The sequence below is a fragment of the Sapajus apella genome, unplaced genomic scaffold (genome assembly GCF_009761245.1).
Source record: "Sapajus apella isolate SASKATOON/1434 unplaced genomic scaffold, GSC_monkey_1.0 scaffold38, whole genome shotgun sequence".
In the NCBI taxonomy this organism is placed as follows: domain Eukaryota; kingdom Metazoa; phylum Chordata; class Mammalia; order Primates; family Cebidae; genus Sapajus; species Sapajus apella.
This window is the reverse complement of record NW_022436978.1, coordinates 1,590,986-1,658,886: the sequence shown is the minus strand read 5'-3', so window position 1 is coordinate 1,658,886 and position 67,901 is coordinate 1,590,986. Positions and strand designations below refer to the sequence as shown.

Sequence of the window (67,901 nt, the reverse complement as noted above, 5' to 3'; positions counted from 1 at the left end):
TGAGCTCAGGCCTGACAGCAGCTGGCGCAGCGCCTTCCGTTGGCCCCGCCAATACTCGCTGCGCATAGAGAGGGCCACACACCACCTTCACCCCCTCATCCATTCCTGCACCCACACCGCGGCCTCCCTGCCCTGGCGAATCCCCCCAGATCCCAGGGCCAGCCCCAGGCCCAAAACCTCGACCCTATCAGATCAACACAGTGCCTGAGTTACCCTCACAGGTTTAGGAGCAGTATCTCAGGCTGTGAAGGGATCACTGACCACAGCCATCCACCCTGAAGGTGCCCCTCCTTCCCTGGCCCAAGGCCAGCCCAGCCAAAGGGGGTCTGGACTCTGTTCTTGGCCTCACTAGGCCTTCCCTCCTTCTCTTCCAGTGTGGATCAATGCACACTTGTAGAGCCAGGAGTCCTCCAGTATGAGTCATGGGCTGTGACACCCGCTGCTCTGGGGCTGGGGCTTCCCCAACCCCACCCTCACCCAGGCACTCCTCCCCCCCTCAGGGGCCCGCACCAGCCCTGTGCTCACCCTCTCCTCCTTGCTGCCTTCTGGAAGGCCTGCACCACCATGCAGCTTGTGTAAGACTTGATATACCTGCAGGCAGCACAGACGACACACTGCAAACCCAGTCCCCAGCCCCACACCTAAGCTACTGCTCCCTGGGGTCCCCAGATCCCACCCACTACGCAGCTGCAGCCCTGAGGGTCCAGACAGTGGCCTGGCTCTGGGCATTGGAGACCTCAACTCCTGAGCCAACAAGACAATTCTAACATACAGTCTCTCTTCCCCAGGAGGCCCCAAGGCTCAGTCTGGAGAGTCTGAGCCTGCTGTAAGAACACCCAAGCCCAGGTGAGGCTGACCCCAGGCACCAAACCTTTGCCTGAAGCCTGACCCCTGGGAACCCCAACCCCAGCTGAACCTAAATGCCAGGTGGCACTCTGACCCCAGGGCTGAGCCCCAGCCCCCCCTCCAGGGGTCTTACTCCACATGGGCCTGCAGGACACGGTCAGCATCTCGCAGCAGCAGCAGGGACTCCAGACCGGTGGAGTCCGGGTGACGCAGCCTCTCCTGCAGTGAGTGCAGACTTTCCTCCGTCACTTCCCAGAGCTGCTGGGAGCTCTTGTGCAGCTGTTGCAGGAGCTGCAGGCATTCTCTGCCCCAGGAATCTGAGGGCTCTGGGGCTGGGGAGGGAGTACAGCCACACTGTGAGTGGGGGACGTGGGCATCACCTCCCAGGGAACATGCAGAGGCCCTGGGTGTTCACATGAGGGCCACCAGCACAGGCCAGCCCTGGATCTGTGGCAGAGTCCTGCATCCCTGGGATCTACAGGACAGAACTGGTGCACCCTAGAGCTGAGTAGGGGGAGGGCAGGCTGGAGCAGGGGGCAGCACCCTCGAGGAGGAAATAGAGGTATACATCTACCTCCTCACTTACCAGGGATAACCCTGAGAACCTTAGGGAACTAAGTGCACACACAAACTCCCCCCTCGCTCTGGGCTTCCTCGTCCTGGACTCCTCAGATCCAGAATGTGGAGTCCACAAGGTCACACAGTCCTCTGCCATTTCACAGATGCACAGAGGCACCTGTCCAAGGTCTTACAAGTGAGACCTAAGCTGGAAGTGAAACCTACAAGTCCTGTGTTCCAGTCAGGGCTTTTCCTGGCACCACCAGGTGCCCTAGGTGGGAACAAGATGAAAATTCAAGCAGAGGACAGTCTCCAGTCTTTCACCCTGGGAGAGGAGGAATTCCATATCTGTGCACAGCCTGGTCTGGGCTACGGATGGCCAGACCAGGCTGTGCACAGATATGGAATTCATGGCCTGGCCCCTCGGGGTTCCTTTCAGAAGGGAGTAGTCGGGCCGAGCATGGTGGCTCATGCCTATAATCCCAGCCCTTTGAGAGGCTGAAGTGGGCGGATCACTTGGAGTCAGGAGTTCGAGACCAGCATGACCAACATAGTAAAACCCAGTGTCTACTAAATATATGAAAATTAGCCGGGCATGGTGGCAAGCGCCTGTAATCCCAGCTACTCAGAAGGCTGAGGCACAGGAATCACTTGAACCTGGGAGGCAGAGGTTGCAGTGAACCGAGATTGCACCACCTCCATCAGAAGATGCTGATACCAAGTGTCACCACTCCTATTTGAGGTTGAGAAAGCTGTGGCTCAGCGAATCCAACAAGGTAGGACTCCTGTCCCTGGGATCATTCCTAGGTGCCCTTCCTCCCTACTACAGAGCCTAGACTCACCAGCTAGAAGCAGGGGCTTGAGGACAAGGCTGTTGACACGGGCGAGGGTGGCTAAGAAGACCTCCTCCAGCCGCAGCAGGGCCGCCTCCTCAGGGCTGCACATGGCCGGGGTGCCGGACTCGGCCTCCTAGATAGGGCACAGGTTATAGCCCAATAGCATGGGCGGGAGCAAGGCCAGTGCCCATCCTCTCAGGCTCAGTGCCCAGAAGCAAGGTACGTGACCAGCCACATCAGAACTGAGCGGTGAGCCCAGATCACCTCACAGGGGAGTTCCTGGACTGGCACTGACCCCCTCCCTGCTCCCTGCCTGGGCCCAGCTGAAGGGTCCTTGAAGGAGAGAGAGGGCTCAGAGCTGCCAAGGGAAGCAACCCTTTCTTCCCCAAAGGGTAGATATTCTTTAAGCCCAGTTTGGTCTGCTCATTCCTCTGCTCAAACACCCACCATGGATCCCAAGTGCCCAGAGTAGTGTTAGTGGTGCCCTGGTCTTAGCCCCCTTTCCAGTGAGTCTCCTTTCAGGGACTCTGCTGTCTCTGTAAACAGGGACATGCCATCAGAGGAGTCCAGCCTTCTTGTCCTCGAGGCCATGGCTCGGGACTCCCTGTCACCCACAAGGCTGTGTAAGCAAGCAGAGGTTTGAGGGCATGGGGGAGTCTGGAGGCCTCCTGCTGGAGCCACAAAGGATGGGCAAGAAGTGAAGAGGAAGAGAGGACGCAGCATGCAAGGGAGAGAACTGTGAGAGCAAAGGCTCCCAGTTGTGAGGGCCCAGACTCCGAGGGCAGCCCACCCAGCAGCACCCCGAAGGGCCACAGCTTCTCTGTGCCTCAGCCGGCCACGGACAGTCATGGAGGACTTCAGGGCAAGGTAACGATGGGATCCAAAGTCAGATTTGGGGAGACGAACGTATGACAGCTGCAGAAGAGTTGGTGCCGGGCAGTGAGAGAGAGTTCTATGTGGATGGGAGCATGGTCCCCTAACCGGATGGAGGGATAGCTGATCACAACCAACCACCCTGAAGGGGGGCCTGCTGGACGGGTGGAGGCCCTTGGGGTGGGCAGGTGGGCTTGAGCCTTGAGATTTCCTGTCCTGGACTGAGGGACATTCCAATCAGCAGGAATCACCTGGGAATGCAGTGCCCTGCCTGGAGGGAGGGGTGATGAGAGTCCTGGGCTCAGACCCACCCCCACGGCCAGGCTACAGCCTCTACTTCAACAAAGCCCTCCTCCACCAGACCCTAGTACCCTCACTTGGCAAAGTTCATCTGCCCAAATGGCCTGATCAGATATCTGGGGCAGAGAGTTAGAGGGTCTTTTAGCCCAAGACCGCAGACTGTCTCTCTCCTTGTCTCTGACACTCTGAGGCTTTGGAGTTAGACAGCCTGGGTGGGGCAGGGGCCATAATCAGGCAGCCAATGATAAGCAGGTGACATAGACAGACCCAAAAGGGTGCATGGGAAGGGGTCTCAGCCATCCCCTCCCCACCCTGCCCGAGGGTGCCAGGGGGCATCCCAGGCCGCTGGCAGAGCCTACAACTCCCAGGGAATTGGCTCTGGAATGGAGTGGGGCGGGCCCCTCAGAGCTCTGGCCAAGGGCCCGGGCCAGGCATTCCTGCCCCACCTTTCCTGCTACTGCTGCTTCGGGAGCGTGAGGCTGCAGAGGGAGAGGCAGGAAGTGGAAGCTGCCTGACGCCCAGCTGCAGCCATCTTCTCCCTCTGTGGGCCCCTGAGGCAGCCCCAGGCCCCCAGGATACAGGGGACTCCAGGTCGGCTCAGGCAGACCAGGAGAGCCCAGCCAAGGGAATAGGAGTCCAGCCAGGGCCACCTAACTCACACCCGTGTCTCCCGAAACTGCTGGAATGGAAAGGCCCTTTGGGGACGACCTTTCTACTCTCAGCTGGCCATCAGCTGGGGTCTAAGCTAATCTTGGTGAGGATATTCAAGGCTGGCTGGGGAGGTGGGAGAAAGGGTAAGGCTAGGATGGGAGATGCAGACTGGGAACCAGTTCAGTGCAAGTTGAAAAGGTACTGCGGTGAATAGCTCGCCGCTAGGAAGACTTGAACACCACCATCCCTGCACTCTTCTGGGGGCCAGCACCCCAACCCCAGCCGACACCATACCTTGGCAAGGAGCTCTCTGGCCCTGGAGATGCCTCTTCTCCTCAGGTTTCCCGTCCCTTGTCCCCACTGCTCAGTCTCAGCGGCTGCCCCAGGAGCAGCTTCTGACCACCCCCTACACCTCACCTGGCTGCTCAGCTCTGGCCCAGCCTCAGCTCATCCACAGCCCTACTCCTCCCTGTACCTCAGCCATCCCTCTACAAAATGGGGGTTCAACCAGATCACAGCATTTTTTTTCTTTTCCTTTTCTTTAAATTAGAGATGGGGTCTCACTATGTTGACCAGGCTGGTCACGAACTCCTGGCCTCAAGTGATCCTCCCATCTTGGCCTCCCAAAGTGCTCGGATTACAGGCATGAGCCGCGGCATTCAGTCAAAGCAGATCACAGCTTTTCAAACGAATTAAGTCCCCCCTCAAAAGGACAAACAGGTGGAAAGGGGCTTCTCTGGGTGTAGGGAGCTGGTCCTTAGACTCCCCACCCCACAAAGCAGCCTATGACCATTGGGGTCCAGACTCAAGTTGGCAACTGTTAACCTGGGGGATCTTCCACATCTGTGGCCCCAAAGGGATCTCCAACCCTGGAAAACTAAGTCCCACTGCCCAGAGGAATGGGCAGAAGTTAAGCATGGCTGGGAGGCAGTGGGTTGACGTAAGACTGCGGTCGAAGCTGGGATTCGGGTTGGGTAGCCCTGAGGGGCCCAGCTCCCAGGCTAGGGAGTTTGAGGCTTCATCCTGGAAGTGATGAGGTGAGTGTAAGTACCGGGGTGAGGCAGCATGAATGTGCATGAATGTGCATGAATGTGTCAGTGTGCATGAGTGTGCACGTTTGCAGAGCAGGAGGAAGAGGGGCTGAACCTTAACATGAGGGCCCTGCAGGAGTGGCCCCTCCTAACCTTGTCCCAACCCCTGTCCCACCCCTAACCTTCCCCCTCCAGTCAAGGGCATGGCTTCCTCACCCTCTTCCTCCCTCCAGTTCAAAGGTTCCTTAGTGGCAGGCTGTGCCCAATGTACAGATGGAGAAACTGAGGCCCGGGACCAATGGGAGGGCCCAGAGACACTATCTGTAGAACTTGTGCAGTGTTCAGACCCAGACCTCTGGCTCCAGCCCAGCAGGCTCTCCTGAGCTAAGTGACTCAGAGAGGTTGGGCAACTCACCTGAGGCACACAGCAAGATCCTGGCAGGGCTGTCCTAAGACAGTCCTGATGCTCACACGGGGTGGGGCTGGGTGAGGACAGAACTAGCCAGTCACAGCATGCCTAGGTGCGTCAGTGGCTGCCCCTGTGGCTCTCTAACCAGTAGCCAGACCTGGTCTCTTCTCTGCATTCCTGGCCTCTGTCCACACTGGGTCCCTCCCAGGCAGGGTCACTGAGGCCTCCCCTATCCCCTCCCAGGCCTGGCTCCTCAGGCCCCTGACACACCTCCTCATGACACTCACTCTGGTATTTCCTGGTCTGCAGAGGCAGGGAAGCCCTGCTTGCTGTGGAGGCTTTTTCCTGGGCTGCCCTGGAAGCCCCTTCGTTGTCTGGTGCCCAGTGGGGGACAGTAGAGAGACGCACTGCCCTAGGGAGGGGGCGCTGAACTGTCACACCTGATCCCTCAGTCTCATGCTCGCCTCTCCTCCCACCACCCTTCCTTGGCCCCTCCCCTCCGTGGCTCCAAGCCTCTGGTCCTGGAATGAGCACCCCTCCCTGCTGTCGCTTACGTCCCGGCTTCCCTTCCTCTCCCTGCCCAGGCACACACTCAGTCGCTGGAGTTTCCCAGACCCGAGCTCCTGTTCCGGCCGCCAGGCATTTGCCATGCGGCTCCCATGCGAAAGGCCACCTCCTGGATTCCGGTGTCCTGCCCTTCCGCCCTAACCAGCCGGCGTCACCTCCTCCTGGCAGTCTCCCCGCGGGCCTGGCACCACGGCTCAGGTCGGGCTCCCGGCGCTGCCCCGAACTCGAGCCCGCGGGCAGCCAGGCGGGGAGGACGACGCTGTGAGCCCCGCGGGAGCCGAGGGGGGTCTTAGGAGGGACTCGGACGACCGGGGGTGGCTGCCGCCGGGACCGAGGAGCGGGGCGGGGACTGCGGCTGCCGAGGGCGTGCGGAGGCGGGAGCCCCCACCTGGACGGGCTGAGCGTGGAGCGCAGAGACCCGCCCGCAGACGCGCGCCCTCCGTTGCGCCCTTACCTGAGCGCTGTGGCTGCCCTGCGCCGGGAGTGCCCGCTAGGCTCCTCGCTTGCACCCCCTGCTGCTGCCCCTGCCAGCCCCGCCCCCTCCGCCCCGCCTCGCCCCGCCTCCGGGTGTTGCTCTGGAGTTACAGGGTGGCCACCGACGGGCCACAGAGGAGGTGGCGCGCGGCATTAATCCGTCCCGCCGCCCCACGCCTCTCCTGAGGTCTCCCTCTGTGGTTCCCCGGGATACCGAGGCCCCTGGGACCCGGCGCCCGAGGCCACCTTGCTGCCCCCTCCCCACCTTGCTGCCCAAGGGAGGGGGCGTTGAACTGTCACACCTCATCCCTCAGTCTCCCTTAGTGCGGAGACGGGAGCCCTCCACTGCTCTGCGAGCCTGGGGTGCAGCCGCGTGACCTCCCCAGTCTGCCCTGAGTCACAGAAGCTGGCACACACCGATCGCTGTGTGGGTTCGTGGAACTTGGAACCGATAGAAGGTATACTGAGGTGCCCTGCGGCCCCCTGGGCTGGGTGTTCATAGCCGGCTGCCCCTCCTGTATGACACTGGGGAGGCTTCCTTCCCCTCCACCGCTCCTGAATCTCAACATGGCCCAGTAGAGCATGAAGCCGGCCGGGTGTGCTTTGTGTCAAGGCCTGAGACCTTGAAAAGGGTGGCTGAAGACTGGTCTGGGACAGACCCCAGGGAGCAGGAGGGAACTTAGTTCAAATCTGTAACAAAGAAGCCCCCTGCCAGCCACCTGATCCCCCTCTGGCCACCAGGCTAGTCACTCGTTGCTCTCAATGGCACCCAGGTTCCAGTGAGTAGGAGGTTCAGGGTCCAAGGCAGCTGTGGAAGAGGAGAAAGGGCGACTCACCAGCCCCTACTCAGTCCTGAGGAGGTGGGAGGCATCCCCCATCCTGCTGGGCTGAAGGGACCTCCAGTGGAGGTAAATGGGGGCCTGCAGCCTGCCAAGCTCATCCCCCTGTCTCCCTTGGGTTGTCGCCAGGTGGGAGCTTACCGTCTGCCAAGCTGCACGTCACCCTTAGGCTTGGAGGGTTTCCAGCCTGGAACCCTTGCCTGAGTGACTGCAGGCCCCAGAGACCTCACCCTTTTGCCCCACATTGCTCTCCTCCTGGAGAGATCCTGCAGAGCCACCCCTCCCTGCTTCTCCATCCCTTCCCACACTGCCAAGGCCCTGCCCTAGCTCTGGCCTCCCCTTTTCCAGCCTTGCTTTTTTGCACCCCCTGCTGCCTGAGGGGCTCCATTCCCAAAGGCCCTGCTCCTCTGGTCCCCGCCTGCCAGAGGTGTTGCTGTGTTGGTGGGTGGGGGCTGTCTCAAAGGAGGTCTCTGGTGAAGTGTCCCTCTGGCCCTCTGGGAAAGCCTCCCCTTTCCATGTCCTTCGCCCCCAGGCTCCGGACTTTGGTCCCCACCAGCCTTCACAGCGCTGATGGCCTGGGGAACTGTCTGCCAGGGCACATGATCTCCCTGAGTCTACACAGCCTGGCAGAGCCACTGCCCCAGCAAGTGGAATGAACTCAGGCTTCAGGTTCTAAACAGGCCTCCAAGGTCTTCCCTGTGGGAATCCTGTGTGCCTGTGGGGCAATGGGAGGGAGCAGAACATTCTGGAAAGAGACTGGTATGCGGCCTTATGCTGCTTCCTCTTGCTGTGTGATCGCAGGCAATGTGTGGCTTCTCTGTGCCTTAGCGTCCCTGCTGGTGAAATAGTCTTACCTGCACCTCCTTCTTGGGGTTATGTGGGACTCTGAGAGGAGGGGCATGGTGGGTTCAAGGGGCTCCTTCAGGGATGAGCATGGTTTAGCAGATCCCCCTAGAACATGGGTGTGGGCTACCAGGCATCCGTGGGGTTTGGGAGGGAGGCAAGGGCTAGAGAGTGGTCATGGCCTCAGGAGGAGCATGTGGCCTCACCACTTGTGACAAACAGGGGCAGGTGGGGCAAGGCCCGTAGCAGGGCAGATCCGATCTTGTGCTAGGTGTCTCTGGGCCTCAGTTTCATCATCTGCACGTGTGGCTGAGGGAAGGCAGTGCTGCCTGGGCTCTAGCAGGAAGGGAAGGGCTCCCACGTGTTCCTCCCTAGAGCCCAGACTTCCTGTTCAGCCACACCTAGGGGAATGGGAAGGCTGGCTGAGCTCTGGGCAGCAGGCCAGTTCCTCCCCATTCCCTGGGTGACCTCATGCGCATTGCAAGCCTGGTTTTCCTATCTGCTAAATGGGGCAAGACCTGCCCAGCCTCTCTTCCAGTTCATTCTTGGCTTGGGGCCAGATAAGGCCTCCAGTAGTGCCCAAAGGACAGCCTCTGCTGAGCCCACCTGCCTCAGTCCGCTGCAACACAGCCAAGGGCCCCGGCCAAGCCTACCACAGATGTGTATACACCCACCGGCAGCACTCCCACGTCCGCTGCCCGAAGATACAATTCTACCGTGGGGAACAAGCGGGTCCCTGTGCCACGTGGACCCGTCTACCCCTGAACCCACTGGTAAGTTGCACAACTCTAGTGGCAGTCCTGGGTACACATGTGCCCAACCACAGGGACACAGGCTGGCACACTGGTCCAGGGAACGCACACGTAGGTGAATGGCACCTGTGATTCTGGCAACCCTGAGACTCACACTCAGCCACACACAAAGCTGCATACAGAATCCACAGGCACTCCTGTGTGCACCAGTGCCTTAGCGCACAAGGCACATGCTCGAGCGCACACAGGTCCGACACAGGCCTGGCCCAGCCCCACAGCTATTCCGGGCTGAGCCTGGGGCCAAGAAGGTCAGGGATAGCCAACTCCCGGCAGGCCCCAGCTGCTGCACCATAGGCCTAGGCTGCTCAGCTCCCACCCCCACCCCAGGCTCAGTCCCTGGATCCTAGCCTAGCTTTGTGATTGGGGGGCCTCATTTCCTACCCCCAGCTTCCCCAGAGCTAACCCTTAAGCCCTGTGGTTTCAGACTCTAGGAGAGAACTTTCCACAGGGTGCCCTGGCAAGTACCCCCTGCCTTGCTCACAGCTTCCAATCCACAGGCCCTAGAGGCTGGACTGGGTCCCTACAGGAAACTCACAGGAGCTAAAAATAGTACAGGAGGGAGAAGCAGGGTTCTGCAGGCCAGCATTCACAGCACCATGTATGGAGGGGACACCGTCTTCCCGGAAACAAGGCTGGGGGACCTGGAGTCCAGAGCTCCCCAACCCCAGACATGATGGCCCCAACTGGGATTGGGGTGCAGGGGGGATGTGGGGGCCCTCCTAAGAAGCAGAAACAGTACTGGACACTGGGCAGTGCCCTGGGTTAGAGGCAGAAGGCTGAGTTGGAGGCCACAGTTGCTGCGTGACCTTAGGCAGGGCATAACCCCCTCTGAAAAGCCCTCAGAGCTGTAAAGTCCCTCAAAGATGGGGGGCGGGGAAACCTATGTGGTGCTGGTATTGATTTTCGTCCTCGGCTCCTGGCTCACAGCTCCCATTGCCCTTGTTCCAGTCTTTGGCTATAATGTGTTGGGCCTCAGGGCAGGCCCCAGGAAACGGAATCTCTCTGACCTTCTGCCCTGCTTTCTCCTGCCCCAAGCCAGGACCCTGATCTTCCAACACCTAATCTTCCAACACCTTTCTGATTGCGGATCTTAAGGCCCTCTCCAGAGTGGGTCCTGCCCTATACTCTGGGAGAAAGGAATGCAGATGTCATGAAGCCTCCGTAAAGCCCAAGAGGACGGGTTCAGAGGGCTTCTGAAGAGCTGAACACGTGGTGGCTCCTGGAGGGTGGCCGTCCAGAAGGGCACAAAAATCCCACACCCCTTCCTCCACACTTCGCCCTGCAACTCTTCCCCTGCATCCTTCGTAATACCCCTTACAATAAGCCAGTAAAAGTAAGTCAGTGCTTCCCGGAGTCCTGTGACCCACTCCAGCAAATCAAACCCAAAGAGGACGTTGTAGGAATCCAATTTGAAGCCGATTGGTCGCAAGTTCCAGAGGCCAGACTGGCGACTGCTGTCTTGGGGCTGTGCGGGCAGTCTCGGAAACTGAGCCCTGAATCTGTGGGATCTGCACTATCTCCAGGTAGAGCTTACTGAATTGAATTGGAAGGCACTCAGCTGGGCCTGCTGCTTGGCGTGTAGGGAAAAGCCCACATATTTGGTCACAGAAGTCTTCTGTGTTGATGATTGCTGTTGTGTTGGTGTAAGACCAGCGGAAAAGATCCAGTTTGAGAGCGTTTTCAAAACCACTTCAACTTTCAGGATCTTTGCCTCAACGTGGTATTTAATACTGGAGAATTGGAAGCAATGGAAATACCGAACAAGGTCTTGAGTTTTTATACAGTGTAACATTACATAGCCTTTAACAAGAGTGACTATAATCACAATGACTAGCATTTAATAAAGGCTCGTGATGTGCTGGAGCATGATACTGGATTTGAAAAAATAGAAGTGGGGTCTCGCTATGTTGCCCAGGCTGGTCTCAAACTCCTGAGCTCAAATGATCCTCTTGCCCTGGCCTCCCAAAGTGCTGGGATTACAGGCACCAGCCACCGCACCCGGCCCATGATCCTGAATTATATCAATTTGACAGATGAGGGATTGAAGCTCAGAGAGGTTAGGTAGCCCATCTGAGGATTCACAGCTGTCAGTATGCCCAAGTCCCAGTAGCCTTACTGCAGTTTTAAGCTTTAATAACTTCAGAAGTTAAGACGTATAAAGCTACAAATTCACCAAAAAAATTTTTTGGAAGTTTGTTTAAATTCTCTTTATGCTACTTTAGTTTTGTGAATTTTGAATGACCTAAGTTCTTTCTTTCTTTCTTTCTTTCTTTCAAGAGACAGAGGTCCCACTATATTGCTCAGGCTGGTCTCAAACTCCTGGTCTCAAGCATTCCTCCCACCTCAGCTTCCCAGTGTTAGGGTCACAGGCGTGAGCCACCACACTCAGCCAACTCAAATTTCTTTCAGTCAACTTCTACCATCTTCAGAGGGCAAAAAAGGAAGCTGAAACTTTCAAATGGTGTTTCTTATACATTTGTAGCTTTATACTTCTGAGGTTATTAAAGCTGAAAACTGCACTGAGACTTCTGAGACACCCTGCCACTTAAGTTCAGTCATGTTGACTTTGAAGCCTGTGTGATAGTATTTGGCTGTGGTGGGGTCAAGGAGGATCTAGATTACTTGAGTTGGTTTAAAAAAATGTTTGGGTACAAAAGTATACTAGAAATAGTGTACAGTGAGATCTCAGCTGTGTTCCCGGGTCTAGAGAAGTGGAGCGTACGCGGGGCAGTGGCCATATCAGGGGACACTCATGATTGCATTTTTTTTCAGATTTCTTCACTGGGCTTGTCCTACTTGTAGGAAAAGGTGGCTGGGGCAGACCTGTGTTCCTTACAGTTAAATGATTACAAGCTTGCTTTGCGTTTTATACACTGAGATTTGTGCCACAGATCAAATATTGAATTAAGAAAACTCCAAACTATGGTGCAGTAAAATAAAAGCAGATATCAAGCGGTAACAGGAGGCCTATATAAAGACCATCTGAGAGCGCTTTAAACCGCGGAAGGCTGCGGTGTGGCTGCAGGGCAGGAAAGGCTGCCTTGGTCCCATGTCTCTTCCCAACATAGGGTCTACTCGAGGGTCTCGTAAAGAGGGCTTGCTTATGCAAGAACTCTGGGAAGGAATTCAACCTCTGGTCACAAGAGGGTCTTTGCAGGTGGGAGCCTGCAGGACAGGAAATTCTTGCAGGAAAGAGATAACCGGAATGCCACAGACTCTGCCTGTGTTCTCAGAATATGGAGTAATTCTGATTGCTTTGTGTCCGCAATGCTCAGGAGGTAAAATCCCCTTGATGCATAGTGTGAGGTCCCTTGCCCCTCCCTGTCCCTCTTGCAAATGCACCTGATAGACAATGGGTGGTAAAAACTCTGTGTCCTTAGTTAGCATTTCTTAGAAGAACCACATTTGCTATCAGATGCTGCAGACACATGCTCTTCCCCTGAACATCAACCTTCTCAACCCCCTCCCCACAGCCCGCACGTTAACAATAAAAAGCATGTGGTGCCCAGAGTCAATGCCAATGCAGATCACCCCGCGCCAGTGTGTGCTGGACCCTGGACCCACACTGTGAACTTCTAGTCTTGTCTTTGTCTTATTTCTTTTCTCACTCCCTCGTCACCACTGGGACATGGGGCATCCACGTTCAGTGTTGGGCTGGTTCCCAACACTACTTCTTGATGGATGGATGAACTTTACAGAAAACAGAAACAGCTCTTCCCTGACTGAGCTGTGAATGGGAGCCTATAAGCAGCAGAGGGCTGCCTACCCTACTAAGGAGAGCCAGCATTCCCACATTCATTAATTCATATAATCCTCGCTTCAATCACAGGAGTCTCGCCCTCCCCATTCCATGGATAAGAAACAGAAACAGGAGTAATGCTTCTCTTAGGGCAGTACTGCCAGGCTCACTCAGTCATCACCCGTCCAGCCTCCCTGACCCCATGTCCCGAGGGTGACCCCCCTAACTGGTCAGTGTGGCTTTCGCAAACCTGGCCTGTGACAGCAGCATGAGGAAGTGGGGGCTGGAGAGCTGCAGCACGTGATCTGGATTTTAGCAGAGTTCCTTTTGCCTGGCCAGGGCATCCCTGGGGAGGATGGGGTGGCCCACCCCGCTCAGTCTCCAGACTTTGCTGCCCACTGTTCAGTGTCTTCTCGATGGGTCTCCTGGGCTGCCCGCCTCCAGAGCTCTCATTTTCCTGCCCGACTGTCATCTCCAGCCCCTGACACTGGCAGGTGTCTGCAGGTGGCCCTCTGCTTCCTGCTGCAGCCCGCTGTGGTCCTTGCCCATTCATGCATGTCCAGGCCAGAGCCCCACAGGGCTCTGGAGCCACAGGGTCCCCCGTTCTCAGGGCAGGCCTTGCTGGGGAGAACCAGGCCATCCCCAGCCTGCGCAGGCCTCCACCAGTGTCCCTGGTGATAAGGGTTGCAAGGGGCTCAACACCTGTGCTGCTTCTCCTAACACTCAGCAGCAGGAGATAAATAAGAATGGAAGGAAGGAAGAAAGGAAGGGAGGGAGGGAGGAAGGGAGGGGAGTGTCTGCTGACTCCAGGCCTCCCCACTCCTCTTCCTAAGTCTTCAGCCTCTCCCCCAGGTCTCTACATCTCCTCAGAACCTCCCTCTGTCCTCCGGTTGTCAGGCTCAGCATGGGGTCAGGGCCAGAGTGCAGTGTGGACCAACTTCAGCATGAGGTCGGGGTCCTGGCTTAGACTGACGTCAGAGTCAGCAATCAGGCTGGGACAGAGGTTGAGGGTACCCAGAGTCAGAAAATGGTTCTCCAGACCTTCCAGGGGCAGCCCACTTCTGTCCTATGGGGCAGAAGATGCTGGCTTCTTCCAGAACCTTCCATAACACTGCCAGCTGGCAGCTCTGACCATACCATCCCCTGCTCTCCAGCTCTGGTGTCCAGGGTGACGAGAGCCGCCTCTAGGCAGAAAGCCAGGCCAGAAAGCCCAGGACATCCCTGAGCGCCTGTCACCATGACAACCTGCCCCCTCTGCCCCCGCCAAACTCAAATCCAGTATATTTTTCAAATCCAGCATGACAGAATGGGAAGGGCCTCCTAGATCAGCAGATTCCAGCCCCTCCCCTTGTCCCAGATGGAGAAACTGAGGCCCGTTTGCAGAAGGGAGGGGGACCTGTTGATTAGGGACCTGACCTCAGCCTGTCCTCTCTCCCCCCACCCCCACCTCAGTGACCCTGGGGCCCAGGAGCTCTGAGGAGCCTGCGGCCGGTCTCCCTGGAGGGAGGAGGCGGGCTCTCCACCGCAGCGATGGCGGGGGCGGGCGGCGCGGGAACCTGACACCCAGGATGAATAAATGATGCTCGCTGACTACCCGCAGCTACCGAGCGCCGGTTGGCAAGGGCAGAGACCGGCGGCCGGCCCATTTGTCCGTGGGCTCCGCAAGCGGCGCGGCGGCGCGAAGATGGCGGGGCGGCCGGGCGCGGGACCCCTCTGGGCGCTGGGCGGCGCCGCGCTCGGGGTGTGCCTCGCGGGGGCTGCCGGGCAGCTGGTGGAGGTGAGGCCGCGGCGCGGAGGGACTGGGGAGGCTGTCGCAGTCCAGGCAGGGGGCAGGGGGAGAGGGGGCGCCTTTCTGATCGGGAGCTGCTTTTACCCCTTCCTCTTGCCCTAGGAGATCCAGGCTCCTGGGCCACGAAGCTCTGCCCCAAGCGCTGCCAGGCTGTGAGAGAGACCTCGCCCCACTCGTAGGGTCCCTCTTCGGATGGAAGGGCACAGCCCCCGATTTCAGGAGCATCAGACTGATGGGGGAGACTCACCTTGACTTTAGGGATTCCCAGCCTGACTGGGGACACAGCCCTGCCCAGACTGATGGGGGATACTGGGCCCCCATCCTCCAGCGTTTGGTCTGAATGGCAGGGAGATGCACAGCCGGGGGTGTCCTGGACCTCTAGTCTGATGAAGCAGATCTCGACCCTGAATTTAGGGTCTTCTGGAGGTAACAGCCTCTGTCTCCAGAGATACTCCAGGGACCCCTGTCTAATGGAGAGGGGAGACACAGCCTTAAGATGGAGGTGAGGGCATTCCAAATTGGAGGGTGGGGCAGCAGGATCAGGAGACCCTTTGCAGAGCAGCCATGTGGAGCACTAGGTCCAGAGGGGCCGGTGGGGTTCAGGGACTGGGGAGTCTGACTCGGTCCAGGTGGTAACAGGGAGCTTTGGAAGGTTTCTGTGCAGGGACACGTCACGATGAGTTCTGGTTTGGAAGGAGAGTAAACTGGAAGGGGTCACACAGAGGGAGAGCTGGGAGGAGCTGCTGAGAGCACAGAAGCAGGTGGAGAGGATGGCTGGGTGGTTGGGCGGCTGCGCAGAGCCTGGCTGGAGCCGGGAAAGGTGGGGCCATCTGTCGCCTCCCTGGCCTCCTTGCACCCCACTCCTGCTGAGCCTGAAATGGGAGCCAGTGAGGGAGCTGGCAGACCAGACCTAGGATTCTGGATTGTGAGGTGAGGCCAGAGGGAGAAGACCCAGGAGCCAGGGCCAGGAAGAAGCAGGAGAGGAAGGCTGTGAAGGCAGGGGCCGACCAAAGGGAACGGGAAAACAGAAATGCAAGAGGCAGTGAGGGGTGCCTGGGGAAGCCCTGTGGGGTGGGGGCTTGGGGACAGTGTGGGATAGGGAGGACAGAGCCATGGGGAGGTCGTTATATGGGGACACAGCCCTGAACTGGAGGGTTTGCTGGGGACATAGGGACAGAGCCCTGAACCTAGATGTAGCCCGTCCCTGCTGTTGCCCAGAGGGCGTGACCAGGAGGCGGGGCTAGAGTCAGGTATCAGCTCCAGTGTCCCTGTAAGGGGAGCTAAGCTGGCTTGAGCCCCGTGGGGTGCACTTGGGCCCCTCACAGGCTGTCCTGAGGCCTGGGTACAGAAACGGAGCTGGTTTAGGTGCAGACAGAAAGCTGGGGGCGGGGGCTAAGTCGGTTCTGAGCCAGGGACTCTTCTCCCCACCCCTAGGAACTCATATTCCCCTAGCTCATAGAGGGAAATTGCATTTGGAGGCCATCTGCCTGCGGTCTGAGCAGGGCCCTATCTCTTCCCTCCCGGAAGCACCAGAGACATAGGCAGGGCTGGGGGCCGTGTCCCCACCCACCTCGGCCCTGCATGGGTCACCATCACCCTCCATCAGCCCGTGAGGCTCTGAAGGAGGTGGGGGCCTCCATGCTCCAGAAATCAGATCCCAGCAGGGCCTACCATGAGGAGAAGACTAGCTGTTACCTGCTGCCGTCCACCCAAGACCCCTATCAGTCCCAGCTCCACCCACATCAGGACTGGGGCAAAAATGTGTAGGAAGTGACGTCTCAGCTGCCTTGGCTTAGAACCTGAGAACTTTACTATGGCCCTCTGAGTCTTCCAGTCATACAACCCAGCCGGGCCAACACATTGGGCCTTAGAATTAGGGCAGCTGCACCACCGAGCCTCTAACCCTAATGCCACAGACATGTGCCTGACCACCCCACATGTGCTTCAACCACACTTGTGCCTGACCTCACACAAGTTCCCCAACCTTACATACCTGGGTCTGACCCCACACATACATCCAGGGGACGGTACTGAGGAATGGTGTCTTCTTGTCAATAGTTCACCCTGGCCAGGAGAAAAAAGCCTGGGAATCAGGTACCAATCCCAGCCCACAGAATCTCTGGGTTACCTGCGACAGGTCACTGATCCTCTCTGAGTTCTGCAACCCATGCTGAAGGGTGGCATTCACTAGATGAAGAAGTGCCTGGCTCATGATAGATGTCCAACCCATGTTTATGGGCGTGGGGGAAGAAGAGCTGAATGGACGAGCTACAGGTTGACTTTCTTCTCAGAAAACCAGAAGGGACTCCTCCTGTCTGTCATTGTTTGGAAATCAGGGGACAACAGCTTGCTCATATGCCCCAGGGTTCTCTCTGAGGACAGACCCTTTTCCCTGCCCCGCAGCCACACTAAGTGACATAGGGTCATGTCCTTCTCTGGTCAGGGACAGATGTTACTCAGATTCCACAGTGTGGGTACACGTGTCTTCACACCTGGCCAGGACTGTGTCCCCTAGACACCCAGGATGGGTGATGTTTCCTAGACACCCAGAGTGGGCCATATCCCCTAGACATCCAGGGCAGGGCCATGTCCCCTGTACAACCAGGACAGGACCATGTCTCCTCAACACTCAGGACAGAACCATGTCCCCTTAACACCTAAGGCTAGGGCCATGTCTCCTCAGACCTGGGGCAGGGTCATGTCCCCTAGATACCCAGGAGGAGGGCTCTGTTCTCTCAGACCTGGGGCAGGGATATATCCCTTAGATATCCAGGACAAGGCCGTTTTCTCTCATAACTGGGACAGGACTGTGTCCTCTAGGGGGCAGTGTCCTGTCCCTCCAGCCCCCCAGGGCAGGGTAATGTCTCCCAGGAAAGTGGGAGTGGCTGGCTGTGCTCTACTCAGGCTTGCTACAGCCGCGCTTCTGCCTTTTGGCCTCCAGGTGTCGCCACAACACTGCAGACCTTTTATTTATCTAGTGCCTGTCCTGTGGACACTGGCTGAATCTTCTGTTTAGTGACTTCCAGTAGGGTAGGTGACCATAGGAGGCCACCTGGCAGGAGTCCAGGCCAGCTGGCAGAACTATGAGGCCCTGACTCCTAGCTCCACACCCCACCCTCACTAGGGAGATGTGAGAGCAGCCCGTCAGCCAGCACAGCGGAGACCTCGCCTTGTCTCTGGCCTTGGTCCTGAGACCCCATCTGCCTGGGTGGAGCCCAGGACTGGAGCAGGAGGGCGTGAACCTGGCCGGGACAAGCCATCCACGTTTGCTCCTCCAAGCCTCTGTTCCCCCAAGCATCACCCACCCTCCCACTTCAAGTCCCTGTCTCTGCTCAGTTCTCTTGCTCTAAATCTGGAACTTCCCAAGGTCTAGGGTGTTGGTAGTGCTTGCTTAAGAGAGTCGATTCTAGGAGATTCTGAAATGCTTGGGCTGAGTCCTTGCTGAGGCCTGGGCCCTTCTCAGCCGGTCCCAGCTGGCTGGCCTCTGCCTGGCTCACTCCCCTCTCTCCTGACCCACAGCCCAGCACGGCCCCGCCCAAGCCCAAGCCGCCCCCGCTGACCAAGGAGACGGTGGTGTTCTGGGACATGCGTCTGTGGCACGTGGTGGGCATCTTCTCGCTCTTCGTGTTGTCCATCAGTGAGTAGCTGATCCTGCCCTCTCCACCGCACTGCAGTGGGAATCCAGCACCCCCTGCCCCCCCACAGAGGACTCGGAGCAGCAATTCCGGGCAGTACAAGTAGGCCAGGCGCCCGCAGGAGACCCGCCATGGTTTCTGGCACCTCCTGACCCACACAAACTCCCCATGGAGGGCTGACAGGCTGGTGGTGACCTGAAGTATTCTGCCGGACCCAGGGAGGTAGCCACACGGCAATTATGGTAATTACAGGGAACTCCACTGAACAGAGGACTGGGACGAGGACGTGTCATTTTTCCCTATGGCTGGCCTCCTGATGCTTTTCCTGCAGTTTGGCCAGCTTAAAGGCCACACCCAGGGGCCCCAGCAAGGCCACCCTCCACTAGAGGCTCCCCAGACGCCCAGCAGATGTGGCTCCCAGGCTTCGATCCCTGCCGTGTCAAATACCATTTTCCGGGAATGACTCATACCCGCCTCAATTAAAAGCAGGAAACCCATTCCTCTCCTGGGGTCTGGGAGCTTCCTGATGCAAAGTCACAGCAGAAATGGGCTTGGCCTGCTCCCTTTAGCCCTCCCTTCAGAATAGGGGTCTGGAGTTGGGGAAGGGGACAGAAAAGCACAGGAAATGGAGACCGAGTGGGGAGGCTGCCATGGCACAAAGCATCTGACAGAGGTTCCTACAAGGCAAAAGCCAAGTATAGGGGGATGCAGGTGGTAAAGGGAGAAGCAGCCCACTCCCCTGCAAAGGTGTCACAGAGGAGGGTCCTCTGCGCTACAGACCAGTGGGAGGGTGGGTGGGGTTTAGCAGGAGGGGAGGCTGAAAGGCATTCTAGGCAGAGGGGATAGTGTGAGGAAATGCAGCCTCACACGGGGTCTCGGATGACCCCGACTGGACATCTGCTGAGTGCACCTGGGTGGGGAGGTGACAGCTGCACTTACTCCCAGCTGAAGCTGTCCAGGGATGAGGTGCCCCAGAGAGCTGGGTGGGCCACCCAGACGTGAAGGGCTCTGAGGAAGACGACATCTGATGTGCGTGTGCTTCTCCTGGCACCAGAAGTGCCTTCCCAAGAGAAAATATCCACCCTGCACACCCCGCCCCCCCATCTGAACGAGAGGCTGTGATTGTTCCCAGCTGAGGCTGAGAACCAGTCAGACATCTTAGTAGAGGCCCCACAGACAGACAGGTGTGCCTGCAGCCTCAACCAGGTGTCCACAGAGGGAAACAGCCCACTGCAGGGCTGCGGGGTCATCTGCCCTGCACGAGCCACAGGTGCAGCCTAGGGTGCTGGTCTAGGGAGCAGCAGGGAGAGCACGCGGGCCTCAGACACAACAAAGGTGCCTGGGGCCACATGAGAAAATCGCAGTGTCAGACCCCAAGCAGCACTTGGACATCAACCACACAGACCATCTCTAACCCCATTTCCTAGAAAGGGAAAGGGATAGTCCCACCTTATCTTACCTTGCACTGGTTATCTTCCATTGAGACCTGGGGTCGAGACCAACCTCGGGTCTCAGGCATGGACACAAGTTCTGGAGAAATCCAGGACCCAGCTTCTTGGATCAGGCCTGCTGCCTGCTCAGGTCCACCCCTGGACAGTCAGATCTACAGCTAGGGCCCTTGTGCAGCTCCCTCCTCCAAGTGTATGCCTGGTTGATGCTGGCTCCCTAATTCATTCCTCAGGAGTCCAGTCCTATTCCCAGCAGTGAAGGCTTTGAGATAATCCCATTCACTCATTCACTGATTTTTTTTCTTTTATTCTGAGCCTGGGTGAGAGCTAGTGGGACCACAGTATTTGTCTGAAGGGGTTCTGCCTTGGTTGCATCAAATGACCCCAGAAGGTCCTCCAGTCCAGGCTACAGAGATCTGATCCATCTTCCCCAAAATAGACCTGGCTCATCCTCTGTGGGCCTTTCTGCCCCCAAGAGGCTGCCAGGAAGTTATGTCTGGTAATCCAATTTATAATAGGAACCAGTTCCAACCCCTCCCCTAGGGCTGGGGCCAGGGTGGTCAGCCTGTGGGGACCTTAGAAAAATAAACTCAGTCCAGCCAGGTCCTGGCAGCCCTGCCCTGCCCTGCCCATCACTAGACAGGCCAGCTCCATGCCCTGGCTCAACTGGCGTGGGTGCAACTGCCCTCAGCCGGAAAACCGCTCCTGGAATAACTCCGTCTGAGGTGAACGCCCCAGGGCAGGGTCTGTGCCCTCTCATGGGCTCCTGCCCTAGCCAGAGAGAGCCCAGGGATGTACTCCAGGAGGCTGAGGAGGGCATGCAGAGCCACGTCCTCTCATGACTGAGGCAGCTCTGGCCCAGCTCTCCGTGGCGTGGAGAGGAGGAGCTAAGTTGCACTAGAAGCGCTGCATGGCCCCAGGAAGCTATGGCTTAAGTCATGGTGCAGCCCTCTGCCTTACCCTACAGTGACTCAGTCGAGTCAGAAAGACCCTTAGGACCAGGACTGGTGACATAATTTAGCCAGGGGCCCTTCCAAGCACCAGGGCCTGTGCAACTCCATGAAGTCGGCCCTGCTCAGGAGAGCCACCATGGTCATCACAGGGTCCCCAGGGGTTTTGTCAAGATGCTGAGCCTACTGCCAGCGTCTGTTGGGTGAGACACATGCGGGTGCATGGCGGCGGCCTGAAGGAAGGCGGGTGCCATTCCTGGGGTGTCGGAAGCCCAGCCCCAGCCAAGCCTTCTCTGTCCTCCCTACAGTCATCACCCTGTGCTGTGTCTTCAACTGTCGAGTGCCACGGACCCGGAAGGAGATTGAAGCCCGATACTTGCAGCGAAAGGCAGCCAAGATGTACACAGACAAGCTGGAGACTGTGCCGCCCCTCAATGAGCTCACAGAAATCCCGGGAGGTGAGTCGGCCCTGGCTCCAGCCCTGCGGTGCCAGCCAGTTCCTCGGTCCCGCTGCTCTGTTCCTACCTTCCAACCGCAGCAGGTTCAGGGAGGGGCCCCAGCCCTGCCCCTGGACACCAGAGCACAGAAATCGGTCAGCGAGAGGCAGATAGAATGATGAGCCTGTTCTCCAGCAGGAAGAAGGAAGGAAAAGGCAGTGAGGGGGAGATTCTGGGGCTCTTCCCCTCGGGACGGCCAGGCCCCAGGGCCTCGTCTCGCCACTATCACATGGTCTCTTTCCCCTGCCCCGCAGAGGATAAGAAGAAGAAGAAGAAGAAGGACAGTGTGGACACAGTGGCCATCAAGGTAGAGCAGGACGAGAAGAATGAGGCCAAGAAGAAGAAAGGAGAGAAATGAGGACATCCTGGAGGCGGCCGCTGGGGCTGGCACTCAAGCTCAAGCCGTGGCCAGGTCCAGGCATGTTGGACTCTGAGCTCATTCGTGGACCACAGAGGCTGTGGATCACAGAGGGGAAGCTGAGGCCCGTGCCCACATCCTCATGGCCCATCAGGAGCAGGAACCAGACTCTAGCAGGTGTCCTGCCCCAGCCACATGGGTGCTGTTGGCAGAAGTGGTCTGGGGCCACTGTCCCTCTGCAGATACACTGCTGTCCCCACCCGGACCTCCCTCTGTCCCACCCTTTCTGCCATGGATGGCAGTGGGTGTGAAGGAGTAATGGGATGAGGGGTTACTTCAGTCACCCTTTCCAGCAGGAAGTGGCTGAAGTGCATGGCTCAGGGTGTAAGATCACACCCAGACTGGCCACGAGGAGGCAGAGAAGTTCACTGGGGGAAGTTGTGGCAGCAGGAGGGACTCTGCCTGGCCAGGGAGGAGCCCTGATGGTGAGGAGACTGCCTGGCAGGAGATCCAGCTCAAGGAAGTGAGCAGAGGTGGCTCCAGAAACAGAACCCCCAGCCCAGCAGACAGCAAGCTCAAGGCAGTGGGCAACCCTCATTTCACACATTGTGATGGAGCTGAGGCTGCTGCCAGGCCCAGCATGAGGCCCTGAGGCTCGGGCTCAGGGCTGGACTGCAGGGCTGGGTCAGGTGTACACAGAGCTAAGGCCAGTGGGCTAGAGGGTGCAGGAGAGAGAGCTGGAGCTGGGCCCCTCTTGGAAATCATAGCATATTTAAGAAGCCAAGGGGGACCTTGGGCTGTTCTGGTGGTCCCTTCTCTGCCCAGCAGTGCTAGGAGGTCTCAGGGCCCTAAGAGATCACAGCAGGGGCACGCTGACCCTGCGCCTGCTGACCACAGCGGCACCAGCTTCTCTGCAGCTTCCTCTTCTACCATTTCCCACTGCCGGCGCCTAAAAGAAGCATCTCTGACCAGAAGACAAAGGCCCAAACAGCACCTGGGGGAGGGCAGATGCACAGAGGTGCTTCCAGATGGCACAGAACAGACTAAGGCTCTGAAACCTAGGCCTGAACACTCCGGAGACACCAGAGGGTTCCCAGCCCGGGGAGCCTGCTGGCAAAGCAGCCTGTAGAGATTTGTGAATAAAGCTGAGTGCCTTCTCAGAGCCAAGCCTAGAAAACGGCCTCCTGAGATGGCCCCTCGGGATGCTCTGTTCCCAGAGCATTTATGTGGAGAATGACGCAGCAGTGAGTGGCAGATGGCTCAGGCCAGGCTAAAGTCCCCTCCCTGACTCTTCTCCCAGCCTGAATTAGGATGAGATAGAGAGAGAAATGGGGGCCAAGGGCCGAGGGGCAGCTGCAGCCCCCGGGGCCCACCCCTGAGGCAGGCGCAGGATTCGGGAGGGGCCCTGCAGCTCTCTAGGTGCTGTACAGGAAGGAAAGTGATCCAGGCTGATGAGGAAGGTGCATGACATGGGGTCTTAGGAGCAGTGAGGGACAGAGAAATGGCAAAAGGCCCCATCATGGAAGCTGTGGACTCTGCCACCAGATGGAGGAGGCAGTTGACTGACCTCTGCCGTCAGCCCATGGGCTTCTCCTATACAGTGGTGACAAGGGCCATTCTACTCATGCAGAACCCTCCTGTGTGGCCAGGCAGCAGAAATCCAGAGTGGTGAGGGCCACCCAGGGTCACGCAGAGCAGCAGTCGCTGAAGCCTGGGGGAAGTCCAGGCCTGGGCTCCACCTGCCCTCTCCCTGACATGGGGCCACCACCAGCCTTTTATGGGCAGGCCTAGCTGCTGATGGTTGGAATAATGTCTGACTTCAATGGGTGTCTGCCACAGTTTCCAGACAGGGGACAGAGATAGAGGGTCAAAGTTCTTTATGGCTCTTTGGGGCAATAAAAGGATGTGTTCTAGCCTCTGGCCAGAAGGCAACCAAAATCAAGGAAAGCCTGACTCCCACAGTATCACAGAAAGAGCACTCACTTCCCAGCCCAGACAGCTGCGCCCTCATTCCAGCCTCAAACCGGGTCCTGGCAGCCCCAGCTTCAGCCTGGGACGTTCCAGGTCCCTCCATCATCTGACCCTAATATCACCCCTTCATACCCCCTCCACCTTCTGCGGGAGTCACCCCAAATCTGGATGGGGGCAGATCCTGGAGGCTCTGCAATTTTCAGTGTAAACTGCCCGGAGTTCCCCACCTCACCCTCATCTGGTTCCCCTGCGGACTCCCACTAGTGCAGGCCCAGGAAACGAGGGGCCTCCGAGGCCAGGGAAGGAGGTATGGAAAAGAGAAATGTTTAATCGAGCACCTCGTCTCCACCCTGACTCTCAGGGCTGTGAGAGGGGCAGCTGCAGCAACCTGGGCACAGAGGCAAGGGTGGCCGACGAGGGAGGGAGGGCACACAGAGTCAGAGGGCAGCAAGGAGGCTGAGGGGCAGCGGGAGTGTCAGGAGCAGGGCCCTGGATGGGGCCGGCAGGGCCAGAGTCTGCCCGTGGAGTGAGTCCAAGATCCAACGTTGGTAGGAGGAGACATGTAGGTAGATGGGCGGAGCCTCGCTCTTCTGGCAGCCTGCACCCCAACTCACCAGTCCCACCAGGTGCCACGTGCCCTCCGTGGAGCAGACCAAGGGCTCTCCAGTTAGCTCCTGTGGGAAGGGTTGGGGGGAGGAGAGGTGAGGGAGGCCAGATGAGGTCAGACATGACCCAGCTCAGGGACAGGCAGGATGTCCTCACACCAGCTCCCTGACAGCCCCCTAGTGCCAACATGGGTGAAGAGTGCTCCATACCCAGGAGACCTTCCTCAAAGGGTTTCATCCCCCTCCTCTTAACACCCATCCTCCATCTCCCACGGACCCCCACTCCTCTCACCTCCAACCGCCATTCCCATTCCCAGCCCCCATCTCTTTCCTCCCGACCTCCCCTCAACACCCTCCATCCCCATCTCCCCCAGTCCTGTCCACCCCCTTCCCTTCCCCTGCCCACCTCTACCTCTCCCCTCTCCCTCCCAAGACCCCCTTCCCCAGGCTCTGCTGAAGGCAAGCGAGCCCGGGGAGGCGGCTCACATAGCAGAACTGCTCCCTGCGGGTGTCCTCCGCACACATCATCTGAGACGGGATGATCCGAACCACAGGAGGGATTTTGGTGAAGTTGTGGTAGAACTTGTCGCACTCGTTGTTGTTCAGGATGATGACTTCCTTCTCCTGAATGGTCCGGAACTGGGGCCACATGCCTGTGGGACAGGGCCCCATTGACGCACGGCCACTCACCGCTGCCCACGGCCGCCAGCCTCGCCTTGTCCTCTCAGCTTTTCCCCACATCCCACCTTTTCTGCATTAGCCACACAGCCCTGTCCTCATTCTAGCTGGTACCTGTCTAGGACCCTCGACACAGAGCCCCTGGAGCAGGCTGTCCCCAGTTCAGCCTTGCTGGGCCTGCTCTTGCTTCATGCACAGCCCAGGCCACCGGGGCCCTTGGCAGCCCTCCACCCCACTCGGCCTCTCCGCTTTTGCCACTCCCCTCCCGAGGGCCTGCCAAGCCTCTCGGGGCCCAGACCTTCCTCTCTCCAAGCAGCCCTTCCCCCACAGGTGTCTTCCCTGCTCAGCCTTCCCAGACCCCTCCGTGGAGCCCAGGCTTCTTCCTCCCGCCTCCCCAGCTAGTGTGTCCCTGTCCCTGGCCTGAGCTCCTGGGAGACAGGAGACAGATAGGCTACAGCAGGGATGACAAAGTCACCCCAGTTCCTCCCACATGGACCGAGGCCCCCGTGGCCTGTTTTGAGAGTAAGTGGATTCCTTGAGGCCACAGGGAAGGGCATCTCTCTTATGGGTTGGGGACGCCCTGAAGGAAGTGGACAGTCCTAGGATCCACTGGATGTGCCTGAGAGAGCACACTTGCTCTCTGGGCCTTGTTCTTGATAGGGATGACAAGGGCTGAGGCTCACTGAGGGGAGGGGAACCATGAGTGGACCCTGAGTGTCCCCCAGCCCCAGCTGCAGCCTGCCCCGAGCCGGCCATGAGGGCCTTCTGGGCAGCATTTGACAACACAGAGGCCTGCTCCCCACCGCAGATGCTCCACTGCAAGCTGCCAATGCCTAGGCAGGGTGTGGACTGCGAGGTAGTACCCTGTGCGTCTCTGCCCTGAAGCACGTTCTGTTGGCATGCCCTGGCCTGGCTCAGGATTCAAAGGCAATCAGGGTCCCCTGAGGGTGGAGTGGTAATGAGGTGTTCCCTCAAGGGGAAGGAGACCTCAGAGGTGAGAGCCTGGCCGGAAGGTCCAGGGAGCAGCACGCTCCCTGGGGAAGGTGCCTGAGAAACGTCCATCTGCGGTGGCACCCTGGCCTGCACCCAGGTCGTCTCTCACAGCACCCGCCCTGGTCTGGGGAGGCTTTGACTCACCATCAGCCTTGGAAAGTCCCCAGCCCGTCACAGTGCAGTGGGAATGGTCCTTCACCACGTAGTCCCCGCCAGGCAGGCAGATGGGCCAGACGTACTTGCTGTACTTGAGCTCCTGCCCGAGCTTGAGGAGACCGATGTTGTTGGCCTTGCCCACCCAGGACCAGAACCGCTGGGCCTGGTACCGGCTGTGCACGATGACCTGGATCACCGGGACATCGGAGGCGGTCTTCGTCATCTGGTCAATCCATGGACTCCCCACCCTCACTGAGTAGATAACATTACGCCTAGGGGAGCCGTGAGGGGAGGCCGCCATCAGCTCCAGGCGCCCGTCCCGGCCTCCAGCCTAGGCCCTCCGCCCCGCTGCTGCCCTCCCAGCAGATCCAGGCGGGCCATCCACCCGCTTTGAGCTCCCTGAGCCTACTCCTCACTACAGATGTGAACAGGGCCCTGCACACTCATTGTGTGGCCCAGTCCTCACAACCCTTCATTTTAAGGAGGGGGAAACTGAGGCTCAGAGAAGCCCAGTGAACCGCTCAGGGCTGCACAGCAAGGAGGCAGTGGAGGGGATGCGGACGCTGTTTTCTCTGGTTCCAAACTCGACTCCTATAGCATGGACTCTTTCACCCCATGCTGTGCCCTGGAGGGAGCAATTCTGCTCTTTCCAGCTCAATGGAATGGGCCATGGCCTAGCTCTCTTGCTGTGCACCCCTGGGGCACCCCTTGGAGTCTCTATGCTGGCCCTTAGGCCTGGAACACACATCACTGGTCAGCTCTCACAGCCAGCACCCTGGCGCCAAAACATCAGAACACCCATTCTTTTGTCTCCACAGCAACCAGACGCCCCTGTGAGCATCTATCTTCCTGTCTGTCTCCCCCACCAAGCTGGGAGGAATGATCCATCCCTCCTGTGTCCCAGTGCCCAGGCCAAGTCCTTGCTCAAAGAAGGGTCAGAGACGGTTGATTGAGGGAAGGGAGGAAAGAGGATGTGGGTGCAAAGGGGGTGAAATGAAAGAACTAGGAGCTTCGTCCCATGGAGAGGAGGCATGAGGCCAGACAAATGGCTTCTGAGCTTCCATTTCCCATCTGCGGAATGGCTACACGGGACCGAGAGGCCAGACGAGGGGAGCAAAGGGTGGGATACTCGAAAGACTGGACCCCTGAAGGAATTTTCAGGACTCAGCCTCCACCTGCTTGGAGCCAGGTAAGGCTGGGGCTGGGACTGCAGGGCTTTGCAACGCGCATAGCTGCCACTGCCGCACCGCCGCCAGAACAGCTGGGCAGGGAGGGGTGACTGGGCCCCAGCAGCTCCAAATGCCCCTCCACCCACCCCACCTCCGTCTCGACTCACTGGATCAGGCAGTGGGCCACAGTCAGGACCCACTGGGAGGCAATGATGGTGCCCGCACAGATGTGTGTGCTGTTGGCCCGCACGCTGACCATCCAGGGCCACCGCCGAGCCATGGCTTCCGGGTCCCTGAGTGTGGGGTCCTGCTCATTGGAAAAGCCACAGGCTGAGGAGGAAGGTGAGAGCTTGATGAGGGTTGGGTCTTTCCCTGCCCCTCCCCTCCCCGAGCCTGACCTCCCACCTCTCCAGCCACTGGCCTGCACCCCGCAGGGCTGCTCCCTTTCCACCCGTCACCATGGAATGATGCTGTCCACAGGTGGACTGGGGTCTCATGCCTCAGAAGGGCCCCAGCACTGCCTAGATATCTCTCTCCCTGTTCCCACAGCCCGGGCCCTGGAGCATCTCCAGCCCAGCGCACCACCGGCCCTCCGCCCTCCTCAACACACCCTCAGCTCCAACCAGACCCTTCACTAACTTCTTCCCATTTCCACCTGGCTCCGCTCTCTCCATGCCTCCTACTTCAGCCAAGGCAGACCTCTCTCCTCGCCCTGGGAACCCCTTCCTGTGATTCAGTGAGAGGAAAGTGGATGCCCCAAAAGGAAAATGGGCATAGCCCAGGGAGGAAATCCCAGCAGCGAATGACCACAGAAGCTGCTCCACCACATTAGTCTGCAGGGAAATGTGGACAACTGCTACTCTTTCCTTCTGTCTTCTTTCTTCTCTCTTCTTCTTCCCTCTTCCTCCTCCTCTGATGAGGCCTTGCTCTGTAACCCAGGCTGGATTGCAGTGGTATGATCATTGTTCACTGTAGCTTCAGACTCCCAGGAGGATCTTCCAAACTCAAAGGATCTTCCCACCTCAGCCTCCCGAGTAGCTGGGACTACAGGCACACACCACCACGCCCTAGTTTTTTTTTTTTTTTTTTTTTTTTTTTAGTTTTTGGAGAGATGGAGTCCCAGTATATTGCCCAGGCTGGTCTCAAACTCCTGACCTCAAGTGATCTTCCTGCCTCAGCCTCCAAAAGCACTGGGATTACAGGCATGAGCCACTACCCCCAGCCTGGAAAATGCAAATTTAAATCACAATGAAATTCTGCTCTGTACCACCTGCCTGGCAAAAACACAACATCTGTGACACTGAGTGTGGGTGAGGATTGTCACCCAGAATGACAATGGTGGGAGTGCTCACTGCTGCAGACGCTCTGGAAAGCAGTTTTCTAGATTGAAGAATCACATTTCCAACATCCCAGTAGTCCCACTGCTAGTGTTTCCCAAATGGATTCGTGGATTGTAAACATAAGTGGGCCGTGCCCAGCCTTTTTAAAGGATAACGCAGGAAAGAAATCGTCAGCATGTAAGCATTGGGCACCATGAGTCTTGTTTGGGCGACTTTCTGTGGCAGTCAAATGCTATGTGCTGAGTGCCAGAATAATAAGCCTTTCTTATGTGTGTCTCAGTTAAACATGCCTGAAAGCCACTGATCAAGAGAAACACCTTCCGTGTGCGCCCTGGAGACGCCACAAGAAGGCTCACACAGCCTGGCCCGCAAGCTATGGTGGAGATCCCGCAGGTCCCTGGCTGGGAGACTGGGTCCGAGGCACGACGGGTCAGGACCTGGAGCACGGTAAGAGGCCACCTGCCCCACAGCCAGCTGGGGTGGGGGGAGGATGGAAACACACAGCTGGCCCCAGGCCCCTCTGACTTTCCTGCCCCTTACCTCAGCAGGAGGGGAGGCCTGTGAGGACAGGATGCCTGGAGCTCTGGGCCTCCAGACAGCACCAGGCCCCGCCCACAGGTGTTTAGTGCTCAATGAACACCTGTAGAAGGAGGCGCTGCTCTATCCTGCCCACTTCCTGTCCTTTCTGCCCATCCCCCAGCCCCAGCCAAGGTCCTTAAGGACTCCTCTGTCACCCTCTTTGCCCCATGGAGTCTATGGTACTCACAGTGGTGTAGGTAGACTTTGCCTTCAGAAACTGGGGACTGAGTCTCCATGGTGGTCGAGGGCAGTGGCTGGGTGGTCGCGGCCTGCCGGGGAAGGCGAGGCCGGCCGGAAGGACAGGTGGCCTTGGGAGCACAGGGGATGCTCTGGTCTGAGGGCTCAGCCGTGGACAGCGCCCCCGGGGTTTCCCCTGCGCCCCAGCAACCTGCGGAGGACGCCAAGTGCATCAGAGGTGGAAGGCGAGGGCCGTGTCGGGAGGGTGGGGAGAGATCGCGAGGGACTCACCCGAGGGCCTCAGCAGCAGCAGCAGCAGCAGGACACCGGCGCGGGAGGGGGCAGACATCCGGGGGCACTGCCCGCAGGCCGGCCTCCGGCACCAGGGACCCATCCCGCGGTAGCAGCCGACCGCGACCGCGACTCTCTGGAAGGCGCTCCCGGTGTCGCCCCCACGATGGCGCCCCCGGTTGGCCGCATGCTGCGGCCTCTGGTGAGCTGGATGCGGAAGCTCCTAATGCCCCGCCTGCCTGGCGCCCCCCGGGGGCCACCCGCCGCGGCGCTCCTGGTGTTTGAGCCGCAAGGGCGCCCCTAGCGACAGCCCTTCCTTACGCCGCGTGGGCTGGGGTCCGGCCTGGACGGCCCGGCTGACCTCCCTCCTTGTCCCCTCCTTCTCACTCCGCTGGTCCAGGAAGCCTCCAAGAGTCCCTCAACTTAACCCCGGCCGATTCTCAGTCCTCCTCACCCCTGCAGCCCATTGCCCTGGACTGGCTCATGCTGTCACCCCTCCTGCAGTGAGATGAAGACCAAACCCTAGCGGTTGGCATCCAGGATCTCCAAGTGACCTCACCTTCCCTCCAGCCCTTCCAGTGGGGCTTTGCCCAAGGAACTGAAATGAAGCAGATAGATGTATTTGAAATAATGATTTTCAAAGACTGCTTCATTGTAAGCAACTACACCTCACCCTACCCCATTCAGCAGATGCCCTTGACCCCCCAAAATCCATCTGCTTAGGAAAGAGAGCGCAGGCGAAGGGGCCCTCCACAGAGGATCACCGGTGCTTCCCATGGGGCTGCTGTGGGATAAGGAGATCACTTCACATGTTACAATTTGGGAAACACATTAATGGCTCAGTGACACATGAGGATAATACATTTTAAAAGTTGTGTGGGGACTCAAAGCTGTTGGAAAACTCCAGACTAATAGAAGATAAGGTGAGCTAGCATTGTGGCGTGCGCCTATCCCAGCTACTCTCGGCTGCTCAGGAGGCTGAGGCAGGAGGATCACTTGAGCCCAGTAGTTTGAGTCCAGCCTGGGCAACATAGCACTCCCATCTCTAAAAAAACAAATAATTTTAAGATAAGGTGAAAGTTAAATTAAGCCAGGATATTCTAACATGTGTCAGGGCCTGTGGTCTTGGGATACACACTTGAGCTGGCCGCTCCAGGCTCCATTGAAAAGGCAGTAAATCACACCCTTCAGGTGCCCTGAGGGATAGGGGTGGCTGGCTGCTCTGCACCTGAGGCCCACTAGGTCTGAGGGGCCCCTCATTCCTCACACAGGGGCAGGGCTCTGTCTTCAGCCTGGCTAGCTCCGGCCAGCCTTGCTCGTGCTGCAGAGTCTAACAGAGGTCATCAAGGCAGCTCAGGAGCTCAGGGTACAGTCGCCTCACACATTCATCACCCAGGTAGGCACTCTGCCCTGTCCCCACATCATCTACCTCTGCCAGAGAGGGAAGAGGAGGTTCAGGCTCTGCAGATCCTCAGAGGGCTATGAGGGCTTGGGAGAGGCCCGTGGGTTCTGGAACACAGTCCATGAGTGTGTGATCTGGTCTGTGATCTGGCCATGGTGAGGTTCTTGGGAAGAGGCCAGCCCTCGCCGGAAGGCCTGAGGGAAAGTGTCTGTCACATACCCATGGGGAGGGCCATGCGGACCTGGGGGATTGCTGGAGTGCTGGGATGACTAAGCCGGGGCTGCAGTCCCACATTTGGAGGAAGAGGGAGGGGAACAGTCTCTCAGGGTCACACAACAAGCACAAGACAGACATGGTGTAACTATCGGGGGAGGCTCAGCTTAAGAGAACAGCCAATACTTCCTGGGGGTTAGGGAGGTTGTGAAGGGCTCCGGCCGAGGTCAAGAAGAAATCACTTGAGTGGCTCCAAGTTCAAAAGCATCTTCATTGAACAACAGAAAATAACAGCGGCTCTTGGACCCTCCCCCGGGGCCACTCTGCCCTGCCATCCTGTGCAACCTCTGGTCTGCACTTCAAAGGGCAGAACACAGGGGAGGGAGAAGCAGCCTCTGGGAGCAGCTGTCCTTAACACCACTCACAGGAGCACAGGGAGCCCAAGGAGGCCAGCAGAAGGTAGCCAGTGAGGATAACTGGGCTCAGGAAGGAAGGGCCAGCCCTACTGACGAACCTCAGGTCAGAAACCTGAGCCCTGATCCAGGAGGTGAAGTGGGCAGTGCTGGTGTAGATGCCCGGGAAGTGGCGCCGCCCGCAGCTAAAGCTCCAGCTCATCACTCCCACCTGAATCCAGGTCTTGTTCATTTGGCAGACGAGGGAGCTGCCAGAGTCAACCTGTAGAGAAAAGGAGGGGTGGCATAAGGATGGCAGCAGGAGGACCTCCCCGGCCTGAGCCTGCCGCTGAGGATGAGCTCTGTGGCACATAAGCTCCGCACTGGACCACGCCGGCCTCTGTCTTCCTTTTCCTGCTAACTCTGACCCTAAATCCCCGTCCCCTCCTCTGCCTTCCCCTTAAATCCTGGTGGGCCTCCAAGGCCGTTGCCCTTGGTCTTTTTCTTTCCTGAAATCCTGCTTGCGGAGTGAGCTGTTTGAAATGCAAACCAGCTCTCCTCTTTTTGTGCAAACATAGGTTTATAGAAAAGAAGATTGTTTAAAATGAATACATCAGCTGGGCGCGGTGGCTCACGCCTGTAATCCTAGCACTTTGGGAGGCCAAGGTGGGCAGATCACAAGGTGGGGAGATTGAGACTCTCCTGGCTAACACGGTGAAACCCCATCTCTACTAAAAATACAAAAAAAGAAAAAAAAATGTTAGCCAGGTGTGATGGCACACGCCCGTTGTCCCAGCTGAGGCTGAGGCAGGAGAATCGCTTGAATCTGGTAGGCGGAGGTTGCAGTGAGCAAAGATCGAGTCACTGCACTCCAGCCTGGGTGACAGAGCTATACTCTGTCTCAAAAAAAGAAAAAAAAAAAAAAAAAAAAGAATGGCATACATAAGAAAGTCATAGCTGTTATTTCTGGTGATAGTGGGTTACTTAACGATTTTTTAAAATATTCTTTACACTCTTCCGTAATGTCGGAAAATTTTATAAATCAGAAAAACAACTTATTGTATTTATTTTTAAAACACAATGAACACCAAGATTTACAGGACATAATCTAATGAAGAATGCATAAGGCTCTTAAAAAAAAAGTAATAAACTACCTAAAAACATAAGGGAAGACCTACATCAGTGTGCAGATATACTGTTGTTCAAAGACGAGACACCTTAAAACAATGTGAAAATGTCAGTTCTCACCATTTGGCTTCCTGCAGTATGGAAGACAAGATACCAACCTTATTGCTAAAGATAACTACAAATGTGAGATTTTAAAAAATAGATTATTTTAAATGCATGGGCAAACTAGCAAAAATATAGACTCTTCAGAGACGAAAACCTAAATGAGGGCTGGAATCTAGAGATGTCAGTGGAGCCCAGGCGATAGCTTTTGCCCCCATGGCCCTTTGTCAAACCCAGCAAATCTGAGCCTCAGTCTTCATAGCCTTGTTCATGGGCTTGAGAGACAAAAGACAAAACCCAGGGCCTCACTAAGGAGAGGAGCCTCAGAGCAGACATCCTGCAAAAAGTTATACCTTCAAAAAATGACCACACCCTCAGAGCGAGGGTGAACTCAAATCACTCACCCTCATATGAACTCACAACATGACTTCACACTGTCTGGGTGGTTCAAAAAACCTAAGCCAAGACCGGATGTGGTTTCAAGTGGTGCTGGGATATTCACAGCAGCAAAGGCATGGAATCAACCTAAATGCCTGTCAGTGACAGACTGGATAAAGAAAATGTGGCACATAAACACCATGGAATACTACGCAGCCATAAAAAGAGCATGATCCCTTGCAGGGACATGGATAGAGCTGGAGGCCATTATCCTTAGCAAACTAACACAGGAACAGAAAAACCAAACACCGCATGTTCTCACTTATAAGTGGGAGCTAAATGATGAGAACTCATAAACACAAAGACAGGAACAGACAGTGGAGTCCACTTGATGGGGGAAGGTAGGAGGTGGGAGAGAATCTAGAAAAACAACTAATAGGTACTAGGCTTAAAACTTGGGTGATGAAATAATCTGTACAACAGACCCCCATGACAGAAATGTACCTGTAACAAACCTTCGATTCTCACCATTTGGCTTCCTGCAGTATGGAAGGCAAGATACCAACCTTATTGCTAAAGATAACTACAAATGTGAGATTTTAAAAAATAGATTATTTTAAATGCATGGGCAAACTAGCAAAAATATAGACTCTTCAGAGACGAAAACCTAAATGAGGGCTGGAATATAGAGATGTCAGTGGAGCCCAGGCGACAGCTTTTGCCCCCAAGGCCATTTGTCAAACTGAGCAAATCTGAGCTTCAGTCTTCATAGCCTTGTACCCTTGTACCCCCGAACTTAAAAGTAAGTAAATAAGTAAAATGATGCTGGGTTGGTCATACCTGCAGGCACCTGGCAGAAGCAGACATAGATTCTGTCTGGAGAAACCTATCTTTGAAGCCACACCTCAGGGTAGTCCTACGGTTAACACTCTAAGGAACATGTCCTCACTCCTGAAAACACTGCACAGCACACAAGGAAGTGGAGGCGCCATGAGCAAATGTCACCCAGCAAAATAACTGGGGGCAGAGTCAGAGCACTTGAGGCTTGAGATGCAGGAATGACCACAGGGAAGCTTTCCCAGGTCTGTGAGGGACTCTTTCTTAGGTTTGCTGGTGGGTACATGGATGTTGCTAATGTTATTCTTTATTCTCCATATATGTTTTATAAATACCTTTTGTCTATTCAATATAGGGTAAAAGCATTAAAAATTAGAACAATGTCAATTCTTCAGGCATTAATCTCTCAAAGCAATTCCACTTAAAACGCTAGCAGGATTTTCTCAGGAACTTGACAACTGATTCTAAAGTTGATATTGAAGGATAATAATCCTTAAATTCTAGAATGGTTTTGAGAAAGGAAAAGACAGGTTGGGCGCAGATTTGATCTACCAGATAGTTACACATATTTTAAAGCTATGATAAGAAAGCTATAATTATAGAAATAGTGGGGTACTGGCATAGAAACAAAAAAATAGTCCAGTGGGGGCAATGCAGAACCAGTAACCTGATGCCTACCCGGAAGGACACCTGACACACATTACACAAAGCATCAAGTCTGCAGGAAATGAGGGGTCTGTAGCAGTCGGCGGCGACATTGGCTCACCAGACAGAGAAGAACGAAGTTGCACCCTACCATAACAAAGTTTCGGAGGAATGAAAACTCCGAATGTGAAAAGTAAGAATGATAAAGCTAATTAAAACAAACAAGACCAGCACACAGTGGCCCACACTGTAGTCCCAACCTCTGGGAGGCCAAAGTGGGAGGATCACTCGAGCCCAGGAGTTCCAGACCAGCCTGGTCAACATAATGAGACCCTGTCTTCACAAAAAATAAGATTAGCCAGGCACGGTGGCACACACCGTAGTCCCAGCCACTCTGGAGGCTAAGGCGGGAGGATCACTTGAGCACAGGATTTCCAGGCTGTAGTGAGCCATAATCATGAAGTCACTGCACTCCAGCCTGGGCAACAGAGCCAGACCCTGTCTCTAAAATGAAAAATAAAACCTAAACCAAAATCATATAGGACCATGTTTTTATGACTTGGGATGATGTATACTTTTAAAAATAAGATTCTGCTGGATGCAGTGGCTCACACAGGTAATCCCAGGACTTTGGGAGGCTGAGGTGGGAGGATCGCTTGAGCCCAGGAGGTTGAGATTGCAGTGAGCCATACCGTGCCACTGCACTCCAGCCTGGGTAACAGAGAGCAAGACTGTCTCAAAAAACAAAAACAAAACTCACAAGCCTGAAGAAACGTGTTAGGCTTGATTGCATCAAAACTAAGGTTATCTGTTCAGTAAAGGATACCAGATCTCACTGAAGACAGATGATGAATTAAGATAGGGCATTGTCTCTGTCTAAAACCAACCAGAGGTCAATATTTAAAATATCTAAGGAGCTCTTGGAAATAACAAGCAGAGCGCGTTGGGGGATGTCAGGACTCCATGGCCTTACCATGAAGGATGACACCATGGAGATGACACCAGGCCAGCTTCCTGACCTCCTGGCAGGGCAGGGCACCTCATCCCTAGGACGACCAGAGATTGGGGGCTCGGGGGGTTCTGAAGTGAAGTTTAAATTTAAATAGAAACTTTTAATGGGACAAGGCATTTAATAACTGAAAATGACTAAAAATTATGAACTCTGCCCGAAATGATGTTTGGGGAAGGAAGGAAAATTTGACATAGGATATATGGGGCAATTATTTGAAAGAATAAAACCATTTAACCTGAATATCTTAACCAATTCAGATGCCTCAGTAAACAATTACAGGATGAAATAGGCAGCACAATATAATTTATACCAACTAAAACACACGCAGCAACACTGTGTATTTTTCAAAGATACAGATACCTTTAATTACACATAGTATTATTATTTTTGAGATGGAGTCTTGCTCTGTCGCCCAGGCTGAAGTGCAATAATGCAATCTTGGCTCACTACAACCTCTGACTCCCGGGTTCAAGTGATTCTCCTGTCTCAGCCTCCTAAGTAACTGGGACTACAGGTGTGCACCACCAAGCCCAGCTAATTTTTGTATTTTTAGTAGAGACAGGGTTTCACCATGTTGATCAGGCTGGTCTTGAACTCCTGACCTCAGGTGATCTGCCCACCTTGGCCTCCCAAAGTGCTGCAATTACAGGCGTGAGCCACCATGCCCGGCCTAATTACACATATTAGACAGATATGAGTTGGTATTCTTTTGAGGGCAGGGCAAATGGAAGATGAAGGAGAAAATCAAGCCAGTGAGAATCACACTAGCAATGATATGTGAGGACCCCTGCCTGAGATAGGACTGACGGGACTCTCGGGGCCCAGAGAAAGTGAGAACACGAGAGAAGAAGAGGAGAGAAAGAGATCCACTGCAGGTAAGCATTCTCTCACCACAGTGAAATAAAACCAGAGTTCAGTAACAAAATGTGAGTCACTCCATCAATGGGAAAAAATAACTTTCAAAACGTTAACATAAAAACAACTAAAATCTATAATTAGAATGTTGAGTAATAAGAATATCACATATTGCACAGGACGTGGGCCTAAACACTGCACATAGAATGTCCTGATCTAAAGTACTTTTAATACCAAACAAGAGAGAATAAAAATAAATTATTTGTTATTATCATCAATTATCACTGTACATTCAGCTCAAGACACTTGCAAAGGAATTAAAGACAAAAAGAGGATAATTCATGTGTTAGGAAGCATAAAAATCATAGACTTGAGAAATAAAAATCAATAGCTTATTCTTAAAAAACAACAAGGCTGGGCATGGTGGCTCACGCCTGTAATCCCAGCACTTTGGGAGACAGGAGGATTACTTGAGCTCAGGAGTTTGAGACCAGTCTGGGCAACACAGTGAAATGCTGTCTCAAAACCAATGTTGAATAGAAGGTGCAAGCGGCAGGTGGCAGAAGTGTTCATTCTGTGCTTGCAGAATGAAAGTCATTTATGCAAAACGGGTTCTGCCAGCACGTGGCCCACATCTGAGCATGTAGCTGATGTTCAGAAGTAGTAAATCAGGCCAGGCGAGGTGGCTCACGCCTGTAATCCCAGCACTTTGGGGAGCTGAGGGAAGAGGATCACAAGGTCAGGAGATTGAGACCATCCTGGCCAACATGGTAAAACCCCATCTCTACTAAAATACAGAAAATTAGCCAAGGTGTGGTGGCGTGTGCCTGTAGTCCCAGCTACTCAGGAGGCTGAGGCAGGGGAATTGCTTAAACCTGAGAGGCAGAGGTTGCAGTGAGACAAGACTGCACCACTGCATTCCAGCCTGGGCGACAGAGTGAGACTTCGTCTCAAAAAGAAAAAAAGTGGTAAAGGACTGCCATCGCTACCTTCATTGTGGACAGGGACAAGAGTATTTCGCCCTTATTTTACAGGCTGAATGGAAGCCCGGGAGAAGGAGACTTTCTCTTCTTTTCTCATTTTACTTTAAGTTCTGGGATACACGTGCAGAATGTGCAGGTTTGTTATACAGGTACAGTGTGCCATGGTGGTTTGCTGCACCTCTCAACCCATCATCTAGGCGTTAAGGCCTGCATGCATTAGGTATTTGTCCTAATGCTCTCCCTCTCCTTACCCCCAACCCCCCCACCAACAGGCCCTGTTGTGCAATGTTCCCCTCCCTGTGTCCATGTGTTCCCATTTCTCAACTCCCACTTATGACTGAGAACATGCAGTGGTTAGGTTTTCTGTTCCTGTGTTAGTTTGCTGAAGATAATGGCTTCCAGCTTTATCCACATCCCTGCAAAGGACACAATCTCATTCTTTTTATGGTTGCATAGTATTCCATGGTGTATATGTGCTACATTTTCTTTATCCAGTCTATCATTGATTGGCATTTGGGTTGGTTCTATGTCTTTGCTATTGTAAACAGTGTTGCAATAAACATACGTGTGCATGTGTCTTTATAGTAGAATGATTTATATTCCTTTGGGTACATACCCAGTAATGGGATTGTGGGTCAAATGGTATTTTAAAAGTCAAGAAACAGTAGATACTGGCGAGGCTGTGGAGAAACAGGACCGCTTTTACACTGTTGGTGAGAATGTAAATTGGTTCAACCATTATGGAAGACAGTGTGGCGATTCCTCAAGGATCTAGAACCAGGAGATTTTCATAAGGTCTCCCAGTGCTGTGTGAAAAGAAATGCATGAATTCTGAAAGTCTTCTCCTGCCCCCGTCCACACGCTCTGCACCTGACAAGCATCCAAGCCCCATTCGGGGCTGGCACACAGCACATCATTCCCGATGAAGCTCTTCTTGTCCTTCAAGAAGAGGAATTGGTACCGGTGTTGGCAGATGTCATTGTTCACGATCCTGACAGCCACCTCCTGAAGACTGTAGGGGGTACTTGGGGTCACTGAGGAGACAGAGAGTTGACCTTGTCATCCCCTCAGCTTTTTGACACGTCCCCATCACAGAGCTGTCCACATTTGCTAAGGTAGGAGGGAGAGCTATTTCCTGGGATGGTGATTTGATAAAGGTCCCAGCCCGGAGCCTAACTTTTGAAAAAGCCCCAGCTCATTAAAAAAGATGATGCAAAAGTGTCCCAAGGGGCTTGGAGTGATATCCAGGCACCAAATGACAAGGAGGACAAGAGGAGATTTCTCCAGTAATTCAGGTTCTATGAGGGTGAAGAGCTGAGCTCTGCCCCTTGGCCACCAGCAAGGTGGCAAGACCCTAGAGTCCCAAGATGTCACCCCCTGGAAAGCAGGCCCCCACAAAGCCTCCGAGATCCTAGAACCCAAGGAGAGCACCAACAGGGACCAGGCCTCCAGGAATTTGGGGATACTTCAGGATAACCAGCAACAACAGTTAGATAGAGAAGCCTCAGTACCTCAGTATGTCCTGAGATCATGGCCCTCGTGCCATTAATGGGAACCCCATAAATAACGAAGAATTCACTTCCTGCCATGCTGCAAGGCGAGCACTTGGCATTTCACTTCACTTAACTTTGGGAACCGAGGTCTATGCAGGCCACATGTGTCTTTTACACTAGAGCACTGGGGTATATCTTTGTATCAAGAGGTCAGGAAATTTTGCTGACTGAGTGAATGAGTGAATAAAGGAATGAATGAAGGAGCCTGTGATGGGGTTGTATTCCAAGGAGGAAAGCGTCTTGTAACCTCTGCCAGCCTTCACTCACCTTTTTGTCCTGTATTTCCCCAGCCAATTACCCAGCACATGCTTCCAATGGATGACCTGAACTTGACGTTGGGGAGGCAGACAGGCTGGATGAGGGGAGTCCAGGAGACGAAGTTCTTGAGCTTCAGGAGGGCAATGTTCTGAGACATGAAATTGTTGAAATCCTCATGAATCATGATGTGAGTGACCAGGAGCTGAGTGCCATTTTCTGGGAGTTGACGGACTCCCACCATCACAGAGTACTGGCTGGGGTCCTTGGATCTACAGGACCATGGGTAGGAGTCAGGTCACCAATGGTAAGTCCATGGGTAAGGGAGGAGATGGGTCCTGAGCTCAGGACCACCCAGCCAGGCCCCCTGCTCCCAGATCCCTAGATTCACCAGGGACCCCAAGGCCAGAAAGCAAAGTCCCCAGCCCCCGATGACTGACCTCTGAAAGCAGTGTGCAGCCGTGAGGACCCACCGGTGGTGGATGAGGGAGCCGCTGCAGATGTACGTGCCCAGTAACAAGATGCTCACCTGCCACGGCCACTTGCCTACCTCTACCAGCTTCCCCTTCACCATCCTGCAGGATATGTTGGTCTGACCGCAGCCCCGGACCCAGGGCCCTGAGGAAAAAGGCTCTCAGGCAGCAAAGGGCAGCCCTCACACCCCTGGACACAGCAGACTTGAGGCAGAGAGAGCCGCCTTCCAGCCCAGCCCTGTCATAAGCAGCCACTAACACATGCACAAGTGGGAAGGGGCTTTTCCTACTGCCTCAAAACTGGCAAATGGCCAGGCATTGTGGCTCACACCTGTAATCCCAGCACTTTGGGAGGCCGAGGTGGGTGGAGCACTTGAGGTCAGGAGTTCGACACCAGCCTAGCCAACATGGTGAAACCTTGTCTCTACTAAAAATGCAAAAAATTAGCCAGGCATGGTGGCACGTGCCTGTAATCCCAGCTACTCAAGAGGCTGAGGCAGGAGAATTACTTGAACCTGGGAGGCGGAGGTTGCAGTGAGCCGAGATCATGCTACTGCACTCAGGCCTGAGTGAAAAAGCCAGACTCTGTCTCAAAAAAAAAAAAACAAAACAAAAAAAAAAAAAAAAACCTGGCAACCAAAGGCCAGGGGCAGCAGGTGCCCCACATTCTACAGTCCCCAAGCAGTGAGAACAGCCAACTCGTGGGCTTGTTATAAGCCATCACCCAGGACTCATCACTGCCCATAGTTTACACAAACAGGTGGTTGGGGGAGAGAGGCAGAAGAGAGAATAATCACAGGGGTGAGTTGTCAGCCAGAGGATAGGTGATGGGGCACAAGTGGGCCAGGCTACCTGTCCCTAAAGAACAGTAGTGTCACATTGCATTGCTCCAGGGGCCACCCTGATACAGACCATGCCCTTGGAGGTGTGGTTCTTGTGACCCTGTAAGAAAGTGAGTAGAGATGAGTGTCCATTCCCTCCTTGACTCTCACTGGCCCCAGCAACAGGGGTGAGAGGAGAGCAGGCTGCACTGAACCAGATGTGAGATGGAGATTTTAAATTGGCCCAGTCTGGACTGGTAATGCACAAACAATAGGCAAGGAAGAAAGTCACACCAGTAATCACAGAGCTTTGGAAGGCCCAGAAGGGAGGATGGCTTAAGGCCAGGAGTTCAAGACCAGCCTGAGCAACATGGCGAGATCTTGTCTCTACAAAAGCAAAATTAATCAGGTGCAGTGGCTACTCAGGAGACTGAGGTGGGAGGATCACTTGAACCTAAGAGTTTGAGGCTACAGTAAGCTAGGATCGCACCCTGGATTCCAGCCTGGGTAACAGAGCAAGATCCTGTCTCTAAAAAAACAAACAATCTTTTCTTTAAACTATGGAATGCTTCACGAAATTTACATGTCATCCTCTTTCACCCCCAAAAAGTCTACTGAACACAGGTACTGAATTCTGGCTCCAGCATTCGCAAACCACTAAAGCTCCATGAGCCTCAGTTTCCCACTGTGAAATGGGGATGCTGGTGATGCTCGCCACAAGGGTGTTGTGACCTCACTCAGTCTCAGCCACGCTGATAGACAGTGGGCACTCAACCTCACTTCCTCATCATCGCAAGATGGGTTTCCTATGACTGTGCCTCCCAAACAAGCTCATTCATTCCATGGATGTTAGTCTGTTCCTTCTTTTTTTTTTTTTTTTTTTTTTGAGATGGAGTCTCAATTTGTCACCCAGGCTAAAGAGCAGTGGTGTAATCTCAGCCCACTGCAACCTCCACTTCCCAGGTTCAAGCTATTCTCATGCCTCAGCCTCCTAAGTAGCTAAGATTACAAATGTGTAACACCATGCGCAGATAATTTTTGTATTTTTAGTAGAGACAGGGTTTTGCCATGTTGTCCAGGCTAGTCTCAAACTGCTGGCCTCAAGTGATCTGCTCTCCTTGGCCTCCCACAGTGCTGGGATTACAGGCATGAGCCATTGCACCTGCTGTGTTCCCCCATTTTTAATAAGGCTCTTCTCTCCTGTGTTCATGGCCACCCTGGAAATTGGAACTGCCCTGGCGCCATTTGGGCCCCCAGTCTGCTGAGGATGTACCACCCATCAGGACATGGACACACGGAGGCCCTTCAGGCATGAGGACAGCCCGACACAGGCACCCTGGCAAACAGACTCCTCTAGCTTCCGCCCCATGACCCTGAAGCCCTACCTTCAATATACGGCTGATGATCTAATCTGGCAGAAGGAAGTGGAGATGTAAGAAGGCCTTGAAGATCCCCCGACCCACAGGCCATGGCAAGCAGGTATCTAGTCCTCACTGCTCCTTCTAATCGGTTGTGGAGGCAGAGGGGGTGGGGCACCTCCACCGTGCCAAGATTCTAGAACACATGGTTTGTGTGTTCAGGATTGTGGGGAGTAGGCGTCTGCCCCAGGTTGGGGGTCTATCTGGCTGTGGCAGTTGCGGGACTCTTTGAAGGAGACAGTGTGGTCATGGCAAGGCCCTGCCAGGGCCACAAGGTGATGGTGCTGTTGGGAACCTCCCTGGAGCGGTATTCCTGGTGCCCAGCCTGTGACACTGCCTCCTGGGCCCAGCTCTCTGCAGTGTACCCGATGCCCAGCCTTGGCCTTGTTGGTGCCCAGTGTGCAGTCCTGAGCCTATGACAGTACAACGTGTCTGGCTAGTGACAGGGCCTGGTGCCTGGACCATGAAGCGCCCTAGTGCCCAGCCCAGGCCCCTTCATGAAGCCCCTCTGATACCCCATGGAGGTGTGGGAACTGAGGCACTGAGGGGAGATAACTAGTTCTTGTAGTGTGTGATGTGATTAAGGTGGAATTGGAGATTTCTTTTTTCCCTCACGGTCTGTATTTTCTTTACTTTTCTTCTTCTCTTTTTTTCTTTTTCTTTTTTTTTCAGAGACAGGGTCTCACTCTGTCACCATGCTAGAGTGTGATGGTGCGATCATAGCTCACTGCAGCCTCCACCTCCTAGGCTCAAGCAATTCTCCTACCTCAGCCTCCCGAGTAGCTGGGACCACTGGTGTGCGCCACCGTGCCTGGCTAATTTATTTTTTATTTTTTTAGAGACAAGGTCTCAAGCACCAGGCCTCAAGCAATTCTCCCCCATGGGCCTCCCAAAGTGCTGGGATTACAGGCATGAGCCACTGCGCTTGGCCCAGGGTCTGTATTTTCAAGGGAAGAGCTCTTGGGTTGAGGAAATCTAGGTATGTTTAGCCTGGGAAGGTGGCTTCCTAAGAGGAAGCAGCTTGCAGACTTGGGTCTTCATGAATCAGCAGAATGAATGACATCTGGGGACACCTCGCCACCACTCCCCTGAGGTCTCCCCTCCCAAGGATCCCAGGCTCCTCACACTGTCCCTGCAGGAAGCTCCTGCTCCGCCCTGTGCCAGTGCTGCCAAGGTTGTTCACACACTGCTGGGGAGCTAAACTGACACGGCCACTGGAAACAATGTTTGGAATCATTTAGCAGAGCAGAAGGTGTGCCTGCCCCACAACCCACAGTTCCACTTCTGGCTTTGTGCCCTAGCAGGACAGGTGCAGGAGACTGTTCACTAGCTGCACTGTTGGGAAGAGCCCCAGCTGGAAACTACCCAGCCGCCATCCAAGATGCAGCAGCTATGCGGAGTCCTCAGCCGTGGTGAGAATGGACAAGCTGCTGCTACCCCTAGCCAGATGGTGACGCTCATCACCCTATCCTGAGCGAAAGAAGTCAGATACAAAAGGGTACACTGTATGAAATTCAGTGTATGAATGTATAGACTGTATGAAATTCAAAACAGGCAAAACAAACTAATTTTAGAGCTATATGGTAGAAAATCAAGGAAATTATTATCTGTTCAATCAGATTCACTTAGGAGGAAAGACAGAGGGAAGGAGAGAGAAAGAAAAGAGAAACTTCAGAGAAGAGAAACGCTACCTACTCTTCTGCCTTTGTGGAAAATAATTATTTGGGGGAAACAACCAATCAATAAAACAAAATAGGATAACTGAATAAAGATCAGGCATATCTGTTATCACTACCAACGTGAATGCATGTAATTTTACTTTTAAAAGGAAAAGATCCTCGTGTTGGATAGAAAAAAAACCCATTCACATACTACAATTAGACACACACCAAAAACCCATTCACATACTACTAATTAGACACACACCAAAACCCATTTACATACTACTAATCAGACATGCACCAATAACAAATTGGCATAAATAAGGTGAAAGTAAAAAGATGTGGCTGGGCTTGGTGGTGCACACCTGCAATCCCAGAACTTTGGGAGGATGAGATGGGCGAATGTCTTGAGCCCAGGAGTTCAAGACCAGCCTAGGCAACATAGTGAGACCTTGTCTCTACAAAAAATTAAAAAAAAATTAGCCAGGTGTGGCATGCACCTATGGTCCCAGCTACCCAGGAGGCTGAGATTGTGGTGAGCTGAGATCATGCCACTGCACTCCTGACTGGGCAACATAGTGAGACCCTGTCTCAAAAAGTAATAATTTTAAAAATTAAAATTAAATTTTTAAAAGGGCAAAAATGGCAGGGCATGGTGGCTCATGCCTGTAATCCCAGCACTTTAAGAGGCCAAGGTGGGTGGATCACAGGGTCAGGAGTTTGAGACCAGCCTGGCCAATATGGTGAAACCCCATCTCTACTAAAAATACAAAAAATAGCCAGGTGTGGTGGCGAATGCCTGTAGTCTCAGCTACTCAAGAGGCTGAGGTAGGAGATTGCGCCACTGCACTCCAGCCTGGATGACAGAGCAAGATTCTGTCTCATAAAAAAAAAAAAAAAAAGATGGGCAAAAATATATTAAGTATATGCAAGCAAAAATAGCAATGGTAATGTTAATATCCCTAAAATGATTCAAGACAAATGATTTAAGCAGAAAAAGAAAGCTATTTGTATTGAAAAAAGACACAAATTACAAAAGTAACATCATAGAGTTCTGTCCACCAGTAAAATAACGTCAAACATATGAAACAAAATCAATCAGCAATATATGAGAAACTGGAAAATCTCACTTATAGTGGGAGAGTCTTCTCCAACTCACTCTGTCTTTGAGAGATGGAATATCTATATAACCACTAATAAAAGAATAGTAATAATTAGAGCAATGCATTATTTAAAACCTTATTGGGTGTGCCCAAGGCAAATTCATAACCTTAAAGGTGTTTATTATTAAATAACAGAGAATGAAAATAAAGGACCTAAATACTCAAATCAAAAAACTATAAAAGGTAGAAAATAAACCAGAAGAAAATCTGAAGTAAAAGAAGTACAAAATATAAAATTGTACCTTAATCACTTAGAAGAACAGCCAAAATTAAGAATGAACTCTGATCTGGATCTTTGAAAAAACAAGCAATGCTACGTAGGACAAAAGGCATGTTTTACATTGATAGGGTGTAACACACTAAGATAATACAGCAGACATGAACCCTGTATTCCTAGCAACACAGCTTTGAAACATAGAAAGCAAGCATTGTGCAAGAAGAAATAGACAAATTCTTAATTTCTGCGTAAACTTCTTAGAAATCAACAAATTATGTAGCCGTAAAATACATCTGGTGTTGAGATGATTTGAATAACACAATCAATAAACCTGATCCAATCAGTTACGGCTCCAACTTTGTTCTAAAACACACCTTCTCTCTTTTTTTTAACTTTTATTTTAGGTTCAGGAGTACATGTGCAGGTTTGTTAGATAGGTAAACTCATGTCATGGGGGTTTGTTGTACAGATCATTTCATCACACAGGTACTATGCCTAGTATCCAATAGTTATTTTTTCTGCTCCTCTCCCTCCTCCCTTGGATCACTAAAACCAAGGAGGCTCCAGGAACAATGGTGCTGTTGTTCCCCTCCATGTGTCCATGTGTTCTCATCATCTAGCTCCCACTTTTAAGTGAGAACATGTGGTATTTGGTTTTCTGTTCCTGCATTAGTTTGCTAAGGATAATGGTCTCCAGCTCCATCCTTTTTCCCAAAAAAGACATAATCTCATTCTGCTTTATGGCTGCATGGTATTCCATGGTGTATATGTAACACATTTTCTTTATCCAGTGTCACTGATGGGCTTTTAGGACTATTCCATGTCTCGGCTACTATGAATAGTGCTGCAATGACATTTGTGAAAACACACACTTTCATTTCAGACGCACATGTAACACTCACTAAAACTGACCAAATACTAAGCCACATACAAAACCTCAAAAAAATTTAAAAATGCGGAAATAATTAAATTCATATACAGTCATGCTCACTTAATGACAGGGAAACAGTGTGAGAAATGCATTGTTAGGCAATTTAATCACTATGCGAACGTAAGAGTGTACTTACACACACCTAGATGGTAAATATATATTTTTATGTATATGTATTTTTTCATCAGGAAAACCAAATGTCCCCATACCATTACTGAACATCTGTCATTTCCCTTACTTGTCTGCAGTGCCACTATCAAGTGCCACATATCAGGTTTCCATATATGTTCCTTTATAATCTTATGGACCACTCTTGTATATGCAATCTGTAATTGACTGAAATGTCATTATGTGGCACATGACTGCAGTGATACAGAGAAAAAGAAGCCCTCACTCCTCCCCAAAACTACCCATTGGGAAAATAAATAACATGCTTCTATATAACTCTTGGGTTAAATAATAAATACAGTGAAATTATAAACAATACAGAAATGAATGACAATGAGGCCAGTACATACCAAATCCTGTGAAATATAGCCAAAGTGGGACTCAGAGGAAAATTTATGGAATTAACTGAAAATATTGGAACACAAGGAAGTCTAAAATAATGAACTAAGCATACTACTCAAGAGTTTACAAAAAGAACAATAAAATAATCACATGGAGATATCCACTCCTTGTTTTAGTATATTTTATCCTACACTTTTTCTTTAAAAAATCTTTTTTATCTTTTTTAAGAAAAAAAAAAATGTAGAAGAAAGTATACCAGAACGAGAAGTGGATATCTCCATGTGGTGGGACTCCAGGGGAAGTTTTCTTTCTTTAGGCTTGGTTGTGTTTTCTAATTTTATATAACAAACATGTATCACTTTTATAATCCCTTTAAAAAAAAAAAAAAGGAATGCTGCTTTTGGAGTACCATCGTGAGTCACTCCTCCTATAGCCTAAAAGCCTGCATGTTTCAGCTGTTCCCTTAACAGCATGCCCACTTTACAGACAAGGAAACTGAGGCCACAGCCCAGGCCCTGTCCCTAAGCCCCAGCACTAATGATACAGCAAAAAGTGTCACTCCCCACTCCAGGGAAGCTCCTGGCAGACTTAATTCCAGGAAGCTCTGCCCTCCCACCCATGGCCAACCCCCAGGACTACCCAAGAAAAGAGAAAAGAGTTAGCTCAAGTTTACACATGTTTAATCCCTGCTCTCCTGGTCTGAGATTCCAGAATCTTTCTAGGCCACACTTCTCTGCTCCTGCTCACGCAAAGCCTAGTCATCCACCACAGTTCTCTTCACTGGCATGCCAAAGCCAGACCCATTCTCCCAGGGGTTACTCTTCCCCACCCTGACTCTTGTTGCAGGTGGACACATGACCTTGGTCAAACCTCCATCTGGCCCCATTCAGCAGGGTGAGGCAGGAGGAGGAAGGGGTAGGGAGGTCAGGAGCCCATCCGGGGCTGCAGCAGCCAGCAGAGGAATAGGAGGCAGGCAGAGGCGCAGGGTCCTGAGAAGGCTCCATTGCTTATTTGTTTCTTGATCCATTTGGTGTATTTGGTGACGCGGGTGTACACACCTGGATTCTGTGCCTTTGCGCAGGCCTTTTCCCAGGACAACACCCCAGCCAGAATCCATCCACCCTCGACTTCACAAGCCAATGGCCCCCCAGAATCCCCCTAGACAAAAAGAGAGGAGTGATGGAGGCTGCAGGGCCCTGAGGACCCATGCCCACCCTCTGAGCTCTGCTAGGAGGGCTTTCACTTCTCCAGGACCTCTTTTGGCTTGGGGTCCTCTTTTGGCTCCTCAGCTGGGACCGGTACCTCAGAATCAGGGCCAAAGTCAGCATCACAGGGGAAGGAAAGCAAGAGCAGAGCACAGCTGGGCGATGGTAACGGAGGGAGGCTGGGCCAACCCTGCCCCAGGGAACTGCCCCCACCCGGGAGTGGCTCCCGACAGAAGTGGAGCTACCAGAACCTCCCAGAAACTCACATAGCATAAGTTTTCTCCATAATTGGTGGCACAGATCATGTCCCCCAGGACAAGGGGGATGACTGGGGGGAAGAGGGACTTCTTGTGGTAATGCTGGTCACATCTCTTGTTGTCCATGATAAACACCTCAGCCTCCTGCAGCTCTGGGGTCAGTGTGGAGTTGGCTGTGGAGCCGAGCAGGGTGAGCACTGACCTCTCACTCTACCCAGCCCTGACCTCTGTCCAGGGTCTGGTCCCCTCCACCCTGGAGACTCAGCCCAGCCACCCCCTGTCACACCTCCAAGCCCTCCCCTCCTGCAGCGGCCCCTCCCGCTGCAGTGCAGGACTTGTCTGAGAAGCTCCCCTGCCCTCAAAGGCTCTGAGTCCAGGCCAGCTTGGGAAGCTTCTACTTCTGAACCAAGCCAGCCGTAATTCAAGTCTCAGTGCAGCTGCTTCCAAGCTGAGGCCCAGGCCAGCACTGCTTCCCTGCAGACTCTGAGCTCTGCTGGCTGGGTGCTCCCTCCACCTTCATTAACACTGGCCCCTACTCCAGGGCCTCCAGGCAGTCCCTCTGCCCAGAGCTCATTCTGGACCCTCCCAGCCACATCTCAAGACCGCCTGACAAGACCTTGGCCTCATTCTCCTCAGCCCCTGTGCCCACATCCACATCCAATCATGACTGCCTCCAGGCAGGGCAGGCATTTCTAGTGCCAAGGGCTGGGTGCTGGCACCCGAAGTGTGTCAAGTGAATGAATGAGTGAGTGAGTGGATTTCCGGATGCCCAGCTCTGAGCTTCTGTAAGACACAGATGATCATGCCCAGCCCAGGCACTACCAGGCCTGAATGAGGTGTCCACATAAACAGTGACCATGGTCACCACATGAAGAGTGGTCCTAACACATTCAGAGAACCAGGTCCAGCAGGAAGCGCTCCAGAAGGAAAGGAGTGTGCTCTTGGTGGTACAGCACCCACCCCCCCATCCCATCCTGCTCACCTGAAAAGCGTTGCTTAACCTGGCTCCAGCCAGTCACCCAACACTGTGTCCCAACCTTCAGGTTGAAGTTGGGCTCCGGGAGGCAGATGGGCTGCACGTACTCACTGAAGGTGACAGGTGTTTGAAGGTGGACAAGGGCAATGTCACCCACGATGAAGGTCCGGCCGCGGTACTTGGGGTGCATAATGATGTCCCTCACAGGGACCCGGAGGGCCCTGCTGAAGTTCATGGGCTGCAACTTGGAGGTGCCGAGCACCACTGAGTACTCTTCGGTGCTGTGGGAGACAGAAAGCCCCAGCTGGTAGGTTTCAGCTCCCAAGCAGAAACACGCTCCTACCTCCCTGTGGCCCTTCCCCCTTAGCAGGAGTCCTGCCTCCACCCATCTGCCTAATCTAGCCTGAGGGCCCTGAAGGTCAGCGAGCTGACTGCCTCCTCATTCATAGTTCAGATGGATTCAAGGTGGCCTGGTCTGTGTGTTATGCGTGCAGGTGTGGAAGTGTTGGGTGTACACATATGTGTGTACACATATGTTCTCGTGCATGATGAGGTAGGGAGCATGTTCTGGGTTTTCCTGTGGCTCAGCTTAGGGTGCAGTCGTTGTTGCTTGGGGCTCCTGCCCCAACTCAGTCCCTGGCCCCCTAGGAGACCCCAAGCACAACTCTCCCCTATCCCAGATGCCTTTTCTACTCTCTCCCTCCCTCCCACATTGTTTCACTGGGGAAATTAGGAAGCTGGGCTGGGCCCATGGTAGCTCGGGGTCTCCAGGCCCTGGACACATGAGCCACACTCACCCTTGGATGCAGTGGGCCGCCGTCACCACCCAGCTGGGGTCAATGAGGGCCCCTCCACATACGTGCTGATTTTCCATCCGGAGGCTCACCTCCCAGGGCCAATGGTGGGTCATTTCCAAATCTTCCGACCACCAGGGCTTACCACAAACTTCAGGAAGAAGTGTGCCAGGGAGAGACCGGGACCACATAGAGGAGGATGAGAATGACTGAGACGGACACATCCTACAGGGCCAATTTGCACAAAGCTGTAAACTCAGGGCCTCTTCCCATTTCAGAGATGCGGAGAGTGAGGGTGAGAGAAGGGCAGTGGCCTGCCCAAAGGCACTGAGCTTGACAGAAAGTGACAATGACAGAGGTAAAAAGCATCAAGGCAGAGACATGGAGAGAGAGAGAGATTCTGAGAGTCACAGGGAGCCTTCAACCCAGAACCTCAAAACAAAGGCAAGCAGAGAAGGAGCTCCAAGGCAAAAAATGCATTTTCTTGTGTTTGGGGAAGTTCCTTGGCCACTTCTGAAAAGCCATAATGCTTGTTATACCTCTTAGATGCAGAAGGCCTCTGTCCCCGCACTGCTCAGAGTCAAGAAAAACTCCTGACTTCTGTGTCATAAGTTTTCACATTGAACATTCAAAGTGCCAGCAGGGAGACCCCAGTGGCCCCTCACTCACAGGCCACACACTCAGTGTGCACGCAGTTCCATCAGTCAAGTTTTAGGCTTGTATGAATGTGTGAAGAAACACAGATCCAAGCATTCTAAATAAAACATTAGCTAACACTGTATTTTTAAAACAATGCACTGTGATGATTAAGGATTGGCCCAGGAATGCAAGGGTGGTCCCACACTGTTAGAACTCTCAGTGGATTCTCCACAAAAAGGTTCTAAGAATCTGAAGAGAAAAAGACCATGTGTTTTTCTCCATGGCCACAAAAAAAGGCATTTGAAAAATGTAACACATATTTATGTCTTACAAAAAAAAAAAAAAAAAAAACCCTCTTACTTAAATTAGAAATAGGAGGAAAATCCTTAACTTTACAAAAGTTGGATATATCCCAAACCTACAGCAAACATCATACAACACTAAAGAACAGGCAGAAAAGAACCTATCCCACCAGACGTCAGGAATGAGGACGCTTTGTGGGAGGAGGGCAGAGGAAATCAGTGAGAGAACGAGACAAGGCTGCTGGGTGCTGGTATTAGCCTACTTTTTTTTTTTTGAGACAAGGTCTCGCTCTGTCACGCAGGCTGCAGTGCAGTGTCACAGCTCACTGCAGCCTTGGCCTCAGGCTCAAGCAATCCTCTCACCTCAGCCTCCCAAGTCACTGGGACTATAGGCACTTGCCACCACATCTAATTTTTTTTCTAATTTTTTATTGAGACAGTCTTGCTATGCTGCCAGGACTGGTCTAGAACCACAGGCTCAGGCAATCCTCCCATCTCAGCCTCTCTAAGCACTTATTCTACTGTTTAACCTGAGTAGTGATGACATAAGTGTGCCTACTGTGTGACAATTCCTTCAACTAGACCTTCATAATTTGTGTACTTTTTTGGAATGCATATAATACTTCAATAAAACAATTTCCTTTTAAAGTCAATAACATCTTTCTATCCCAGCACAACCAACTAGAAAATATACTCAAGTAAGAAACATTTTCAACAGCAAAAAAAAATGGTAAAGTTCATAGGAATTAACTTACCTAACACCACATAAGACTCCTGTTGTAATAAATTTAAAACTCTAATAAAAGACACAGAAAATGATCAGCATAAATGGCAAGACAGTCCCTGTTCTAAAAGAACAGCTAAGGCTGGGCATGTTGGCTCACACCTGTAATCCCAGCACTTCGGGAGGCCAAGGCGGGCAGATCATGAGGTCAGGAGTTCCAGACCATCCTGGCTAACATAGTGAAACCCTGTCTCTACTAAAAATACAAAAAATTAGCCTAGCATGGTGGCAGTTGCCTGTAATCCCAGCTACTTGGGAGGCTAAGGCAGGAGAATCGTTTGAACCCAGGAGGTGGAGGTTGTGGTGAGCTGAGATTGCACCACTGCGTTCCAGCCTGGGCGACAGTGCAAGACTGGGTGACAGTGCAAGGCTCCATCTCAACAAAATAAAAATTATCAAGTATATTAAAAGAACACTTAATTCCCAAAATTAATCTATAAATTCATTTTCAAGTTAGAATTTTTAAGAAACTTGATAAACTTAATTCTGAAACTGAAATACAAAAACAAAGGTCTATGAAGAGTTCAGTCTTTGAAAAAGTACAGCAAAGAAGGACCACTTGTCCTAGCAGATATTAAGACACATGTGAAAGCCATAATAATAAAAACAGTGTGGTATCACAAGGACAGATAGTGGAAAGTGACACTGGAAAAGAATACAGAGCTTGAGATTGTTCCATGTGTTGCACAAACTTGATGTAAATAAAGAAGCCACCACAATCAGTGGGTAAAAGAAGGACTGTTGAGAAGATGGTGCTGAGAAAACTGGCTCACTGTAAGAAATAAGAAAACCAAAACTGGATTCCCTGGTAATAGCTCTTGAAGACATAAAGGTAAGACAAAACTGTAAAATTAATAAATCATGTGACATGGGGGAGGAAAGGACTCCTTAAAACCTCAAAACACAAACTAAAGCATAAACTGATTAACCTGATTATGCCCAAATAGAGGAGTTTTGGCCTGGGAGCACAGTTAACAGACAGATGACGGATTGGGAGGAAATATTTGCAATATCTAAAATGAATACAAGGCTTTTATTAGAAATATGCAAGAAACTCCAGGAAATCAACAAGAAAAAAAAAGGTAATAGGCAAAGGATAGAGACAAGCAATTTACTAGAAGATGAAACTCAAGAAGCCAACAACCTATTGAGACATGCTCAAATTCATTAGTAATGAGAAAAATGAAAATTAAATCAAGAAGTCATTTTTCAATCTATTAGGCTGGCAAAAAACGTAAAAGCAGGATCACACCAAGGGTTGTCAGCGAGGTCCGTGGCAACCTATATACCTTCATGCACTGTTGAAGTAGGAGTTTGGAGAACTAACCAAATTAGAATACAGATAGTAGATAAAAGTACAGTATTAATGTAAACCCTTGACGTTGTTAAGTGTGCTGTGGTTTTGGGAGAGAATATTCTCAGAAAATACGTACCAAAGTTACCCTCCACTGATTCTGAAAAAATTATATGTATATGTGTGGGTTCCTTGTAATACTTGTATTTTTGCAGCGTTTTGTAAGTTTAAAATTATTTCCATATTTTAAAATGTCTAAATGAGGCAGAATTAAAAGAGAAGAGAACAGGAAGAGATACAGAGAACATACCATTTATGTAAATTAAAAATGCATGCACACGAAACAGCAATATGTATTTTTACAAGAGCACACACAAACAGAAAGATCCCCAAGAAAGGATAAGCGGATAGAGAAGGGGAATGGACAGAAGCAAGGATAAGTAACTTAATCAATCGGTCATCTAATCTATAATGAATCAGGGCAGAGTTCTAGCAGGACCTATGAGAATGGAGGTCCATGAACTGAAGAACAGGAGCAATCCAACGCTCCATGCCTAACTAAGGTGTAGGGAAAAAGACAGGAAACCCCAGAAGAGCTGGGCTCTGCTGACACTGCCACAGGGCCCAGGAAGCTCTTCTGCAACTGAATGGCTTAGAGCTCAAAAGATTCTGTGTGGAAAAGGATGTGAGATGAGTCCTGGGCTGAATTCAAAGAGGCTCAGCATTCCTATGGGATGCCTGGATCCTCTTTCCTCTAGACTGTTAGGTCTGTATGTTCTGGTAGCTGCAGGCTGTTCTTTAGAAAACAGACCCCTGAGACCCAAAGCCTGTTTCCTACAGACCCAGAACCACTGTCTATGTGATCCCTTCAGAACACACCCTCCCGGGAGCTTCAGCTTTTCCTGCAGCAGGGTCTCACCCTACCTACCTGGACTGGTGGTGTCCTCTTTATAACCTGGAGGAGAAAAGAGGAACAGATATGAAGCAAGTGTTCATGACAGGATGACAGCAAAGAGCCACATTTTTAAATTAGTTCACTCATTCATTCACCTAATAGGTCCTAATCTCCTACTCTGTTCCCAGCCTGGAGCCAGAGGCTGGGGAGACAGAGGTGTGTCAAATAGAGCCTACTCTCAAGGAATACAGTGTCCAACAGGGCAGACAGAGGTAAATACACAACCGCCTGCATGTGATCAGTGCAGGGACTGAGCCGCAGGCATCAGGGGAGCCCAGAAGAAGTGGTGGACAGAAAAGAACCACCTCAGTGGGAGGAGGGCTTACTGTGCCAGGTGTTAAAGATGAGAGGGTAAAACAGAAATGAAAACTGATCATCACATTCCTGGTAGAAGAAACATTGTGGTGTATGCCAGAGACTCCAGAGGATGAGGGGCAAGGCCTGTGAGGGCAAGAGATGAGCCAGGGGAGGAGAGTCAGGCCTCAGTCACGAAGGCCTCGAAAACTGAGCCAAGAAGCTGGGGTGAGACCTTCCGGGTAAAGGGAGATCAACAGAGGTAAGACTGAGCCAGGCGTGTATTGTGAAGGCAGCATAGATATTAGACAGGAAGATGACAAGACGGAGGGCACGGGGATCCCACCAGAGGCTCTGCAGAGCCAGTGCAAGAAATGAGGAGGTCTGAATGAGGAAGCGGCTGTGAGAACAGATATGGCGAGCTGTGTGTTGGACTTAGGATCACACCAGTTTCTGGTTTTGGAGAACAGTAGCTGCCATCCACTGAGTTAGGAAACAATGAGAGAAGTCAGTTGGTAGGAATATGAAGGCCTCAGCTTTGACTCCAAGGGGTTGAGACGTTTCTAGGTCTTTCAGGTAGAGATATTCAGGAGGCAGCTGCACATCCAGACACATTTTATGAGACACCATCACATAAACGGCAGCTCGAGTGAGTTCACCCAGGGAGCAGTTAACAGACAAGGAGCAGGAAACACAGAGAGCAGCTTAGGGGACACCAACACGTCAGGGATGAGCAGAGCAGGGTGGCCTTGGGCAGACACAGAGGAGAGAGGGAGTGATCCTTGAGGTACAGGAGACTCAGGACCCACAGAAAATGAAAGAGGAGGGAGTGGTAACAAGGCCAGGGACCACCAGGGTGGAGACATCCCTGGGAGGAGCTAAGGGTTAAGTGGGGAGCTAGGAGGCACTGGCAGGAAGCATGGAGTGAAGACATCTGGGGAGTCTGGCCATGAAGGGGCAAGAGATGGGGGAGGAAAATCAGCAAGGCAGAAACGAGAGGATACCTATGAGAGAGGATGATGGACGCAGTGTGGCACAGGGAGCCCGCACTGCACCGGAAGCAGGCATCTCTGACTCCTAAAGAAGCAGGTGAGGGTGGTGTTGAGCAGTCCAGTTTGGAAGGACCCCTGCGGGTTGGGGATTCGGTTCAGGAAGAAAGCACCCGAAGCCTATGTTTTCTGAGGGAATAATGGGCTGCTAAGGAAGGAAAGCTGGGTTGGAACAGAGGAACTGGGAAGAAGGCGAATTTTAGAATATTCCTGTAAGTGGATGGGGACCAAGAATTTTCCTGGGCCAAAAAGCATGTCCAAGTGGGGTCTCCAGGGGGACTCAGCTCCGTGGGAAGATCAGAGCCGAGGGTGGAGGGGGAGCCTGTGAGAGGCCTGAGGATGCTCTGGAGAGAGTGGCTTGGGTGGTGGGGACATTAGCCATGCTGTCCAGACTGGCAGCGAAGGAAGCAGCTGCCAGTGGAGGAGGGAAGGCAGGGGTTCCCCACTCCGCTGGTCCAGAGGGCTCTAGGACAGGCGTGGCCTGACGCAGGAGGCCAGAGCGGGCAGAAGTAAGATCCCGGAATCGCCCTGGCGAGGTCCTGGGAGCGAGCGGTAGAGAAGAGCTGACCGAGGGGTGGGTTGGCCGCAAAAGTCCTCCACCGAGGAGTAGGCAGCCACACCCCCGGGCCAGTCCCTGGCCTCCAAGGCCAGGCACGGAGCCGGAGCCGGAGGCAGAGCAGCGCTGGGGGCGGGGAGGGGGAAGGTAGAGCTGGGAGGAGCGCCCACCTCACCCGAGCTCAGCGGCAGCAGGAGAAGCAGCAGCAGCAGCAGGACGCCGCGGCTCAGGACCGAGGGCCTGGAGGCTCCAGGCCCCGCACCGAGGCTGGACCAAGAGACGGCCATGAGGCTGGGGAGGTGCCACCTGGCGACTGCGGAGACCGTTCCCAGAGCCCAGCACGTGCCTGGCGTCCGCACACGTAACCGCACTCTAGCACGTGATGGCTCCGGGAATTCCTGACCGCTCCGCTGCAAGACTGGCCCATTTCCCGCACCTCCACCTCCTGCCTGTTCCTGAGGACGACCTGGGAGCCCTGGGTCTGGGATTGCTCCCAGGGTGGCGGGCCCCCTGGGAAAGCAACTCCCAGGGTTTTAAGTTGGTGTCCCAGTGAAGGTGCACCGAATTCCTGGGCTACTGATGGCACCTTGTTGCCCAGCCTCTGACTATACCCTTGGTCCCCTGGGCCCGGTGCATTGGAGAGTTTCACAATTACTCTTAGTTTGAGAATCTGGAAAGCTGGAGAAAGCACAAAAAAGGAAAAGAATGGTAAGGCTAGGGAATCAGAGAAGACGTCTTTGAGAAAGTAGTAAGTGAGCTGGACCTACCACTTCTGTAAAACAAGGACTCTTGGAGGAGACCAGAGAAAGGAAAGGCATGTGTCCTCTTCTGAAGACAACCAGTAAGATCGTGGCAGCTAAAGGGAATGGTGGCTTATACCAGGCCTTGCACTTCCATAAGGATTTTTTTTTTCCAGAAGGATGCCATCTTTGCATCTGCTAGGCATGGCAGAGATTGGGAGGTGATCAGCTGGACTTGGAGCCACATTCCTTCCCCAGCCTGGCATCTAAGTGGGCCCACATGAATAGAGTGATGTGTGCCACTTCCATGCCAAGGCAGTCAATAGGTTAATCCAGAGCATTGCTTCTCAAAGTGAGGTCTTCAGACAAGCTAGGAACTTAGAAATGTAAAGGTCTTTAGGTCTTTCAGGTAAATGTACATTCTTTTTAGAAACATACATTCTTTTAGGCCTTTCTACCTGAAAGACAGAGAATGTAGGCCCCGTCTCAGACCTATAGAATTGAAAACTCCAGGGGTGTCCGGGCATGGTGGCTCACACTTGTAATCCTAGCACTTTGGGAGGCCAAGGTGGGCAGATCACAATGTCAAGAGATCAATACTATCCTGGCCAACATGGTGAAACCCTGTCTCTAATAAAAAACACAAAAATTAGCTGGGCATGGTGGCGCATGCCTGTAGTCCCAGCTACTCGGGAGGCTGAGGCAGGAGAATTGCTTGAACCTAGGAGGTGGAGGTTGCAATGAGCCAAGATTGTGCTACTGCACACCAGCCTGGGCGACAGAGTGAGACTCCGTCTCAATAAATGAATGAATGAATGAAAATAAAAATAAAGAAAACTCCAGGGGTGGAACTAGGAACCAGTAATCTGTAAGTTTTGTTTAAGAGATGAGGTCTCCTCCTGTCCCCCAGGCTGGAGTGCAGTGGAATGATCATATAACACTGCAGCCTCAAACTCCTGGGCTCAAGACATCCTCCTGCCTCAGCCTGCAGAGTGGCTGGGATTACGGGCACAGGCCACTATGCCCAGCTATTTTTTTTAAGAGCTCAAGCTCCTGGCCTCAAGGAATCCTCCTGCCTGTCTTCCAGGTAGCCGGGATTATAGGCATGAGCCACTGTGCAGGCCAGTAATCTGTATTTTCACAAGCCTTAGGGGATTCTGATGCAGGTAAAGCATGCACTACAGGACTAAAAGCAAGCCACGAGATGGAGAAAGCTACCTGCTGATCAAGAACACCAGAATGGGATGTTCTAGGAAAAGAAGGTTAAATTTGTTTTATTTATAAATAAATCAGTGGTTTCTTAAAGCAAGTAGTACTATATTCATTAAGAGACTTGTTTGATTTAAGCTCTCAGCCTCTCAGCCTCAACCTTCCTCAGACAATAGAAGGGACTGATTCAGACTGAAGCCCACCCATACCTGGGGGTTAAACATTCAACCCTAGAAGGGCAAAGGGCAAGAGGTTGGGAGGGAGTTGATCAGCAGCTAGACAGACTCCAGGACACCAGACTTTGTAATGAGGGGAGAGAACCTATGTACAGTACAGTGAATCTCTCTTGCCCTTCTCCCGGTGGGAACGCATGTCTTTGGTAACCAAGTGGGAGGGAGCAGCAAGGAGAAGCAGTAGAGGAAGAGCAATACTTCTCACACCCCAACTTCACTCTTGGGCCCAGTTCCAGTCTCTTGATCCCCTATCTCTAGCTGTAAAGGCTGTTAAACTCAACTACAGAGCTCCCTGCAGTGATGCTGATGGCTATAAGACCCACTGGCTAAAACCATCCTTAGAGCTCATGTCTGAGGAATCAGGGCCTGCCTCAACTGTCCTTCTATGTTTTAATAGCTTCCTTCCTTCTACCATAAATAGCTTCCTTAGTTAAATGGGAAGCCAGTGCTCTACAGGTATGTTATATGCCACCAAACTCCCCAGGTGAGCAGAGCTTCAGTAACAGGAGACTCTCCAAACATTTATTCAGTTGATTTCTGAAAACTCCACACTCCATAACTGCCTCAACACAACTTGTGGTGTCCCTGAAAGCGGCCACTAGGGCACTGAGGAAGGGGATGCCAAGAATGGGTTGCCCCAAGAGAGCTGGTGTGGCAGAGGCTAACCACTCACAGATGAACCCACACTGGGCTTCAGGGGAACTTCTCCCAGGCCCAGACAACTGAGCCAGAGTGGAAGTCCCAGGCCTCACACCTCTGCAGGGACCTGGAAATGCCTCCTTCACTCTCTCTGAACAAACACCCAGCTGGCTGGTTTCACAAAGTCTCAGGTGAGACCCCTAAAACCAGAACCATGTCTAACGCTTGCTTCAAAGTTGATGATGTCTCTTCCTTGATAGACGTTCCCCCAGGTATTGAAGAGTCACCGTGGCCCCCTGGCAGGGCGGCTGGTCCTCTAGCTGGAATTGGTTCATCCCTCCTTCCCACCAGGCAGAGCACAGCCCTGGTGCAGGCACGGTGGAGGCAGGTGACCAGAGCACCAGGCAGGGATACTTTCCAGGCCCCCGTCTCCCCGCCATGCTCTATTGTATGGATCTCCAGAGGGCCCGTGGATTCCAACTGGGATTTGTGGAAAAGGCCTTGAGAAGGAGTGGGAGGTTGGTCAGAGGAGACACCTAAGTGTGAGACTCAGAAACAGCAGGAGAGCGGAATGGGGTCTGATCACGGGGTCACCAGAATGCCCAGGGGCATCACCAGACACAGGAATAGAGTGAGAAAGTTTGCTGAATCCAGACAGGAATCTTGTTTCAGGTGATCAACAATCCATTGCTTGTAGAAACTAACTTCCGTGTAAACTCCAGGATATCCTTTGCGACCGCAGCCAACGCCCCAGCTCACAATCCCCACCTGGACCCATACACCCTTTAATTCACAGACCAGGGGTCCCCCAGAATCTCCCTGGAAAAAGAAAGACAATCACTGTAGGAAACAAATAGCCTCCACGTCAGAGCAGGCTGATTGCACTGCAATGCGCTGCAGAGCTAGGCACTCAGGGGGCTTCCCCGGGAACCCCGAAGACCCTCCTAGCCTTAGGTATCTGTCAGTATGAGAGCTGAGAATTGACGATTTCCAATAAAGCAAAATCATGCACCTACTGAAAAGCCATGTTCCAAAAAACTTAATACACATGATGAAATCATTCCTACTCTGAGACAATAATGGGTCTAGTGCTTACCTGAGTAATAATACTGCCTGTCACACAGAAGGAGCCCACACGGAGCACGCATTGTTGGTGGGACCTGCCTGATTCACCCCTCCTCCCACTCCAGGCTGTGTTAGCTGCTCTCTCCTGAAGGATCAGGAAGGCTGCCCAGGAGAGCCTTGGTGGCTTGTCCTCACGTCCCATTACATGAGTGAGGGTAAACCGAGGGGCTAGGAGATAACCCAGGCCCTACTGGCTGCGGATGAGGAAGCTTTGAGGAGACAACTGCAGTGCTGAGGCAGCAAGAGGCCCATGAACTGACCTGACAGGCATCCTTCCCTTGGTCACTGTAGCCACAGACAGTCCCCTCCTTGACCGTTTCACTCTCGTGTCCCAACTTCTTGAGCACCTCTCTACATTTCTCATGACGAATAATGCTTAGCTCAGCCTCCTGAAGAACGACTGTCCCTGTTCCTGAAGTTGCAAAGAGACAATTTACAAGAGAACAGATCTTCACAAAGGGATAGGACAGGAGCTCCCAGTGCCCACTCTGAGTCCTGATCATCGTTAACACAACTGCCAAGTTCAAGGAAGTCAGGGCAGTGAATATTGTCCCCACTTGACAAGAAGGAAACTTGAGCCTAATGTTGACATGGAGCCTAATGTCCTCCCTTACCCACCCGCTAGAAAGCGGCCTCCCTGCCCCTCCCAGTAGCTTGCAGGCCAACCCCAGCCCACCAGGCAGTCCCACCTCAGCATCCCGCTTGACGATCTCACCATTCTCTGCTGTTTTCCCCCATCCGGTCACCCAGCACTCTGTCCCAGCTTTCACTTTGAAAAACTTTTTGGGGAGGCACACAGGCTGGATGTGTGAGGAATAATTCGCAGAGTAGGCGAGCAGAACAACAGCAATGTCGTTTATCAAAGTGGTAGCATCAAAATTGCTGGGAAAAATGATGTCTTGAACCGGGATCACCGGTGCCGTTTTGGAATCAGCAAGCCAGTGGGCATCTCCCAGCTTCACCTTGTATTCCACATTGGTGCTGAGAGAAAAGACGGACTTCACAGAGATCCTGGGGGGTCTATGCTCTCTCCTTCCACACCTTGCAGGTGCTTCCCAGCCTGGTCCCACCTTCCTATGACAGCCAGCAGCCACCTCCCTCCCTCAAACCATATCCACCCAGGACCTCTGACCCCTTTAGCCTGTGGTCCCCAGACCAGCGGCTGCAGTGGCAGCACCTGCAAACTTGTTAGAAATGCAAATCCTCAGGTCTCACCCAGACTGGATAAAAACTATGGGGCTGTCACCCCCTTTTACAGAAGCTCAGGGAGGGGGGACAGACTGGCTCCAGGTCCCACAGCCTTATCAGGGCCCAAACTCAGTCCCAAACACTCACCCATGAATGCAGTGGGCGGCCGTGAGCACCCAGCGCCTGCCGATCAGGGAGCCTCCGCAGATGTGTCCGTCGCTGGTCTGCAGGCTTGCCTGCCAGGGCCACTTCTTTTCTGGGGCCGGTAATCCCCCAACTATCCTCGAAATCCGACGGCGGCAGGCTGGTGGGCTCAGTAAAGAGGGGACTGGAAGTGAAGCCGCTGCCTCCCCACCACCCCCACCCCGCGGCCCAGGGCGGAGGCGAGTTATCCGTCTCTCTCAAATCCTCTAGGGCAGGGTCTGCGCCTCGCCGCGCCCCCACTCCGAGCCAGGCTGCGTACGTTTGACACCCCCCAACCCCCGCCCTCCCCAGCAGGCCAGCACAGATCTCGCACCAGAAACAAGATCCTGAGGCAGCCGCCTTCCAAGGTCAGAGATCCCGTCGGATTCTGAGGCGCCTCCCACTGCAGATGCTGAAGTCACCCGGGATCCTGGAGGCCCTGCGGGCGCTGGAGACCCTGGAGCTACAGAGGTTTCTGGAATCTTCGGGAATTTCAGGTGCATGGGAGGCGTCCGGGCCTCTGGGCTTGCCGGGGTCACTCTGGAAGCCTCCTCGGGTCGGTATGGCTCACCTGGTGAAGACGGGGACCCGACGACAGGAGCTGGCCCGGGTGCCTCCTCCTCATCCGCCCGTTCCCACAGCACCCCCACTGCCACCCCACACCCAGCGTGGGCCCAGCCCAGTGCCCACTCCCGGCCTCACTGAGCAGGGGCTGAAGGAGCTGAAGCCAGACCACGAGGTGGAGGCTCAGGCGGGTGCCTCCACGGCCCCTGCGGAGGCCGCCTTGGGACGCCATGAGCAAAGTCAGCACGCATCGTGGCGCCCCCTCGCGGCGGCTCCGGCCCTGGTCCTGGTGTTGGCGGGAACCGGGTGTGCCCGCGGAGATCTCAGGCGGCTCTCGCGAGCCCCGGTCACAGCAAAAACTAATCCGGGTAGTGCTGTGAAGGAAGCGGCGTTCAATGGGTAATTCGTCCTGTGGACCTTAAGATAGAGATTTTCCTGGATTATCTGGTTGAGTGTAATCTTTTTTTTTTTTTTGGAGATGGAGTCTCTCTCTTGTCACACAGGCTGGAGTACAGTGGCGTGATCTCTGCTCACGGCAACCTCCGCCTCCTGGGTTCAGGCGATTGTCCTGCCTCAGCCTCCTGAGTAGCTGGGATCACAGGCACGTGCCACTACGCCCGGCTAATTTTTGTATTTTTAGTAGAGACGGGGTTTCACCATATTGGCCGGGCTGGTCTCAAACGCCTGACCTCAGGTGATCCACCCACCTCGGCATCCCAGATTGCTAGGAGTTTAGGTGTGAGCCACTGCGCCTGGCCCAAGTTGAGTGAAATCGAATCACTGCATACTCTTCAAAGCAGCAGGAAATACAGTCTACCCACTGGAAACAGGAAGAGCCTGCTGGCCTGCAGGGGTCCCAGCTACTCCGAAGGCTGCGGCAGAAGAATCGTCCAGCCTGGACAATATGTTGAAATGCCATCTCTTTAAAACAAAACAAAAAAGTGTGATAATAGAAAAAATACAAGATGGCTATGATCAGTCCTAATGCAATAGCAAATGGGTTGAAAAAAAAATAAACGAAAGAATTTATCTTTTTTATTTTCCTTTTTTTTTTTGTAATTAAAGATGGGGTTTCACCATGTTGGCCAGGCTGGTCTTGAACTCCTGACCTCAGGTGATCCACCCACCTCGGCCTCCCAAATTGCTAGGATTACAGGCGTGAGCCACCGCGCCCGGTGAAAAAATTTGTAATTAGAGAAAAAAAGATATCCAGAAATATACTATGTGAAGAGACAAATTTAAAACAAAAAGATACAGATAAATTGGAAAGGGGGGATAGAATAAAAGATACAGATAAATTGGAAAGAGGGGATTGGAAAGGGGGAATAGAAAGGGAGGGATAGAAATATCAAGCAAATCTGAAACACAAAGTAAGTGGTATAGCAATTGTCTTTTTAGATCATAGTATTTAAGGCAAGATCATGATAAAGGGACAAAGGAATCTTATTATATAAAGTAAAAATAAGAAATGATCAAGAAGATGCAGTGAAAAGCCTGTGATACACAAAGAAACAGGTTACCAATTAACGGGAGACTGGAGTTTTTGATATGTTCCCCTTAAGAAACTGCTGGATTACACAGACGAAATTAAGCAAAGATATAGAAGATTTAACTATCACAATTAATAATCTCCACCTTAGCTATATAAATTTTACAACTCCCAACAGAGAACACTTGCTCAATGACCACAAAGGGAACATTCAGAAACAATGCCACAGAGAACAATAAACTCCAGGGAATCATTGGTCTCTGGACTCTGTTCTTGAGTCACAAGTCAATAATATTAAAATCAATTTTTAACATATCAAAAAAATCCCCTCTTTCTGAAACAAAAACAAAACCTTTCTAAGTGATTATCCTATAAAAAGAAAATCATGCAGGAAATAATCATTGGCAGTCATTTAGAGGTGACTGCCAATGAAAGCACTACATATCAAAGCATCCAGTCCCTGAAAGTAATTTACAGCTTTGACAAGATCAGAAAAGAAATACTGGTACTAAATGAGCTAAACATTCAACTTAGAAACTGAAAAGGATCAACGGAGTAAACTCAAAGAAAGAATTTGTGACAAGGGAGAAAACAATGAAAAAAGGAGACAGAAATCAATAAAGTAGCCCAGCACAGCGTCTCAGGCCTGTAATCCCAACACTTTGGGAGGCTGAGGTGGGAGAATCACTTGAGCCCAGGAGGTCAAGACTAGCCTGGCAACATAGTGAGACCTTGTGTCTACTAAAATAAAGAAACTAGCAGGTGTGGTGCGTGCACCTACAGTCCCAGCTACTTGAGAGGATGAGGCAGGAGAATCGTTTGTGCCCAGGAGTTCAAGGGTAAAGTGAGCCATGATCAGGCCGCTGCACCTCAGCCTGGGTGATAGAGGGACACCCTCTCTCTTAAAAAAAAAAAAAAAAAAAAGGAAATCAATAAAATAGAGAAAAAATTATGGAGAGGATTAGCACAATCAGAATTTTGTTCTTTGAAAAGCCTAATAAAATAGACAACATTCTAGTAAGACTAAGATAAAGAAAAAAAGCAAAATACAGAATGAAAAAGGGAAAGCAACTTAAAGAGATATTTTTAAATTATCTATGATAGATATTTTTCACTATAAAAGAATGTTGGCTGGGCACTATGGCTCATGCCTATAATCCCAACACTTTGGGAGGCTAAGGCAGGAGGAGTGCTTGAGCCCAGGAGTTTGAGACCAGCCTAGGCAACATGGTGAGACCCTGTCTCTGAATCAAATCAAATCAAATAAATTAGCTGAGCATGGTAGTGCGTGCCTGTAGTCCTAGCTACTCAAGAAGCTGGGGCAAGAGGATCACTTGAGCCTAAGAAGTTGAGGTTACAGTAAGCTATGATTGCACCATTGCCCTCTAGCCTGGGTGACAGAGGAAGACCTTGTTTCGAATAATAATAATAAATAAAGAATGTTATTAAATGCTGACTTCTCCTTCTGGCCATGGAATATAAAAAGATTGACCTTCCCACCTGAAACAACCAAAAATGGACAAAAATCTAAAACAATCGTTTTTAAAATATTGAACACTAACAAAAAAAAAAAAAATAGAATCCCTGTAGATGGGGAGCAAATGGAGTAGGCCCTATGATTGCCTCAGGTTTATGACTTGAGAGAATTTCCAGGCCACAGTACAGAGAAGGAGAACCAAGGTGGAATCCAGCAGGCCCCCAGGAGGTGAGCAGGTATCGCCATGAGGCCAGGAACACAGAGGCAGCTGTGTTGATAGAATACTGTGGTGGAGAGAGCTGCACAAAGAAAGAAGGTAAAAATCTGCAGAGGCTCCCTGCTGTGGTTTGGATGTTTGTCCCCTCCACATCTCACGTTGAAATTTGATCCCCAGTGTTGGGGAAGCAGGGCCTAATGAGATGTGTCAGGGTCATAGGGGTGGATCACTCATAAATAATTAATGCCCTTCCTGGAAGAAGAGTGAGTGAGTTCTCACTATATTCGTTGCCAAGAGAGCCGGTTGTTAAAAGAGCCTGGCACACCCACATCTCCTCTTTTGCTTCCTCTCTTGCCATGTGATCTCTACATACCAGCTCCACCTTGCCTTCTGCCATGAGAGGAAGACGCCTGAGGCTCTCATCAGAAGCAGATGCTGGCACCATACTTTCTTATAGCCTAGAGAACCATGAGCCAAATAAACCTCTTTTCTTTATAAATTACCCAGCCTCAGGTATTCCTTTATAGCAACACAAATACTCCCCCTCGAGTATTAAACTGAGTATTGACGAGTGCACGTCTGTGAAGAAACTACCTGAAGCTAGAGAAATAACCACTGCAAAGAATCAGAAATAACAATGCCTGCTGCTCATACAGGGCCAAGAAGAGAGCCTGCTTCCATTAGTCAGACAAAAAAAAAAAACTCAAGATTCACAGAACACCAGGTAGGGAATCCAGGCAGGCAGGAAGGTCTTGCCCCAGCAATGCAGAACAATTAGGCCTAGACTGAGAATTGTCCTGCTTAAAAAGTCTTAAAAGCAAGATCTGAAAAGAACAAACAGTTTCTAAGTAATTTAAATGCATCCCCAAAGCAAAGCTCAAGAATATTTATGAGAATATGAAAATATCAAACAGCCAACAAGGTAAAAGTCATAATGTCCAGTATCCAATCAAGGAATACTCAACATGCAAGAAGCATGAAAATACAACGGATAATGAGGGGAATAATCAATTAATCTTATCCTCTCAGAACTGACACAGATGTTAAATGAACAGGCAAGGGCATTAAAACAGTCATTTTAACTTTAAGTTATACATATACATATATATTCAGAAAGTTCAGGAGAGCTATTTAAGATGAAAAAAGACCCAAATCAAACTTCTAAAACCAAAACTGCCATGTATGTTAGAAATACACTGATGGGATTAGTAAAATATTAAACTTTGTGGAATAAAAGATTAGTAAATTTGAAAACCTAACAATTAAAAAACAATTTAGAATGAAACACAAAGAAAAGAGAGTGTGAAAAAAAAAAAAAAAACCAGAGACCATCAGTGAGCTGTGTCCTAATGTGTGAGCAACCGGAGTCTTCAAAGGAGACTTGCAGGGTGGGAGGACAAAAATATTTAAAGAAATAATGGTCAAACTTTTTGATAAAAACTATAACCCCACAAATCTAGTAAGCTCAATGAATGCCAAAGAAAGAAACATGAAGAAAACTAAACCAGGCCAGGCACCATGGCTCACGCCTGTAATCCCAACACTTTGGGAGGCCTAGGCAGTAGATCATCTGAGGTCAGGAGTTTGAGACCATCCTGGCCAACATAGTGAAAGCCTGTCTCTGTTAAAAAATATGAAAACTAGCTGGGTGTGGTTAGCACCTGTAGTTCCAGCTACTTGGGAGGCTGATGCAGGAGAATCTCTGAAACCCAGGAGATGGAGGTTGCAGTGAGCCAAAATCATGCCACTGCACTCCAGCTTGGAAGACAGAGAGGGACTCCATCACGAACAAAAAAAAATTTGTATATATATATATAAACTTTATATATATAAAATATAAAACTAAACCAAAGCACAACTTAATCAGCTTGCTTAAAACCAGTGAACAAAGATAAAGATGACCGTAGAGTTCTTATCAGAAGCCATACAAGCAGGAAGACAGTTGAGCACCATTTTTTAAGTGCTGGAAGAAAAGAACTTCTAGAATTTTATTTCAAAAATGAAGACAAAATACAGATTTTTTTTTCAGGTGTGCATAAGATGAAAGACTGTATCACCATCAGACCCGCACTATAAAAAGTTAAAGTCGGCCGGGCGCGGTGACTCAAGCCTGTAATCCCAGCACTTTGGGAGGCTGAGGCAGGTGGATCACGAGGTCAAGAGATCGAGACCATCCTGGTCAATACGGTGAAACCCCGTCTCTACTAAAACTACAAAAAATTAGTTGGGCATGGTGGCGCGTGCCTGTAATCCCAGCTACTCAGGAGGCTGAGGCAGGAGAATTGCCTGAACCCAGGAGGCGGAGGTTGCGGTGAGCTGAGATCGCGCCATTGCACTCCAGCCTCGGTAACAAGAGCGAAACTCCGTCTCAAAAAAAAAAAAAAAAAAAAGTTAAAGTCATTCAGACAGAAGGAACACTATACCAGATGCAAATCTGGATTTACATAAAGAAATGAAGAGTGCTGGGAAAGATAACTACATGCATAAATACGTAAGATATTTTTCTTTTATGTAAATCTCTTTAAAAGATAATCAACTTGACTATTTAAACAAAAATAACAATGCACAGTGAGGTTTGTAACATGTATGCAGGAAGATGAATGACAGTAGCACAAAGATCAGGAGAAAGAGAAATAGAAATACATTGTTTTGTTTTGTTTTGAGATGGAGTTTCACTCTTGTTGCCCAGGCTGGAGTGCAATGATGCGATCTTGGCACACTGCAACCCTCACCTCCCAGGTTCAAGGGATCTTCCTGCCTCAGGCTCCTGAGTAGTTGGGATTACAGGCACCCGCCATCACACCTGGCTAATATTTGTATTTTAATAGACAGGGTTTCACCATGTTGTCCAGGCTGGTCTCAAACTCCTGACCTCAGGTGATCCACTGCCTCAGTCTCCCAATGTGCTGGGATTACAGGCGTGAGCCACTGCACCCAGCAAATATGTTGTTTTCAACCTGAGAAAGCTAATTGAAGAAAAAAAAAGAAGAAAAAAAAGAAAAAAGAAATATGTTGTTATAAGTTTTTTATCCTAAATGTGAATTGGTATAATATCACATGCAGCTGTGAGAACGGCAAAGCTCTGCAGGATAACAGCACAAAGAGAAGACCAAAAGCCAAGTGGAGAAGGCAAAAACAAGGTGTCACTAACAGAATTGTAAATCTCTGGTGCCCATAGCCACAAAAAAATTCAACTCTCGTAACCACAACAAATTAAAGCACAGCCCACTCCTGATTAGAGTATCACAAATCTCCGTAATAACCACCAAGCAGAAGGAAGTCTGTGTTCTTCTCCAAGTATAGAAAATATTTATATTAGTTATCTCCTGATATAGTAACAGAAATGAAGAACATCTAACTTTCAACAAA

General features: G+C 52.1%; 6 protein-coding genes across 13 annotated transcripts in view; 1 reads left to right on the top strand and 5 right to left on the bottom strand.

The window, feature by feature from the left end:
• ALS2CL (ALS2 C-terminal like) overlaps positions 1-6,600 on the bottom strand; it is a 24,976-nt gene extending 18,376 nt beyond the window's left edge. For 2 of the 8 annotated variants that reach the window (XM_032297995.1, XM_032297992.1), the window contains exons 1-6: positions 6,097-6,185; positions 5,792-5,916; positions 2,247-2,373; positions 980-1,178; positions 526-591; positions 1-58 (exon numbers count right to left, since the gene is read on the bottom strand). The exon at positions 1-58 is cut by the window's left edge and continues 108 nt beyond it. In XM_032297995.1, the coding sequence (XP_032153886.1) occupies positions 1-58; positions 526-591; positions 980-1,178; positions 2,247-2,373; positions 5,792-5,916; positions 6,097-6,154 (633 nt within the window). In that variant the 5' untranslated portion in view covers positions 6,155-6,185. Of the gene's footprint in view, positions 59-525; positions 592-979; positions 1,179-2,246; positions 2,374-5,791; positions 5,917-6,096; positions 6,186-6,226; positions 6,471-6,525 lie in introns of those variants that run through there. The other 6 variants (XM_032297997.1, XM_032297998.1, XM_032297999.1 and 3 more) reach the window with 6 other exon arrangements.
• Positions 6,601-14,055: 7,455 nt separating this feature from the next.
• TMIE (transmembrane inner ear) lies at positions 14,056-22,658 on the top strand. Its single transcript, XM_032297991.1, has 4 exons — positions 14,056-14,555; positions 18,087-18,204; positions 20,909-21,058; positions 21,352-22,658. The coding sequence occupies exons 1-4, from the start codon at positions 14,355-14,357 to the stop codon at positions 21,453-21,455; spliced, it is 573 nt and encodes a 190-aa protein (XP_032153882.1). The 5' UTR covers positions 14,056-14,354; the 3' UTR covers positions 21,456-22,658.
• A 1,074-nt stretch (positions 22,659-23,732) lies between these two features.
• On the bottom strand, positions 23,733-29,517 carry PRSS50 (serine protease 50). The gene is made up of 6 exons (XM_032297990.1): positions 29,415-29,517; positions 29,134-29,334; positions 27,195-27,357; positions 25,847-26,130; positions 24,518-24,684; positions 23,733-24,100 (listed from the first exon to the last, which is right to left on the bottom strand). Exons 1-6 carry the CDS (start codon positions 29,515-29,517, stop codon positions 23,864-23,866), a joined length of 1,155 nt encoding a protein of 384 aa, XP_032153881.1. The 3' UTR covers positions 23,733-23,863.
• A 1,766-nt stretch (positions 29,518-31,283) lies between these two features.
• Positions 31,284-41,963, bottom strand: LOC116564662 (putative serine protease 46). Its single transcript, XM_032297889.1, has 4 exons — positions 41,849-41,963; positions 39,610-39,787; positions 39,182-39,441; positions 31,284-31,704 (listed from the first exon to the last, which is right to left on the bottom strand). Exons 1-4 carry the CDS (start codon positions 41,931-41,933, stop codon positions 31,700-31,702), a joined length of 528 nt encoding a protein of 175 aa, XP_032153780.1. The 5' UTR covers positions 41,934-41,963; the 3' UTR covers positions 31,284-31,699.
• A 5,062-nt stretch (positions 41,964-47,025) lies between these two features.
• Positions 47,026-49,948, bottom strand: LOC116564661 (putative serine protease 45). Its single transcript, XM_032297888.1, has 4 exons — positions 49,599-49,948; positions 48,909-49,082; positions 47,835-48,027; positions 47,026-47,521 (listed from the first exon to the last, which is right to left on the bottom strand). The coding sequence occupies exons 1-4, from the start codon at positions 49,817-49,819 to the stop codon at positions 47,288-47,290; spliced, it is 822 nt and encodes a 273-aa protein (XP_032153779.1). The 5' UTR covers positions 49,820-49,948; the 3' UTR covers positions 47,026-47,287.
• Positions 49,949-58,156: 8,208 nt separating this feature from the next.
• Positions 58,157-60,991, bottom strand: LOC116564714 (serine protease 44-like; the record flags this gene model as incomplete). The annotated part of the gene is made up of 4 exons (XM_032297989.1): positions 58,157-59,108; positions 59,675-59,826; positions 60,130-60,395; positions 60,750-60,991. Coding segments are annotated over 4 exons (897 nt in total), but the record flags the coding sequence as incomplete, so codon positions are not given.
• Positions 60,992-67,901: the final 6,910 nt, after the last annotated feature.

Excerpts from the sequence above, each read along its gene's own strand:
- LOC116564661 (XM_032297888.1), bottom strand. The coding sequence starts at position 49,819 with ATGTGTCCGTCTCAGTCATTCTCATCCTCCTCTATGTGGTCCCGGTCT. Across the intron at positions 49,083-49,598 it reads GCGGCCCACTGCATCCAAGG|CACCGAAGAGTACTCAGTGG; the intron begins GTGAGTGTGGCT and ends TGTCTCCCACAG. Across the intron at positions 47,522-47,834 it reads ATGGAGAAAACTTATGCTAT|GGGGATTCTGGGGGGCCATT; the intron begins GTGAGTTTCTGG and ends CTTTTTGTCTAG.
- TMIE (XM_032297991.1), top strand. The coding sequence starts at position 14,355 with ATGATGCTCGCTGACTACCCGCAGCTACCGAGCGCCGGTTGGCAAGGG. Across the intron at positions 18,205-20,908 it reads GCTCTTCGTGTTGTCCATCA|TCATCACCCTGTGCTGTGTC; the intron begins GTGAGTAGCTGA and ends TCCTCCCTACAG. Across the intron at positions 21,059-21,351 it reads GCTCACAGAAATCCCGGGAG|AGGATAAGAAGAAGAAGAAG; the intron begins GTGAGTCGGCCC and ends CCTGCCCCGCAG.
- PRSS50 (XM_032297990.1), bottom strand. The coding sequence starts at position 29,517 with ATGGGTCCCTGGTGCCGGAGGCCGGCCTGCGGGCAGTGCCCCCGGATG. Across the intron at positions 29,335-29,414 it reads GCTGCTGCTGAGGCCCTCGG|GTTGCTGGGGCGCAGGGGAA; the intron begins GTGAGTCCCTCG and ends CGTCCTCCGCAG. Across the intron at positions 26,131-27,194 it reads GTGGCCCACTGCCTGATCCA|GCGTAATGTTATCTACTCAG; the intron begins GTGAGTCGAGAC and ends CGGCTCCCCTAG.
- LOC116564662 (XM_032297889.1), bottom strand. The coding sequence starts at position 41,933 with ATGGCCTGTGGGTCGGGGGATCTTCAAGGCCTTCTTACATCTCCACTT. Across the intron at positions 39,788-41,848 it reads TCATCAGCCGTATATTGAAG|GGCCCTGGGTCCGGGGCTGC; the intron begins GTAGGGCTTCAG and ends CTTTTTCCTCAG. Across the intron at positions 39,442-39,609 it reads GCTGCACACTGCTTTCAGAG|ATCCAAGGACCCCAGCCAGT; the intron begins GTCAGTCATCGG and ends ATGGTCCTGTAG.